Source organism: Pistacia vera, unplaced genomic scaffold (genome assembly GCF_008641045.1).
Source record: "Pistacia vera cultivar Batoury unplaced genomic scaffold, PisVer_v2 Contig107, whole genome shotgun sequence".
Classification (NCBI taxonomy): domain Eukaryota; kingdom Viridiplantae; phylum Streptophyta; class Magnoliopsida; order Sapindales; family Anacardiaceae; genus Pistacia; species Pistacia vera.
In genome coordinates, this window is record NW_022195104.1 from 674,303 (window position 1) to 746,391 (window position 72,089).

General features: G+C 36.9%; 2 protein-coding genes and 1 non-coding gene across 3 annotated transcripts in view; 1 reads left to right on the forward strand and 2 right to left on the reverse strand.

Annotated features, from left to right (window-relative positions):
* The window catches only part of LOC116131231, a 2,404-nt gene extending 830 nt beyond the window's left edge, over nucleotides 1–1,574 (reverse strand). The window contains exons 1-4 of the mRNA XM_031416879.1: nucleotides 1,493–1,574; nucleotides 1,325–1,406; nucleotides 1,083–1,177; nucleotides 1–44 (exon numbers count right to left, since the gene is read on the reverse strand). The exon at nucleotides 1–44 is cut by the window's left edge and continues 72 nt beyond it. Coding sequence (XP_031272739.1) covers nucleotides 1–44; nucleotides 1,083–1,113 — 75 coding nt within the window. The 5' untranslated portion in view covers nucleotides 1,114–1,177; nucleotides 1,325–1,406; nucleotides 1,493–1,574. The remainder of the gene's footprint in view (nucleotides 45–1,082; nucleotides 1,178–1,324; nucleotides 1,407–1,492) is intronic.
* An 18,241-nt stretch (nucleotides 1,575–19,815) lies between these two features.
* Nucleotides 19,816–19,889, reverse strand: TRNAN-GUU. The gene has a single exon. It is a non-coding gene; the product is annotated as a tRNA-Asn (tRNA).
* A 47,186-nt stretch (nucleotides 19,890–67,075) lies between these two features.
* Nucleotides 67,076–67,663, forward strand: LOC116131279 (auxin-responsive protein SAUR64-like). The gene has a single exon (XM_031416941.1). The coding sequence runs from the start codon at nucleotides 67,130–67,132 to the stop codon at nucleotides 67,574–67,576; it is 447 nt and encodes a 148-aa protein (XP_031272801.1). The 5' UTR covers nucleotides 67,076–67,129; the 3' UTR covers nucleotides 67,577–67,663.
* The last annotated feature ends 4,426 nt before the right edge of the window (nucleotides 67,664–72,089 follow it).

The following is a 72,089-nucleotide window of genomic DNA, read 5'->3' on the forward strand; positions in this document are numbered from 1 at the left end:
AACAATCTGTTGAGAATGAGTATTCTGCCTAGTACTTAAAGAGTCTGAAATAAAACAACATGAAGGTTATCACTAACACAGGTCTCACTACAAGAAAATTAAGCACCTCTTCAATCTCATAACTGCTGTTAATGCCATATGGAAAGGCATGGCTCCGGTTATTTGCCACGGCTGCAACATCATAATCTCTAATATCTAAGAAGTCATATACATCATCTCCACTATCTCTAAACCAGTCGTGTTGCTGTATGCCTCCCGTTCAAACAGATAAAATAATACGCATATTGTTATGCAACGGAAACATAAACTCTAACGCTAGCTATTGAATATAATAATAACAAGTAGTAAAGCATAAATAAATAGCCAAAATTAAACGCAAAAATAAAGAATACCAGGAATTAACGAGGTTCGGTATTGAAACCTATGTCCTTGGTGCTGCAAAAGAAAACTCCACTATCTCCAAACAATATTACAAACTTTTGGGCAATACAACAAATATCCAAAACAAATGGGAGATACAACAAAACTTGCAAACTAAAGGGTCCTTAAAGAAAGAACCCTAAACAAAAGAAGTATAATGGAATTACAACTTGGGATGTCTAATAACAATGATTTGGGTCCTTATATGTAGGCCCCAAAAGTTTCCCACTTTTCAATCCTAATCAATGTGGGACAAACTAACCTTTTTTGACCTATTACATATAAGTCTCTAAACCTTTCTCCATTATCATTTCTACCCCATGTGATTTTGCTAAAAGCCATTTTTCAACACATATCAATGCAAGAAATTAAAGAAATTGATTAAATTCCGTATAAATGTTAACATCAATATCAGAACTTAGTATTAGCAGATAACTGAACAAATCCCATTAAGAAATACAAACTTTGCGTATTTTCCGATGGTTGTTTAAATCCAGAGAAGTTATCAAGGCTATCAAGAAGTACTCTCAAAGTAGTATATAATAAATAAAAATTATCCCACAGAAATTTGAAATAACCCAAGCATACAGAATATAATGATATTTCAAGTAGCTATAATTTTTGCACCTTTAAGAACATTGTTTGAAGGAAAGAAAACCTACCTAGAGCCACAGGCTCAGTACTGAAATGCATTTTCTGCAGTGTTTTCTTTGACAGGGCATCAATTTATTTGCTGATTATTCAATTCAATGTTTCCCTGTCACCGAAAACCATGAACTAACAAAAATTCTATGATATATATAGCATTGGAATGAGAGAATTGAATTGAATTATCCTAATTATTTAAATATTTTAATTAATTATATATCATATAAATGACTTTTTCATGAAAAAAAAAAAAAACCATTAACGTATTATATGTGCCGATCAATGTTCTAAGCCCGTTGGGCCATCATGTAGTTGTGCTGGCCCAGCTCACCAGGATTCTGAAATGGCAGGTGATAAACTGAAAATCAGTTAACTTTAACCCAGTAATGGCTAAAACTAAAGAATTAAAAAAAAAAAAAAAAACCTGAATCAGCCGAACAATATAGTTGAATCAGCAACTAATATAGCTTGAATCTGTGCTAGAAATGTATAAGTCACAGCTGAAGACAGAACACACTACAAGAATTCGGTGTTTTGTGCCATCGTTATTGGCAGGAACAAATATGGGTAATGAACTTATTATGCTTCTTTCTATATATCTTTGAGAAAGTTGTGTTAAAAAAGCCTTTTTCCCTCTGTGATTGATGAACTCTCTTATAGACACTTAAAACAATATTCTCTGTTGTGCTATATTATTATTATTATTATTATTATTATTTGTTTAATATAATTATCTTGCTTTTGCTTTTGTGGTCATTTCTTGGCTACTTCCAACTCCTAGTCTAAGTCAAGTCAATATCTTTGTCCTGTTCCAATTTTAAAGTAATGGTATAGGACAATATTTCAGTTCAAACTACTTTTAAGGTCACTTATTAAGAGTGTGAATGGCTCAAAGAATGAGTGATGACCTATTTCTTCATGAAACCAATCTTGACTGACCCATATAGGATGATTTGAGAAGATTCACAAATATTCAGAGAACTTTTGATACAAAGTTGAGATAAAATATTTAGATGGGATGACTGGAATTTCTTATTATCGGAAATTCTCTCTATCATGGGAAATACTGTGATCTTGGAGAACTGTCTCCAGTTATTTTTTATATTTTGAAGAAAAGCTGACATGGTTTGCTTGAATTCCGTAGTTAAAAATTCTGAAACTCAAATTTGGTCAATTAATCATTGAAGGTGAAACTGTTTTTATCCATCTTTTAAATTTATTTAAGGCTTTTGTTGTCTTGTTTAAGAGTACTCCAAGTAACAAGTGCTGAGACAATTGTGAGAGTTTATTGTCGGCTGAGATTGAAAGTTGTACTACTTGGCTGTTTAAAAGGTGGAATGTGTTGCTTCTTGCTTGGAATTCTTGGTTTGGTTAGCTTCCGCACACCAAATGTTCAATAAATTTGCCACACTTTATTTTACAACTCTTTGTTATGATTTTTCATAATATTGTGTAAATATTTTGTAATCAGGTAAATATTATATAATCTTTTAATTATGTTAGATATATGATCTTAGAATATTATAAAGATTATGTAATCTCCTAATTATGTCAGACAAAATATTATGTAATCCGCAATTGACATAATTAGGAGATTTAGGAGATCGTATACTCGCTATATAAAGGGTGTAACTCCTTAGTGAAAAATCAATGAATTGAAAACATACAATTCTTCAATTTTCCACATAGTATCAGAGCCAGGTTTTGATCTCTAAAAAAAAAAAAAAAAAAAAAAAAAAAAATTCTCATTGTAGAGCAGCCGTCAGAAAAATCACCGACGAGTAATCATCCCTTCATCATCAATCCAAGAAGGAGAAAATGACTGCAATCAATCCAACCCAACAACCAAACCTCCAACTTGGTCACTAGAAAAACACCACCACCTTACCACATCAGTTCCCTCTAAAACCAAACAAAAAACTTCTTCCATTGCATGCCAAATACATCACTGCCATTTCCATCTCAATACCACCACGTTATCCCAATCTGAAATCAACTCCAACTAACTATCCAAGCCATCCAACCAATTCACCATATCAGATTACCAAATCCAACAACTCAATCACCAACTTCGGCTGCTGCCAACAACGAAAATACCCAGTAAAATCCAAAGCTCCAAACCCAGTCAGCACCACACTGACGACGAAAAATCAATCGGCTACCACCATCTTTGCCTATTGCCGATGACTTTGATCTGCCACTAAACTGCTACTGCTGTGATTGATCTGCCACTGAAGACTCTGATCTGCTGCTGATTTGCTGCTGTCGGCGTCTCCTTCTTTGCATCAGAAACTGATTTAGTCCAGAGGAAAGATTTTTGCTAGTTGATCTGCTCCTATTGCCGTCTACTGCCCATCTGCTATTGTTGTCCGCCGTCGATCTGCTGCCACCGAAACTAATGCCGTCGATTTGACGGCTGCTGCTGAGAGGAACCACCATTTTTTTTTTACCTTGAGTTTGTTTTTTAGAACTCTCTCTTTCCTTTCATGTTTTTTAAAGAAAAATCAAAGTAAAAAAAAAAAAAAATCAAAGTAAAAAGAAAAAAAAAGTCAAATAGTAGAAAAAAAATAGTTCAAGGTCAAGGTCAACAAAGTCCAAAAAAAAAACAGGGGAGGATGTGTGGAGAAATTCTACGATACCCGGTTCCAACNGTTGTATGGGCAGTAGATATTTTGACATGGGGGTAGGACCATCTTTTTAGGATTGTTTGCATATATCTGTTAGATGGTGTACATGGGGTGGACATTTTTTTGTTAGTTATGCACATATAGATAGCTAGTGATGAAAATGTGGGTGCATGCTTTTTTTGTTTTTTGTTATGCACACGTGATAGTGCATTTTGGATTTTTATTGCTCATCATGAATAAAAATCCATGTATGGACTATATATATATATATGAAAATATGATATTTGATGTTAGTGATCAGATTTTTATATTGTATCAATTATTTTGTTGATGTTCAATGTATAAACTAGGCCAATACGAAATGCTTTTGCCACTAATTATTTTCTCAAAAAAAAAAAAAAAAACAACAAGGGGAGGCTGTGTGGAGAAATTCTATGAAACCCGGTTCCAAATTTGGAAGCAAGTTACTCAGAGGCGACTAAACTCAGCATGCTTAATTACGAGAAAATGAAAAGTTCTACTGATGTTGTTGTGGAAAAGAAAGCAGATTTCCAATAATCTTCATCATTTGTAGCTACTGCTGGAAATGATGGTAAGTCTTCAAATATGTGTACATTTGTTTCTAATAGTACATGGATAATTGATTTTGGTGCTACCGATCATATGACATTTGATTCTAGGCATGTTTGTAACCTTAAGTCACCTTCACAAAACTTTGTTTTTACTGCCAATGGTGAATCTAACTGGATCATTGGGGAAGGTTCGTTAACCCTAAAAAACTCTTTACACTAAGAGTCTGTCTTAGTTGTCCCATCCCTAAATTATAACTTGTTGTCAGTCTCCAAAATAACCAAAAGCTTATCTTGCGTGGTGATTTTTTGGGCTGAATTTTGTGAGTTTAAGAGCATTCAAACAAAACCGATGATTTGTTGTGGTATTAGACGGGGGCAATTGTATTACTTGGATTTAGAGTCACAAAGTTCTGCTGTGTTACAACAGACTTTGACTGTAGATTACTCTAAAAGGGATAAACAAAAATCTGACATTTGGTTATGGCATCGGCATCTCAGACATGCTTCGTTCGGCTATCTGAAGAAACTTTTTCCCAGTTTGTTTTAAAAAAAATGATATCAGTAACTTCCACTGTGATGTTTGTGAACTATCAAAAAGCCATCGAGTCCCATTTCCAAAAACAATCAACAAAAGTCCAAGTCCTTTTATGCTTACACGTTCAAATGTCTGGGGGCCATCACAAGTTACTACTTTAGGTGGATCCCGTTGGTTTATTACTTTTATTGATGACTGTACGAAAATGACTTGGGTATGTCTAATGAAATCTAAAGGGGAGATTAATTTACTCTTTTAGAGATTTCACAAAATGGCTCGTACGCAGTATAATGCATAGGTTCAGGTCCTTTGAAGTGACAATGGAGGAGATTATCAAAGTTCAGATCTTCAACAGTACTTGGCAGAACATGGTATCATTCATCAGACTACTTATACCAATACACCCCAACAAAATGGTGTTGTTCAGCGAAAAAATCGGCACTTATTGGAGGTCGTTCATGCCTCATTAATAGAGACTCATATGTCGTTATCCTTTTGGGGAGAAGCACTGACTTCTGCAGCCTACCTAATCAATCAGGTACCCTCTAGTTCTCTTCGGTTTGAAACACCTTTTCAGGCTCTTAGTAAAGCAGTGAATGCTCTGATGGTCCCGAACTTACCGTCTCATGTTTTTTGGCTATATCGCATTTGTTCACCTCCATAAACATCAACGCAACAAGTTTTCCCCTCGTGCATTGAAATGTGTTTTCATTGGGTATGATGTTCATCAAAAGGGGTATCGATGTTATCATCCTGCAACTCAACAAACGTTTGTAACGATGGATGTTGTTTTCCATGAAGAGTTGATGTATTTTCCTTCTAAGTTTGAACTTCAGGGGGGTATTGTCCAGAAGAAATTCAGACTCTTGACTATGTTGTTCAAGATGATGTTCAAGATGTGGGAGACCATGAGTCACAAACTAGACCTATTGTTCGACAAGAAGATGAAGTGGATGATGGTAATGTGGAGGTGGTATCAAACCCATCCGTAGAAGCTTCTCAGTTCGAGTCTCTTATTCCTGGTATGTCACAACCATCATTTGTTGAGAATGTTCCTGATTAAGAGTCTGAACCAAATGGTAAGCAATTACCACCATATAGTACTAGAGGGATTCCCAAACCAACATATGAACCAGAGCTATCTAGTAAAGTCAAATACCCCATGAGTCATTATGTGTCTAACCATCGTCTGTCAGAATCGAATATGTCATTTGTGAATCAATTATCTACTGTATCAATTCCTAACAGTGTGCAGAAAGCCTTATCTGATCCAAAATGGAAAGTTGCTATGAATGAGGAAATGAAATCATTACAGAAGAATGAGACTTGGGAACTTATTGATCGTCCACCCGGAAAAAAGACTATTAGATGTCGATGGGTTTACACTGTGAAGTATAAAGCTGATGGTACAATTGAGAGATTCAAAGCAAGACTAGTAACAAAAGGGTACACCCAAACCCATGGGATCGACTATACAGAGACATTTGCACTCGTAGCTAAAATCAACAAGGTACGTGTCTTATTATCTTTAGCTGCAAACCTGGATTGGCCATTACAACAGTTTGATGTGAAGAATGCTTTCCTACATGGAGAATTGTTTGAAGAAATCTATATGGATCCTCCACCAGGGTGTATTTTACCAGTGAAACATAGCCAAAAGGTATGTAAGTTAAAGAAGTCACAGTATGGGTTAAAACAATCTCCGAGAGCATGGTTTGGGAGGTTTACCAAAGCTATGAAGTTTTTTGGCTACCATCAGAGCAATTCAGATCACACACTATTCCTTAAAAAACAGCAAGGAAAGATCACTGCACTTATTGTATATGCGGATGATATGGTGGTTATAGGAAATGATCCAGAAGAAAGGAAGGCATTGGAAAAGTACTTATCAGAAGAATTCGAGATGAAGGACCTAGGTTCTTTGAAATATTTTCTCGGAATTGAAGTGTCTCGATCTAACAGAGGTATCTTTCTATTACAAAGAAAGTATGCCTTGGATGTGCTACAGGAAATTGGTATGTCAGCATGTCAAGCAGCTGATACACCAATCGAAGAAGGCTTGAAATTAGGAGTCGAGACTCATCAAGTACCAGTTGACAAAGGGAGATACCAGAGACTTGTGGGAAGATTGATGTATTTGTCTCACACTAGGCCATATCTTGCTTATGCATTGGGTATAGCCAGTCAGTTCATGCATAATCCTGGAGAGCAACATATGAACACAATTATACGTATCCTGAGATATTTAAAACATGCTCCTGGAAAGGGAATCTTATTTTCTAAAAATAAGGACTACCAAAATGTGTGTGCATATACTGATGCTGATTGGGCTGGAGCAGTGGATGACAAACAATCTACTTCTGGTTATTTCACTTTTGTAGGAGGTAATCTAGTCACGTGGAGAAGCAAGAAACAGAATGTAGTGGCACGCTCAAGCGCTGAAGCAGAATTTAGGGGAATGGCACTTGGGATTTGTGAAGCTTTGTGACTAATATTTCTACTACAAGATTTGGGTTATCAACCTAATCAATCAATCCAGTTAATCTAGTTATATTGTGACAATAAAGCAGCATGTGACATTGCTCACAATCCAGTTCAACATGATCGTACGAAGCACGTTAAAGTAGATAGATTTTTCATCAAAGAAAAACTGGATGAAAAGATTATTGAACTACCCAAGATTTGATTAGAGGATCAATTGGTTGACATTCTTACCAAGCTATCTCCAAACGTATTTTCTCACAAGTGTTAGACAAGTTGAACATGTGTGACATCTACGCACCAACGTGAGGGGGAATGTTAAGATTTTTCATTATCATAACATTGTGTAAATATTTTATAATCACGTAAATATTATGTAATCTTTTAATTATGTCAGGTATACGATTTTAAAATATTCTAACGATTATGTGATCTCCTAATTATGTCAAACAAAATATTATATAACCCACAATTGACATAATTAAGAGATTTAAGAGATCTTATACTTTCTATATAAATGGTGTAACCCCTTAGTGATAAATCCTATATAAAAGTTTTAACTCCTTAATGATAAATCAATGAATTGAAAATATACAATTCTACAATTTTCCACGCTTACGGCTCATGATATTTTTTGTTACATAGTTCTGAATTATCATTGAACCATTCCATTTAACCATCTAATTTAACTTTTTATGCTATCAGTTTATATTTTTTTTTATGAATATAGTATTTCACATTACACACCAAGCAGAAATATACACATTAGATAATAAAGCAATACATAACCTAGGATCATATGAGCTAACAAAAATCCTGAACTAACAAATAACTTGGATCTTGAAATTTCTATTTTCTTAACGCGGTTTTTGCCAAACTGAGGAGGATTCCCCAATCCTTCTTGGTGGTAACACAAACCGGGCTGAACCATCTGGATTCTGAATGAGCCGACCGCGTTCAGCTTGTGTATTCTCCGGAGGATTCTCCTCGTCGGACTTTCCATTCCTCTGGAAATTGGACCTCACTCCATTTTATGATTCTGGGAACATCAGCACTTGCCTTTTGATGTTGTTTGAAATGAGGTTTTGTCAAAGCAGCTGGATTTTTTGGCAGCAGTGTTGAAAGGGTCTATCAGGCATTTGAAATAAACTCTGTATATCAACACAACTGGGAAAGAAGTTTCATTCATTTCTAAATTCTGAAGCCTATGTTTAGTGCCAGACAATTCCAAACATTGGATCTTGAAGAAAGAACATGATGTTGGAAACAGTTGAAATAAAGGACCATCATCCAGGCTTGACTGAAGAACTCTAATAAAGATTGATTGAAATCAAGCAATCTCTTGTCTCTCAGGCAAAGCATATCGAAGTGTTGAATCCTTCGCGCGTAAGGGGTTTGACACCAACCTGGACTAATCCTACATGCACGTATTTATATTCTTCTGTATCTTTTATAGCTTGCTGATCAAAAAACTGATGGATTCAAGCTTGTATTCAATGAAATGATGCGCTCAGTAGTCTGATGGAGTAATTTTTCTTGAACTCAAACATTCCCTTTTGATAAACCTTTTTCTTGGAAACTTTTGGAAGTTTCCATTTCTGCAAATCGTTTTGATGATTAGTATCCGAGCTTAATTAGGCAGCACTGATCCAACTGAAGTTGAAGAATCCATCCTGAAGACTATTGTGAATTCTTAATGATAATTTAATAAAGCAAACCATTATTATTAAACATTGAAGATGATAACAAAGTCTGAGTGAACTTACAAGATAACACTAACTTGAGATGATCGTGATGAAAATTGTCTTCAGAGTTGATTCAGAAAGATCTCAAGAGAAAATGCAGAAGCTCTATGAGGAATATTTTCTGAGGGGAACTGTCTCTTAGAACTGCTTCATATCTTCATAGGATTTGCTTATAAAGGCACTGGAGATAAATCTTATTGGATTTGTGTTGTGATGTTGATTGCTTGACTTGAGTTAACTTCTTAAGAAGGGCTTCTGGGCGTGTTTTTTTTTTTTTTTTTTTAATTTTTTTTTCTTAACTTCTTGGAGAAGGCTTTTCAACTGTTAAGTATTTTGTTTTATTACTGAGGTGGCTATGAGTTGGCTTTTGGGACTGTTCCATGATGAATCATTCCTTTGTCGGTGCCTAGTGTCAGAGTATTAATTTGCATTTTCATCTCATCTGCTCTCAATTCAGAGAAAATTTCCGTATCTAGCACTTCGTTATAATTTGATACTGAGGGAGCTCTTATGAGATTTTCTTGAATGCCTTTTTTTTCAACTACAAATTTTGAAACCAATGGCCTAGTACCAAAATTTAGAAGTCCTCATCAGGTGAAACTCAAATCAACCATAATCTGAAAGATTTGCCCAAAGCAGTATCAAAATTTTTGGAAAGTTTAATCTCAAGATTATTGGTCTTGGTCAAAATTTATTCTCATAATAGTATTTTACCATAGCACTCTGGTTTCTGCTTGTAAGGTATTTTTTATGGTAAATTTTCCTCTGAGAAGTTATACTGCAGTGAAAATATTTATTTTGTCTTTTTTAGTGCAAAAAAGATCTTTTTTTTGCAGATGAAGCTGTTATGAAATTAACGGGGATTTATACTCCCAATTTGTATCAAGAGTATGGGATCTTTCTCTGATTCAACTCTTTTAGAGGCTACAACCTGTCTAAAGAGCTTTGGATTCTTAGTTTAGTTTAAGTTTTTTTCTGGATTAAATGGAGTTTTAACGTGATGATCAGAACTAAAAGTCTGAAATTCTAAGCTAATTTCTTCTTGGTTGAGGAGTTTTCTGAGAATCTCACGTAATGCTGGTGAGCCTTCCCCTGTTACTTGTTTGTCCTAGGGTTTTGCTTTAGCCCCGGAGAACTGACTTGATCTTGATTGATTTTTCCTGGAAAAGCTGATACATCTGCAAGAATTTTCTACTTTACTGAATCAAAAATTCTGTTAACTAATGGCTCAAAGTGGTTTTTTTACAGCATATTTCTGCATGGTTATGAACGTTCCTTGATTCCTCTAGTCCCGGTAGGTTCTTTTATAAGTATAATTTGTACACAATCCAAACCACATACCAAGCAAAATCAAAAACATAACAGTATTCACTGAGCTAGAGATAGAATGAGAAACTTGCTCTATAACACTAATACATTCTTCATTAATTGATGACAAATCCTGTAAAGACTCCCTTATTTTCTTGATGAATGAACCGAATGCGGTCTACTCCATCAGACACTGTATGGTTTGGGACGATTGACGTTCTTGTTGCTCTGAGATTCTCATCCTGGAGCTTCCATTCTTCAGGAAATTGATTTCACTCCACTGATGACTCTAGAATGTCAATACTTGGCCTTTTGATGTGTTGTGGAAAAAAAGAGTTTATCTCTGGAACTAGATTTTCTGGCAGCTGTGTTGAATGGATCTATAGGCATTTGTAATGAACTCTATACTCTCAACACAACAGGGAAACAAGTCTCTGGTTTCCAATTCTGAAGCTTAATATTTAGTGTAAGAACATGCAATATTCGGATCCTGAAGAAAAACCATAATGTTGGAAAACAATTAAATAAACAGGACCATCAACAAGGCTTGATGAAGAACACTTATAATGAATTATTGAAATCAAGCAGCCTCTTGTCTCTAAGGCAAAGCAAATTGATGTGTTGACTCCTTCATGTGTGAGCGGTCTGACACCGACCTGGTCTATCCTATAGCAAATACTTGTATTCTCTGTGTGTCTCTTACAGCTTGCTGATCAAACAATTTGATGCATTCAAGCTTGTTACTCAATGGAACTTTTCGCTCGGTTGTTTCGATAGAACAATCTTTTCTGAAATTGAAAATGCTTGTTCATAGACTGCCTTTTTTGAAAATTTGGAACTTTCCATTTCTTCAAATGGTTTTCTATGTTTGAGTTTTCCATGTTATGTTGCGTCACTATTTACACTGTTTTATTATTATCTTGAGGTTGATTTAGACAGTGATCTATCAATGAATCATCTGAAATCATAATAAAATCAACTTAAAAATTTAGGCCAAACACCAAAATACCTCTCTCAGGTTACCTCTGCAACTTACTGCGAGTTTGGTCATCTCACTCCGCAAAATTGAGTTCAAAATAGTATATATTACAAAATATTATATATTAATAGATGATATTAACAGAAAATAATGTAAAATAAAGCCTATAGGTGACTACAGGTTTGATTTGAGGCGATAGGGGAGATTTAAGCAAGTAGTCTTAGATTCAGGATTAATGCAGAAAAGATAGAAGGGAATTTGCATAAGTTTGATTTGGAAATTCTTAACTAGGGGAACTTTATGCTTAATTACTGCTCTTATCGTTTTTAAAAAGACTCTATAGCAGCTGAGAGATTCATAATCCTTTGTGATTCTGATCCTTGTATGACTTTTTGAATAGTTCCTTTTGTTTTCATGATTGTCCTACTCTGCTTTAGCGTTTTGTTTTATTAGTGAGCTGGATTCCATTAGAGTCATCTTCAACAGTGAGAAAAGTTTTTGCTATTATTTCTCTGTATCACTATCAACATTGTCCTGGTCATGGTCATGGTCAACTTTGTCTTTGATTTATTCTAATTAATTGAAACAAGAACTTCAATAGGAATTTCTTAACTCGCCCTTAAAACCGGCTTATAAAGGAAGGAAGGATGTCCAAATCTTATAAAACCAATTATCAAGCTAGCTAGACTCGATTGACTTGATCATGACCCCGGAGGGGGTTTTGAGGCTTGATCATATAACAGTCATTCTGTGAAAATTTTTTAGATTTTTTTTCCTTCAGCCAAGTCAGTATTTTTCTTTTCATGAGTAATTAGGAGAGGTAGAACTAGTTATATGTTATAGGGTATGAGAATTTAAACGCATCTTAATGGGGTGATTGTCGATATCATGCACAGTAAATTTGTAGCTTTGCCAAATGTAAGATGAATCAATACATAATATGAGCAGCAAAAATATTTGCTCAATGCAGAAAGTCTTGAGTGCACTTACTGAATTGATGAGATAAAGGAAATTTTGATACAATAGTATACTTTTAAACTTTTTGATACTTGTTTGAAGACAGAAAATTTTGCTGAAGTTTTGAGTGGAATTCCCTACCAGGGGAATAGTCACTTTAATTGATTGCTTTTGCTTTTGTTTTGGAGGACTGTCAGGACTCAATCTTCATTGATCAATTCCAAAACAGTTTTCATGAAATTTGATAGAAAACACTAGAGCTCTGAGCATCTCCACGATCATCTTGATTTTTTTTTTCTTTTATTGAGTAAACAATTTTGTTAACACTTGCCAAAGCCTCTAAGATTGCATCACGATCTATTTCTTCGTGGAAATTGAATTTGGACTCTCCCATCTGGATGCTGGACGATTCGAGGAGATTCTTGTTCTTGTTCTTGTTCTCATGGAGGAATCTCATCAGGCAGTTTCCATTGCTCAGGAAATTGGATTTCACTCCATTTGCCATTTGGTACTCTCGGAAGAGACAACATCTGGCCTTTTAAGGCTTGTTTGGAATAAAAGGGTTCTATCTCTTGTGCTTGTTTTTTTGGCACCACTGTTAAAAGGGTCTATCATACATTTGTAATGAAAGTCTCTCTCATTTCTAAATTCTGAAACTTAATGTTAAGTGTCAAAACATCCTTAATATTTCTGCCCAGAAAAGAAATCATAAAATTCGGAAAATAATTAAATAAACCGGACCATCAACCAGACTTGATTGAAGAACACTTAATAAAGAATCATTGAAATCAAGCACTCTTTTATCTCTCAAGCAAGTTTAAGTGAACTTACAAGGAAACTTATGCAATTAGTCTTGGATCAGGATTAAAACAGAAAGATTTCCTTGGGAATTTTCTCTTGAAACTGCTATTATTTTTTCCTATGAAAATTTTATAGGAATGAGAAGAGAATCTTTTGACTGTTTACCGTTTGATTGTGATATTTATATGATTTCATTTGCAAAGCTATTGCTTAATCATTGTCCTTGGCTACTCCAGAGTTCAGTGTTTGTTTTGTTGCTCAGATAGCAAATGGGATATGCTTTTGAGGAGTGTTTTGGACCATTCTTGGTTGAGATGGATTCGATTAGAGTCATTTCATTACTTTTGAGCTCTTGGGAAGAAATTTTTTTGATAAAATGGATGCACATATGTCCGACCAATTAGAACATGAGTGCATACCACATGTCCTAATGGACACACCTCGTTGGGCAGATGCATAAACATATGTATTCAATATGAGTTTCTTCATTGTGTTAGGCTCTGAAGTGAATCTTTTTTTTACTGTTAGGCTTGTGATTTCTTTTGCAAGGCCGTTCGCTTTCACTTGCTCAATGATTGTACTCAGCTTCAGAAGTTGCTCAGATTTCACATGGGTTTGCTTGTTTCTGTTTCTACTTCATCATCATTTGAAACCAATAACTCTGTTAAAAACTCCTCTACCCTTTTTCTATAATAATTAATCTGATTTTAAGTTTGTACACACCTCGACTAATCTATAAGTGACAAGTATAGAATTCCATCGTCATGATCACCTATTTAAATCTTGGAAGTAGGGAAATTCAAATTTTAGACCGTGCATTTTAATCACACTTTTCAATACTCGTCTTACTACTTAAGTTATCGAAGGGTGGTCTTTGAAATAAAAGTTCTAAAAACCAATGGTTTAATTAGTGGACTGATTATGATCACATAAGTTAAGGGTTTAAAAAAGAGTAAACCACTTTTTCCCACCGAAATAATTGCGTAATGACACTTTTCACCCAAAACATTTTATAATACAATTTTACTACCCACAACAAATTTCTGTTAGTAAATTTCATTGTGAAGAGGGATAAAATGGTAAAAATTCCGTTAAAAGGATGGGCAAAATGATCAATTAATATTTTGTAAAAAAAATAATCAAAAATTTTAAATTCAACTGTGGGTAATTGTAGGGCTGAATGGTTGTCACGTGTTTTTTTTTTCATCCTTCTTCTCTCATTCTCTTCTGTTTCTTTCCCTTTTTTTTCCCTTTCATCTTTCTTCTTTCTTTAGTTAATGTATTATTTCTCAAATCCAAAACGGCCAGTCCTCCCTCACTTCTCCTCTCTTCTGTTACATAAACATATGCCTCCCACTACCTCCCCTCTGTTGCTCCACCCACCTCCAACTCGCTCCACTTCCCCACCACCTTCCCTCCCCGCATCTCCCGCATAGCAGCACCAACCCACCCACTTCACTTCTCACTGTCACACCACACTACACCCCTCACTTGCTCTTCAAAACACACCCACACACCGTCCACCCCTGCTTGCCAATTACCACCTGCAGGGCCGTGATTATTATTCTGTATTTTCGGGTGATTGTTGTTCTGTATTTTCGGATTTTCTTGCTGTGGCTTGTTTTTTGATGTTGATGGAGTAGTCTAGAGTTTGTATTGAAGTTTGGGTGGTGTTTGATTGTTTATTTGGAGTGTTCTTGTGTTTATTCTAGTCGGATTAACCCTATCAGTCACTGCCGTTCACTCCCCGACCCATCTAACTTTCCCCTGCTGATTTGGTCGGATGGTGAGAAAATTGAAGACTTTTTAGAAGGAAATTTTGATGAGAATTGTTTTTAGGGAGGCTTTCTTTGGTGAAAAAAAAAATGTTACTCGAAATGTTATTTTAGAGTAAGTACACTGAGAAGAAAATGAGAAGAACTGATATAAGAAAAAGAGAAGAAAATGTAAATGAAAGGGAGAAGAAAGAGAAGTGGAGAAGAGATGGAAAGAAAAAAAAACCTAATAAAAAAAAACAATTAGGTTTTTTTTTTTTTAATAAAAGAAGAGAAGAATAAATATTTATTCTTAATTTATATTATATGAGGGTATATTAGTAATTTAAATTTGAAGCGTAGGTATATTAGTAATTGAAAATGACATAAAAATAATTTAAGTCAAATGATAAAGGGTATTTTTGTCAACAATAATAAATATCACTATAGTTAACTTAAATTATTAATGTTAGGATAGTAAAATTATATTTTGAAACGTTTTGAGTGAGTAAGTGTCATTACACCTTATTTGGGTGGGAAAAAGTCATTTACTCTTAAAAAAAAGACTTAATTATTAAATCATGTGAATCATACCTAAATAAACAAATCTGAAATTCACAATTAAGAAAATTTATAATTAAGAAGTTGTACATGAACTATGCTAAAGCATGTCAAAAAGCTCAATTCAAAGATCATCCATATGAAATATGAGGTGGAGAAAACCTTGATATGATACCACAGCATATTATTTCAAGCATTTCATCCTTGGACCTTGACAAGATCATTCGACGTCTCGAACCTTAACAGGATCATAATCATTCAATTATTTGAGACATTTGATTATTTCCAACATTATATCCTCGGCCCTATTTAGTGGGGATATGATTCTTCTCTCTTACTCAACACTGTTCTTTTTAATAAATAGTTAAATACACGTACACTCAGATTTTAAGGGGTGCGTTTGGTTTATTGTTTTTATCCATATTCCCAATCTTATTCTTCAAATGTTGTTTGGCACGTTATTTCTAAAATATTAGTCTATTTTTTGATTTTTTTAGACCCCATAAGTTTATTAATTTCATTAAATACCCCACAGAAAAAAAGTTTAAAAACTAACAAAAAACCCCCACCCACCAATACTTGCCAGATTCCGGCAACCACCGCCGGTGGTAGCCAGAATCTGTTACAATAGTCACACGACCACCAGAAATGGCCGGTAATAGCCAAATCTGGTCGTTAATGACGGCCAAATCTTGGCCATCGTTGACAGACAACGACAACCGTATGATGGCCTTTTCCGGTCGTCGAAGGCGACATCCGGCCTTAGATCTGACCTTTTCCGGCTAGATCCGTGGCGGATATGGCCGGAAAAGGCCATATCGATTGAATACCCCCCCAAATCCTACAAGTATATGTGGTTATCCAATTTTCTGGCCAGATTCCGATGGTAGTGACCGAAATTTGGCACTGTAGGTGGTAGGGGTGTTTTTGTCATTTTATAATATTTTAATATATTCGGGTGTTTATTAAATTAGCAAACCTTGGGGGCTTTTTTATAAATTTTATCTCATAATACTCCACTATCCAACTATCCAATACTATTCTTAAAATTTTATCTAAAATAATAAATCAAACGTACCCAATAATATTTCTTTGTCCTTATTGCAAAGATTTTCAATATAACTTGGACGAACATGAAGAAAAATCCTTATCAGACCCCACTTAATGCTTTGCCACGTAGCTTGGCTTCCATTGCTTTGCCAAATTCCAAGAAAAAGCTAGCCATTAGATTATCAAACCAATCCTGACCGTCCAAACTCCTCCGTTTCACACGCAACCATCCATGCCCTCCAGCCTATTTAAAGGACTGCCTCGTTTCTAAGTATTCGTAAATCATAAGCACAGAGAAGAAATATGGGAAGATTGAGCTGGAGAAAGTTTTTGGAGATGGGAGAGATGGAAACAAAAAGTTTCTCAAAATAATAATAAAAAAATTGTTTCCGACTCCTCCCATTCCAATGATTTCCCTCGGTTCCTTCCTCTTATTTTTACTCTAAATATGCAATTACTTGAGAATTTTCCTATTTTTGTATTATGAGAGTTGATGAATATGTAAAAGTAAGAGGGAAAGGGAGAGATAGTTGCAGGGAATTTATAGTACGGAAGTCATTGGCAGGATCCGTTCTTTTCCTGCAAAAGAAAAATTTTCTTTCTCAAGATCCCCCGTGCCAATAATTTCCAGCTGTTCATCCCCTTCCCTGCCTTTTCCTCAGTGTGCCTCTTAAGGTTAAGTTATGGTAAGCACCTTGATCTTCTTTTAATCTTGATTATTAATGTGTTTAAAAGTATAAATTTATTTTTAAATTTTGAGTAGAAATTTTAACAGTCAAAATTTTACAGCCCCAGCTCAGTTCCTCAGGTTTTTGGACCAGAAGAATCCTTGGCCAGGGTGGTTTTACCAAGTCCTGTTTCGATACTCTATATTTTATGTAAAAACTGAAACCGAGTATCGGGAGGAGGATTAGGTAACTTTTCTTTAAATTTTGATAATTTGATTATCATATAAAAATTTGTGGATTTTCGTATTCTTAATATCTCACCTTTTTTCATGCTAAGAGAACTTTCTTTTAGTCAATTAATTGTTTTTTTTTTTTTTTAATTTTTGTTTTTTATAACAAGGAGTTTCTTTTTTCATACTTTACTGACGTGCAGGTTAAGAGAAAAGGGAGAAAAAAATGTAAAGAAGAGAAATATTCTAATTATTTTTCAAATTTTAATGGTGATAATTGTTTTTTTGAGGTGGGCAAAAAGCTTGGGACCGGCTCGAGTCTTGGGGATGGGTGACTGGGCTGAGGCCGGTCCCTGCTCCAAGGCTCGAGCCCGGTTAATTAGAAGACCCCTAACAAATAACCAAAACCCCCATGACAAATAATTAAAACTAGGGGTGAAAAAAACTGGTTAATTGAATCGGTTTATCTTATATTTGAATCGAACCGGACTCTGGTTCAGGTGAAAAATCGAACCGAAATTGGATCGGTTTTTCACTTAAATCGGTTTGTAATCGAACCGAAAATTTGGTTCGATTAACCAGTTTTAAAGCGGTTTTTTAAAATGGCTTGGACCAATTGACCCAATTCAATAAATCCTTCCCCTTTGGCCCAATTTACTATCTTAGAATGTCATTCACCCACTCAAGACGGTCTATTGATCGAACCAATAAAAGAGAGATCATAGTTTCTTGGATTTTTTGTATTGGAGGTTGAGTGGCAGGTTAAGATGATGAAATCGTGGTTGGTGGTGCTTGTACAGGTGGCTTATGGTTTTGATGATGATGTTTTATGTGGAGTATGGAACTGAGAGGAAAAAGATAAGGGAAGTGGATGCATTTGAATTGCAATCTGTATTTGCAAAGAGAGAAAGAGAGAGAGAGAGGAATTTAATAGAAGAGAAAGATGAAAAATTGAGAGAGAGAGAGAGAGAGAGAGGTATTTAATAAAAGAGAAGGATGAAGAAATCGAGAAAGAGAGAGAGAGGCATTTAATAAAAGAAAAAGGTGGAGAAATCGAAAAAGAGAAAGGTGTTTAATTAAAGAAAAAATATATTTTTTTAAAAAAAAACCTGTTTAGCAGTTTCGATTAACCGGTTTTTAGAAAAAAAAACCAAAACCGAACCAAATATTTGGTTTACCCATTATTTTGAAAGGAAACCGAATTGAATCCTCAAAAAAACCTAATTTTTTATTCGGTTTTTATCCGATTTTTTGGTTCGGTTCGATTCGGTTTTTGATTTTTTTTTCCACTCTTATTTAAAAACCCTTATAATATGCAAAATACATAATAAATTTAGGAGTTAAAATATACAGGATCCGTCCTCACATTGGTACTGTATAGGCCCATGCTTGGGATCGATCTACACTCTCACAAAAGTGATGGGTCCAGGACCGGTCTTAGCCAATTTGGCCCAATCCTTCAAGGATCAGTCCCAAATTGAGATCAGTCTTTAAGAGTCTGAGCTTGGGATTGCAATGAGCCCAACTTTGCCCACCTCTTTTGTCCAGGCCCAATTGTGGTCGAACACCTCCAGTTATATATATATATATATATATATTATTATATAATAAGAGTTTAAGAAGAGAAACCCTAGCCACTCTACCCATAGTTCACGCCACCTTCACCCTAAATGCTCTCAAATTTCTTCACTCAAATTTCAAGGAAATTCATAGGATTTTAGTTCAATTTTGATAGATTTTCAATTCTAAGCATCCAAAGGTAAGATTCTTGCACCAAGATGTGAGATTAAATTTTAAAGTTTTGAATTCTTATGGTTTTATATGCTTAGGGTTTAAGAGGAAAGGGAATTCTACCAAAGACAGATTATAGTGTTGGAGTTGCTCAAATTCAAGGTAAGTAAATCCAACTTTAGCTTTGATTGGATGAATACTTGTGTAGAGAAATTCTTATATGTTGTATATGTGTTTGGATGATGAGAATTATGGATTGAAAATTGAGGTTGTTTGATATGTGAATTTCATGGCCATGAGAAGTAATTTATTATATGTGATGAGAAGTAATTTATTAGTATGTGATGAGAAGTGACTTATTAGTATGTGATGAGAATTAATTTATTAGTATGTGATGAGAATTGATNATTCTTGATTATTTCTACCATCTTGGTGATGCAGTTGGCTGGAAAGAAGTCCCCTTCAGTCATCCTTCTCCTCCCAAAATGTCCCTTCCATCGCACCACAGTTTGTTGCGTTCCTCCCTCCCACATGTCGTGCTGCCTACCACCCCCTTCTCCCTTCATCCCTTAAGAGATGCTAGCTCCTTTTGCAATGCAAAAAAGTTTGAATCAACTCCCTTGCTACGTTCCTCCTTCCGACCAGTGGTGCTGCCTACCACCCCCTCCAACCTTCATCCCTTAAGAGATGCTCATTTTGCAATGCAAAAATCGTCGAATCAACTCCCGCTTGTGCAAAAGAATTAATATGCTAGAAGGAGGGCTTGAATCTCCGACCTTGTGGTTAACAGCCACACGCTCTAACCAACTGAGTTATTCCAGCTTTCGCTCTTTTTTTATAATTTTATAGATATTAATAACATATTAAATCATGAGTCACAGGCAGGGTTGGGATACCGTTCCCTGTCCTCAATCTCAACTCCCACTCTCATCCCTAGCCCATCCCCAAGCTTGGCCCATGGGGATGGAGCCACTCCAGTCCCCGTCCCACCCCGTCTGGGGTTTTTGCAGGGAAATTCCCCTGCGGGGATTTATCCTCGAACGAGGAATTATCTTAGCACGGATTTTTGCCCCATAGGGATCAATAATGATCCTAAAATTGCCAATATAATTGAATGGAATTTATTTTTTTTGTAATTTTGTTTCCTAATTAGTTTTTTTTTTTTTTTTTGCTATAATTAGCATTTTACCCACTATAAATAAAGCTTATTTTTATATGCAGATTTTTCTATGAATTGAATATTGTTAAGAAGTATGTGTTTGGAAAGTTTTAAGTTCATAGTCACTATTATGTCAAAGTATGCTGGGTTAATCTGCAAGTTTTAGAAGTTAGATAGCTTTAGTTACAAATAAGTAAAATGTAATACACTGTTGTTTTGTATAGTGTAACAAACTATAAATGCTTCGATTTTCTGTTAAAGATTCAGTTAAAAAAAATCAAAGTATTCGTCTTCTCCAGTTCTCTATTTTTTTTCTTGAATCTTCTCGACTCTTCCTCTAAACTCTGAAAATCTTCATTGTATCAGAGCCCTAGACAAGCTTCTATGGTTAATATCAGCTTTGAATCTTCCAATTTGGACTCACAAATCACAATCAACAGATATGGATACTGTTAACACTAATTTTACTACCTCAAACATTACACCCTCGTTACCAATGATTTTAGTGAAATTGTTGGAGAAAAATTACACGTTTTAGTGTTCGCAGATCCTACTAGCTCTGGTCTCCCATGGAATTGATGGTTTCGTTACCAGAGAAGGAACTTGTCCTCCTCCATTTGTGTTTGATAAAGCCGATGAGCCTGGACAAACTATCAAGAGGTCAAACCCTAACTACTTCTCTTGGAAAAAAATCAATCAATTTTTGGTGAGTTGGTTGTATTCTACTCTTTCGGAATCAATGTTCCATCATGTAGCAAAATGTAACACTGGTTATGAGATTTGGAACACCTTAGAGCTCCATTTTCAATCTGTTTCTAGAGCTAAGACTCTGCATCTTAGAAATTTGTTGCAAACCACTAAGAAAGAAGCTTGTAGTGTTAGTGAATATGTGTTGAAAATGAAGGAGTTGGGAGATGAACTAATAACTAGCGGAGTGAATATAACTGATGAGGAGTTGTTACTCTATATATTGGATGGCTTAGTGCCGGAATATGATGAAGTAGTGGCCAATTTAACCTCCAATAGTAGTCAAACGACACTTTAAGAGGCTTAGTTTTTATTACATAAACATGAAATTAGGCTTGAAAGGCAATGCAGTGTGTTTTCTAATTTCCATGAAGCTCTTATGGTGTCAAAACAACAAAGTCAAACTGATTCCTCTTTTGGTCCTCATCATGTCAATTCTACCTTTATTCCAAATTCTCAACCTCAACCATTTTCCTCGCAATTCAGCCCTAATACTTGTCAGTTTAATGGAAATAATATGCATCAAGGCTTTACTAAATCAGATTTTGGTCTTCCACATCAACAACTACTCCCTCAGTTTCCATCCATTGGTGAAGGTTTTAATCTCTTTAATCAGTACCAGGTTTACAACTCATAATTAGTTCACAGTAAGGGATGAGGAAGGGGTTATTTTAGACCCAAATTGATCTGTCAAGTCTGTGGTAAAGGTGGTCATTCTAACTTGCAATGTTACCACAAATTTGATCACACTTATCAAAGTTTTGGAGTTGTTGGAGTTGGTTCACCTGGCTATAATGTTGAATCTGGTCCTCAAGGATCTTCTCACTTTAATGACTCACAAGGTCCACTCAATTTACTCAATCTAATAATCTAGCACAAGCACTTATGGCAACAAAAACCATGGCATATCAGTTTTACAACAAGTCAGCCTCTACCTCTCACAATAATTCTAGACTTTTTGGAAATTATTAGCAGTATAATAGTTACCCTCAACAGAATATGACCTCTCAAATGTTTTCACACAAAGTTGGATACTCAAGTGTCATCGTTTTACCTGAAGGATATCACTCTTATCATTCCTTTGCACATACTTCTCACAATATACCAGTTGCCACCCCTCATACAGTTAGGGATTAGACTTGACATGTTGACTCTGGAGCAACTAACCACATGACAGTAGACATGAGTAACTTGGTTATCAAGGACAATTATCAAGGTGGTTCCACAGTCCAAGTGGGAAATGGACAAACAATTCTAGTCTCCCAAACAGGTGTGTCTTTTCTCAACTCACAAAATTCTCCTAGAATTTTGCATCTCAAGAATTGTTATGTGTACCACATATAGCTAAAAATTTATTAAGTATATCACAAATAACTAAAGACAATGGAGTTATTGTTGAGTTTCACTATGACCATTGTCTTGTAAAGGATAAGTGCACTCAACAGTCATTGCTGCAAGACTTATTGAAAGATGGTCTATATTAGTTGAAAGGTTCCTCCTCATCCGTGGCTTTTTCTCTTAGAGGTGCTTTTGGTTCTAAAGCTTTCTGTCATGTTGCTGTTGTCACCAATACAAGTACTAGTGCTAGTAGTAGTAATTAGAAGATATGTCATGTTCCTGATGTTTCTAGTATCACATCCACTACTAATAGTTCTAATAAAGAGAGTGTATCTTCTATAAACAAGTCTGATGTATTATTGACAAAACTGTGGCATGCTCAGTCTCATGGATGTTATGAATAAAATTCATGTACATGGCTACTTTGATAATAAAATGTACGTGAGGCATGTCAATTTGGCAAAATGTCACATGTTTCTTTTCCCATGTCTACATCCAAATCCACAAAACCTCTTGAGTTGATGTATTCAGACTTATGGGGACCTACTCAAATTTTGCTCTTTCGAAGGGTTTAAATACTATATATTGTTTGTGGATGACTATAGTAGATACATGTGGACATATCCATTAAAGCTTAAGTCTAAGGCATTCAAAGTTTTTACACATTTTTATAAGTTTGTTGAGAATCAGCTGGATGCTAAACTTAAGACTTTGCAGACTAACTTGGGAGGTGAATTTAGGTCATTTACTGAATATCTAAAAGTGCATGGTATTGGTTTTAGACAGCCATGTCCTTACCTACACCAATAGAATGGGAGAGTTGAAAGGCGGCATAGAACAATCACATAATTTGGCTTGACACTTCTTGCACATACTGGTATGCCCTTGTGCTTCTAGTGGTAGGCCTTCTATACAACCATGTATGTTGTTAACAAACTCCTTCATCTATTCTCTAAGATATTTCTCCCTATCAATGATTGTTTCAGCAAGAACCAATGTATGATGAGTTAAAGGCATTTGGCTACTCATGTTACCCTTACATCAGACCATACCAGAAGCAAAAATTCTCCTATCATACTGAAAAGTGTGTTTTTATAGGCTATAGCCTTGCACATAAAGGGTATAAGTGCCTTTCCTCCACAGGTAAGATTTACATAGTAAAACAAGAAAAGTTAATTAAGACTTCTTCTCCATTCAAGCTTGGTTTCAAATGTTTTCTCTTAAAGGATGAAAGCATAGAAGGTCTCAACTCTCAAACTAGTACATATAGTTTTTTGTCCTCATGGAATCTTGGTCATTACTTGAACAAAAGCAATGTTTCCTCTGCTACTATGACAGACTCGTATGAAGCTACTGATGCAATTCAAACATATCATTTTTTAGTTCTACAGCAGATGTTCATGGCAATTCTTCACCGCCTCTAAGCTCACTAGATACACTACTTCTTGGTTAGTATCCCTGACCATTTTCTTCATGTTTGAAAGAGAAGACTAAGTCGGAGGGGAAAGATAAATGGTTGCTAAAAGTGGTTATGATAAAGAGGAATCCACCTTTTTTAAAGTAGGTGCTCTAGAGCCAATCAATTAATGTAGAATTGATTCTTTGTAATAATGTTCATTGATCAGTAAAAGACATCTTATTCTATATCACATAAATCATTAATGTATGTATTGATATATGTCCTTAGAATGGTAGAACGGTGACAAGGGTATCAAGTGTTTCAAATTTTGATAGTGAGAACCCTATGAGCACATATGGTGGCCATTCTAGAAACGTTCGTAACCCCAGTATTATTCTAAAGTAAGGGCACAGATAATACGGTAAGGCTATCATAGTGGTTAACGGCCCTGTCGAAAGTCAGTAACTAATCTCACTTGTCAAGATTGTTTGGTGGCAACCTGGTGCAACACATGGGTGCTTACTGTGGGCAAGTTCACTGGACTGACCCACTAGAGGATTCCATATGAATGGTAAGCCTAGTGTCTATGGAACAAATCCTCTAACGAATGGTGGTGCATGTGATCCTTAGACTTGAGATCACTGGAGCGCCTTGTGTACCGATTGGTGCAATTTGACACTAGCCTAACCCAGTTCTCTTCAGAGCTATCAATACGATAGTGATTGGCTACATCAAGGAGTGTATCAAGACTATGGTGGATCGATAGAGGATTCATCACTCCCGGGTACGGGGGAAGTTATTTCACAGCGCAATTCAGTAAATGGCAATGATTCTAAAATTGTGGCTACAGTGGGTTGAGTTGTTGTTCTATCCAGTTTATAATTCCAGTCATTGGATTAGTAACTGAATACATACATATCGACAGTAACTGAGGTTGACACTATTTCTATGCCTCGGTCTCGTTGAGATAACGGATGATGAAATGATTGAATTGTACGGTAACCATATCGTTGACAGGTAGCTGCTTCGCTGAATCTGAATCTATTGGGTGGCCATGATGCCTTGCTAGGGGCCAATCTTGGTCTGTGTGTAGTGAGACGATTAATTGGTGTTAATCGCGATACTACACACTATCGGTATGATAAGGAGCCTACCGGTCACACACATAGAAGATAATTTAATAGCCAGTTTATAAGAAGGGCGTTTTCGTCTTTTTAGGCGAAAGGGTATTTTGATAATTTCACAATGTAATTAAATTTGCTTAGGTCGTAGCCTTTATTTAATTTGTTGATAAAATTAAATAAGTGAAATTATATTTAAATATGTGTTAGCATATATTTAAATGAATTATTGTTATTGTCAAATGTTAATATATATATTAATTTAATTTAATTGATATAATAATAATAATAATTAAAATATCTAAATGGGGCTGTTTGGACATAGGGGTTGTTTCGGATGGTACCCAAGCCCATTCTATGATGGAATAAGGCATAGTGTGCACTATATAAGTGCAATACTTTGTGAAATTATTTAATTAATTTTATTTCATTCAAAAGAAAAACCTCCAGCCACCTTTTCTCTCCCACGCCAGGTTTCCTTTTTGCTTGAAACAAAATTTACTTGATTTGTTCTCGATTCTTAAGGCTAAAGAAGATCTAGCAAATCTCTCTTTAGTTCCTTGGGGTTATCTTCGTGTGGACTACATTGGTTCGATCCTACTCTTGGGTCGGTAGCGAAATTTGTTTAGAGACAAGTTGTAGGAGCCTCCAAACATGCGTATGATTCTTTAACTCTAGACTGAATTTTCTACAGATTCTAATTTATTATATAAACTGTAAATTTGTGCCTTGATCTTGGTTCTAAGGAACGATCCATGTTGTAAATAATTTTTGTTTTTCGCTGCCATGACTTGATCGTTTCCTAACAACCTCTTCGTCAGGAGGGCCACCAGTGAACATTTCCAGAAATAATCCATTGGAACCTTCTTCCACTCAGCCTTCTTCTTTAGGCATTCATCTTGAAGTTGTTCTGTAATATCTCAGTAGGCAAGTATTCACTAAGTATCTTATAGAGAGAATCTAGAGAATTGCTAGCTTAAAAAAGGGTGTTCATCTAAAATTTTTATCCTTAATCCAGTTATAACATACTATTACACAATGACTATTTCTCACATATATAAATCCACATTAATTCCTTCACTGAGACAGTGTGTGCAATCCTCTTGCTGGCTTGACGTCTCCCCGACCACTACAATCTAATACCTACAAAATAAAGAAAGCAACGGGGTGAGTTATAAATACTCAATAAGTAAACCAAATCTAACTATGCTCTTACTCTGCTATCCCTGTTGTCGTTGTACTGCTTCTAAATTTATGCTTGCTTTCTCTCTTTATTCTTAGGCGTACTACTTAGTAGTCTTCTATTTTTCTCAAATCTTTCTAAATCCTTCTAGTGCTGTGCTATTCTTTATCATTTTATTTCTCTTCTCTACTAGTTTATAACTTTTTGTTTCTTTCTCTACTCAACAAATCGCTAAGTTTCCTTGCAATTTGTTATGTTTCTAATTTCTGTTCTTTTCTTATATATCTCTAATTTCTTTTCTATTCTCGTAGGCTTCTATTTTCTTTTTCTCTCTATTCCCATAGGTTTCTATTTTCTTTTCTTCTCTATTCTCATGGGCTTCTATTTTCTTTTCTTCTCTATTCTTATGGGTTTCTATTTTCTTTTCTTCTCTATTCTCATGGGTTTCTATTTTATTTTCTTCTTTATTCTCACAGGTTTCTATTTTTTTCATGGCTATTCTCATGGGCTTCTATTTTCTTTTCTTCTCTATTCTCATGGGCTTCTATTTTCTTTTTTTGGCTAGTCAGACATACAATAATAAAATAAACTCTTTAATCTATTTATAAGATGCATAAGATGCAATGCGCATAAAATGTCTAATGCATATGCAAATGATCATGTTTGTATTCTTTTTGAAAATTCTTTTCTAATTCTTAATGAAATTCTTCTCCTTTCTTTTTGAAATTCTTTTTGTTTTCTACTTCTTATTCTATTTTTCTTTCTTTTTGAAACTCCTTCTGTGTTTTGTTCTGGTTTGCCGATCGGACTAGGCTGATGCATGGATTTGGAACCCTGGCTGTGTAAGCATATTCTAAAATTCTTTATGGGTACAATCTTCATCCACATGCACTTCTAGCAGACTGTACAATTTTGTTTTCTATTCTGAGGCCGCTTACTGATAGTGGCATGCATGTGGGAAACTTTTGCATCTCTGTTGCCACTAGCTAATGTAGCGAATGCTCACAGGTTCCCTATCACAATAGTCCTTTGAAAACATGCTTTGTAAATCTGCAAAATAACTAGTTAGACATTTTCCAATAATTTTAAAATTTCTGAAATATATGCTATGCTATGCAATGCATTTATATGCATGATCCCAAAATACGTGTTTGACTCTGGCATGTATTCTATTAATTCTAAGGCTTTTATTTCTATACTTTTCTGGAAAGCCCAAAGTTCTATTCTAATAACACACTTAACTTAAACATTTTCTATTTTATTCTTCATTTCTGAATTCTATGCATCGTGTGTACGTACGCGATTCTATAATTTCTACATAATTATGTAATTTTTCAATTCTATCATGCTATGTAAAATGTACACGTACACAATTATATTATCTCTCACAAATTCTACTCTCTAATATTTTCTAATGTAACAAAAATGCCTTGTACAACTTTCTAAATACAAATCTTAATGGCATAAATTTTTATTCTCTTAACGTGACCATCAACATTGTTATACATGCCCTTCTTTCTTCTTTTCTTTTGGCTACATTTTATACATTAATCTATATTGCCATATTAATCATTGTAAATTCAATATAACATATGGCACAACATATATACTTTGGCTAAATTCTAGTTTCTTTCTAACATTCTTAACTAAACTTTTAGCCAATATAACATATTCTCAAGATCTTCTAGCACAATTCTATAGCTTGTAATATATAATAAGGCATGAAAACTATACTCATACCAATCCAATCGATTTCTAAAATGGTCATGTATCTAATACATAAACTAAACTTCTATTTCTTTGATATTTATACTTGGGAAAGCTTTTCTATTTTTTATACAATAAAATCACTTATTAAATATTGTTTATAACTAATCTCAAAACAAGAAACAACAATATACTCATTTGGCCAAGCCATTCTTTGAATGATCTTTCTAATTTCAAGCATACAAGCTTGACAATTTATTGTGGCATATTGTAATATTATAATATAATCACCCATGTTTTACTATCATCAATACTACACTATTGCAACAATTTAATATGCAACTCTTGCCATCACTTTTGTAAAATCATAAGTTTCAAAACTCACAATTCAATGACTAAATACAATATGTCATTCAAACTAATTATAAAAGTTCAAGCAACTTGAACCATGCACTAAAGGCCATTCATTTCATTAAACTAACATGACCAAGTGATATTCTAAATTTTGGCATAACAAAATGGACTCTTGAATACTAAAACTTACACTTGGTTAAGCCTAACATAATCTTTCAACTCCAATTCTTTCCTTTCTCAAACAATTTCTTCAATAAGATTTAACAAACTCATGCATGCATTTCTCTTTGAATTTTCATCAAACAATTCACATGCACATGCAAATACTTGGTTGGCCACACTTCCACATCTCTCCAAATCCACCAAAATTGGAGCAAAAACTCCCCCAACTTAACTTCAAATCTGGCCGGATTCAACACTTCCAAATTCCAATATCAACTCATCAAAATTTCATCCAAAGTTCAACCAAAACATCACATCTACATAACTACTCATCTTGGCTGAACTTCTGCACATTATTCTCCATCAAACAAGCATCTAAACAGCCAATACTTCTTATCATACATCATACACAAACACAAACACTCAAGAATCAACTTATTACACATATACTACTCAAATTAAAGCTTAGATTGGGTGACTTACCTTTTTCTTGCAAGAATCTTTCTCTTTGCTTCCTTTGCTCACTTTCTCCATTGATTCATGCTAAAACACATAAATTCATGAGAACTCATACTTATAAAACACAAATCACAAACTTTTGCTAAAATTCTTACCTTAATTAGAAAGCCACAAAATGAACATATATTCACTTAGGCATGAATTCTCATGTAATTCTCTTGGAAGACTTTGAAGAAATGAAGGATAAATGGGGGAAGAAGGTGGCATGTTGAAGGGATGAGAATGGCTAGGGTTTTGTCAGTTGAAGCCTTATAACTAATAATATATAAATTCATGAGAACTCATAAAACACAAATCACAAACTTTTGCTAAAATTCTTACCTTAATTAGAAAGCCACAAAATGAACATCTATTCACTTAGGCATGAATTCTCATGTAATGCTCTTGGAAGACTTTGAAGAAATAGAGGATAAATGGGGGAAGAAGGTGGCATGCTGAAGGGATGAGAATGGCTAGGGTTTTGTCAGTTGAATATATATATTCCCATTTTACCCTTGTACTTTTATAATAATTCCAATTATGTCATACGTGCATTTACTGATATACCCTCACTTTCAATGGATTTAAAACATGTTCTTAGTCATTTTCACTCCTCACTTTTTCATCTAGTTGTGAGTGAAAAGACCATTTTACCCCTATTCTTTAATTTCTTTCTATTACTTTACAAACACGTATTTATATCGGCATCACACCACGTGTATTTTCTATAATCTTTCTACCACTCTATTATTATTGCTAGCACACTTAATACATTATATTTATCATACTCGCTTTTCACTTGAACATGTGATTCTGTGTGAAATGACCATTTTGCCCTTATTGAAACTTTTATGGAATTCCTCTATAAAACTAGTTAAATATATTCACTCTGACTATAACATAATCCCTACCATATTTCTGAATTTGGGTATTACATGTTCTGCCCATTTTAAAGGAATCATAGTGCACAAATACGCAACCAATGCTTACTAGATCAAAAAACTCAGGCCTTTTAAGCTTGCTAACTCACAACCTCAGGACTCTTCTAGATGCGCATATCTTTCTACCCTTTCCATTATAGTTGAACCAAAGATTGTCTCAGAAGCTCTTCTGATTCAAGAAGGGAAGGCAATAATGAATGATGAATTCTCAACACTTATGAGAAACAAAACTTGGGAATTAATTTCTTTCTCTTCTGATATGCATGTTGTAGGATGCAAGTGGGTCTTTAAAACCAAGCTAAAGTCTGATGGCACCCTTCAAAAATACAAGGCAAGACTAGTGGCTAAGGGCTTCTAACAAACTCCGGGACTGGATTATTTTGAACATTTTCTCTGGTAATTAAACCTGCCACTATAAGGATCATATTCTCACTTGTTGTTTATAAAAGTTGGGATATACAACAAATCGACATTAATAATGCATTTTTGAATAGAGATCTCACAAAGGCTACGTTCATGTTTCAACCTGAAGGTTTTACTGATCATCAACAACCTAAACATGTTTGTAAACTCAACAAGGCCTTATATGGCTTAAAACGAGTACCAAGAGCCTGGTTTGACAAGTTAAAGGCAGCTCTCACTGATTGGGATTTTCTTGGTTCAATTTTTGACATGAGCCTATTATTCTTTAAAAAAGGGTCTCACATAGTGTGTCCACTAGTGTATGTGGATGACATTCTCATTACTAGGAATGATCCTGCATTGATTAATCAAATTGTTATAGATGTGAATAACAATTTTGCTTTGAAAACTCTAGGGTCTGTAAACTACTTTCTCGTCCTTGAAGTACAAAGAGATGAATCATGTTTGTTGCTTTCTCAATCAAAATATGCTATTGATCTACTGAACAAAGCTAGAATGGTAGAATGTAAGCCCTACAATACGCCTATGGCCACTGGTGCAAAACTGATAAAAGAAGACAGTGAAGTTTTTGATCAACCTTCTCTTTATCAAAGTCTTGTGAGAGGTCTCCAGTACTTGACTTTGTCTAGACCTGATTTGTCCTTTGCAGTGAACATATTGAGTCAATTTCTATAGTCCCCTACTACAAATCACTGGACTGCTTGCAAGCGAGTACTTCAGTATATCAAAGGAACTATACAACATGGTTTACTCTTCCAAAAACATCAAAACTTTGCTCTGGAAGGCTATGATGATGTTGACTGGACAAGTGATGTTGGTGATATGCGATCTACAACAGGATATAGCATATTCCTTGGTGGCAACTTAGTGAAATGGGTGTTTAGAACACAAAAAGTGGTGTCTCTTTCTTCAATTGAGGCTGAGTATCAGGCTCTTAGTCAAGTAGCCACTGAACTTGTTTGGATCCAAAACTATTCCAAGAACTTGGCATACAAATCAAGAGTATTCCAATTTTGTGGTGTGACAATATGAGTACAGCAGCACTATCTTCCAACCCTGTTTTTCCCGCTAGGACCAAACATATTGAGATTGATGTCCATTATGTGAGGGAACTGGTCTTTGACAAGAAGCTTGCTATTCAGTATGTTTCCTCCGAATTTCAAATTGCAGATTCATTAACAAAGTCACTTCTTGCTCACAAGTTCCATGGTCTTAAAGAAAAGTTAACTGTTATGCCTTCTCTACCAACGTTAGCTTCTACAACTATAGACCAATTATCACTTACAATAGATCAACTTTGTGCAGATGAAGATAATATTCAACAGTGAATATCTTCTGGTAAAGACTAATCAGTCTTACGCAATATGAAGTTAATACGTTGCAGACAACTGTGTTTAGAGAGGAAGATAGTGTAGCTTACGAGGAAATGTTAAGAAAGAAGAATGGTAAAGAATAATAGGAGTGTTCTGTTTACTGGGAAATGTTAAGAAGTATGTGTTTGGAAAGTTTTAAGTTCATAGTCACTATTATGTCAAAGTATGTTGGTTTAATCTACAAGTTTTAGAAGTTAGATAGCTTTAGTTACAAATAAGTAAAATGTAATACACTGTCGTTTTGTACAGTGCAACGAACTATAAATGCTTCTGTTTTCTATTAAAGATTCTGTTAATAAAAATCAAAGTATTTGTCTTCTCCAGTTCTCTGTTTTTTTTTTTCTTGTTTTGTTGAATCTTCTTGATTCTTCCTCTAAACTTTGAAAATCTTCATTAATCAAATATTTTGGTGTAACATCCTAACTCTTTTGGCATATTTTACCAAATTGCTTTACTATAAATCAATTGTATGCAAGCTTAGGCATTATTAATTAATTTCATAGAATTAATATAATTATATTCAATCTTAACATAATTTACTAGGTAAATTGATTAATTATTCAATCGTATGGAGGCTTAGGCTTAGTCAACCATATTAATTAATTAATTTTTCATAAAATTAATATAGCTATATTCAATCTTAGCATAATTTACTAGGTAAATTGATTAATTATTCAATTGTATGGAGGGTTAGGCTTAGTTAGCTCCCTTAACTAATTAATTTTTCATAAAATTAATATAACTATGTTCAATCTTAACATAATTTACTACGTAAATTGATTAATTATTCAATTGTATGCAAGCTTAGGCTTAGTTAGCCTTGTTAATTAATTAATTTTTCATAGAATTAATATAACTATATTCAATCTTAACTAGTAAATTGCTTAATTAATTCATAAAGCAGTATCTCCACTATAGCTAATAAAATTAGTCCATCCATTTGTGAAAGGGACAAATCCCATCATCCCAATTCCCAACATTGATTAAGTTTAACATCATAATTAATTGATCAATCAATTAATTAAAAGGATAAGTGAGTTTGTGTAATTTGTAATTTGTTAATGTTAAGCAATTGTGTAAATTATATATTGGTTTTGTAATAATCTAATCTAATTTATTTTTGGGGCATGTATTGTTATTTTGTGAAATTCACAAAATAATAATACATTTATTTAGTTATTACACTCCATCATTTAAATTATTATTTTTTTTATAAATTTAATACAAATATTATAAAAGTAAATATCATAAATTTAGATACATTATTTAAAACCATGATTCTTAAATCATGAGACCCTAACTTTATGTACAATCTCGTAAAGGAAAAAAAAACATAAAATTCTTAATAGAAGAACAATATGCGGGGTAGGGTGGGGTTGTATGGGGTGGGTCTCCACGGGGCAGGATTGATGGGGTGGGCCAGGGATTGCACAATCTCCTCCCCCATCCTGTCACCAGGGTCAAGGAATTTTTACTGGACCATCCCCAACCCCATCCTCGACTTTTTCGGGGATTCCCCGCCCCATTCGAGGCTGGTCGGGGGAAATGCCCATCCCTAGTCATAGCTTGGTGAATTTTGATGACCAGAAATTTATTTTGATGAATTATACTTCTTTATGAAAGACAATATCAACTTACTCATACGAGATGAAAAATCTTAATATTAATTTCTCGAAATATATGAATGCTTATAATAATTTTTTTAAAAATCACAGAAATAATGCCCATAAGCCTTTTCTCTTTCTCTCTTTTTTGTTTAGTTCTTTTTTTGCCCTTTTCTAGGGTCATGACTCACAGCTACTCTAGCAAATAAAGAGAGTGTATATTTTCACTATAGAACCTATGATTGGTTCTTTTATGAAATGAAAATTATACCCTTTTACTATGATATGCCAACATTGATAGGGACATTCATTCTAAGACAAGAATAAAGGTAATTTAAGTACAATCAACTTAATTGCATTATGGCATTGACGTTGATCAAGAACGTAATATTTTTCATCCTTCAAAGTCTAATATCTTGCAATGGTACACCAACTACACATGATACGATTCCATCAATAATATCACTATGGTAATTTGCAATACATACATGATTTATATTCCCATAACTTATGTGTACCACAAAATCAGCTAGCATATTATTCTTGATACAAATTTAGAATGTTTCACATTATCAATTTGATTTGATTTATTTAATCTCGGTGATAAATTCTCTTATTTACTTTTTTTTTCCCATAATAATAAAATCATTGATCTAAATTAAAGTCGTTAATAAGAGTAATGAAACACAAAGACTTGTGTGGTAAATCAGGAAAGGATGATGAAAGGAAAACAAAATAGGGCAGAAAACAGAGAGTATCGAAAAGGAAGAAGATAATGTGTTTATTGTATTAATGCATAACAGCAGAGCAGTGATTACAACTTTTATATTAGGCTGCAGTATTAACTGATTTAACAGTAATTAGTTGTACAAGAAACGGCAGCGTATTATTCAATTACTTTATATCATATTTTGACTTTTATAGTTAGCATGCTCCCTCAAACGTGACTGCATAAAACTTCAATAGCTTTTCTTCCATACTTCAACAACTTTTCTTCCATCCTTCTTGTACTTCAATATGCTCCCTTAAACAAGACATCATTAAAAACTTCATCATTACTTTACTGATATGTGATTACTGATTAGTACTCAAAATGCTTGTTGCAAGTGCAATTAATCAGAATCAAAGCAGAACTTGAGTTGCCTTTGAATCTTCAAATTAGAGTGTTGACATTCTTGAATGTTAATGTTGACATTTTAAATGTTTACTACTCTAGAGTGTTTGTTGCTACTGAAATAGTTGGAGCAATTGGAGCTAAACAATCAGAATTAGAACAACAAGTTGTGGACTGCAAATAGCAATCTTCTTAGCTGCAGCCTTCACCAAGTATAGTGACATTTAACTTTGCCCTTAGATCATTGAATTGACCATCTGATAAAGCCTCTGTCAGAACATCAGCTATTTGTAACTTAGAAGGAACATATTGAATGGCCACCTTTTTGGCTAAAAACTGCTCCCTAACGTAATGAACATCAATTTCAATGTGTTTGGTCCTGGCATGAAACACAAGATTAGATGCAAAAGCTCCAACACTAACATTATCGCACCAAATGTTGGACTAGTGTGAAAAACCAAGCCTAATTCAGTAAACAAACTCTCCAACCAAGCTGCCTCTATTGCTGTATGAACTAGGGCTCTATATTTAGCTTCAGTGGAGGAAAGAGCAGCTACTTTCTATTTTCTAGAACTCCATTGAATCAAATTCGGTCCTAGATAAACACAATAACCACTGGTTGATCTTCGATCTTCAAGATTTCCACCCCAATCAGCATCAACATAACATTTTATATGTAATGCCTTTGCTAGTTTGAAAAATAAGCCATAGTGGATAGTACCTTTAATATACCGTAGCACCCTTTTGCAAGCTTTCTAGTAGAGTTTAGTGGGGGCTTGTAAAAATTGACTCAGTTTGTTCTCGATGAAACTTAGACCAGGTCTTGTAAGGGTCAACTATTGTAGTGCACCAATCGTACTCCTGTATAAACTAGGATTCTGAAATGGTTCACTATCAGTTGAACTCAATTTTATCCCAACATTCATGGGAGTTGAGCAAGCATGTGCTTTCATCATCTTGGTTTTAATAAGAAGATCAGAAGCATATTTGGACTGCTTTAGATAAATACCAACAAATGTCCTAGTTGCTTCCAAATCGAGAAAGTATTTGAGTGACCCAAGGGTCTTTAAAGCAAAGTCATTGTTGAGATCTTTCATCAACTTAGTGATAAATGTTGCATCTGAACCAGTGATTAGTATGTCATCAACATTCACAAGTACATAGGTAGAACATGAAGCTTGCTGAAGAGTGAAAAGACTTGAGTTTGAAACAAAGTTTTGGAAACCTTTTTGTTGAAGAGCAGTTTTCAACTTTTCAGACCATGACGTGGGAGCCTGCTTAAGAACATATAAGGCCTTATTTAACTTACAAACAACCTTTGGAAAGGACTGATCTTCAAAACCTGGAGGCTACTGCATAAAGACATTTTCTGTTAGTACCCCATTTAGAAATGCATTATTGACATCAATCTATTGAATATCCCAGCCATTTGTAATTGCAATGGTTAGAATAATTCGTATAGTTGACGATTTGATCACTGGACTAAAGGTCTCAAAGTAATCAAGGCCAGGGGTTTGTTGAAAACCCTAGGCAACCAATCTAGCTTTGTACTTCTGAAGAGAACCATCAACATTGAATTTAGTTCGAAATACCCATTTATTTCTAACAACATTCATATCTGGAGATGAGGGTACAAGAGTCCAAGTATTGTTATGAGTAAGAGCATCAAACTTGTTTTGCATAGTAGCCTTCTAATTGCGACTACTAAATGCATCAAAAATTGAATTGGGTTCTGGTTTAAGAGCTTTAGACCTATCAACTAATTAAGCAAGATGAATATCATCTTGATTATGAGTTGCCAACTATAATCGACTGCTAAGTGCATTAGAAACTGAATTGAATTCTGGTTTAGGAGCTTCAAACCCATCAACTAAGTAAGCATATGAATATCATCTTGATTATGAGTTGCCAACTATAACCGAGCAGCTAATTTAGCTCTTGTAACCATGGGATGCATGTTTTTAGGTGTTGGAGGGGCATGAGAAACAACAGAAGATGCATAGGATTTGTCAAGAGTTGAATTATCCAAAATGACACCTATACTGACTAGGAACGGATCATGTGAACTGTTGTGGTTCAAAACACCTGCTATATAAGGGAACTGAGAAGCAATAAGATCAACAATAAGCTAACCGGGTGATCGAGATAAGGTTTCAGTGTTTATAGGTTGAGTTGGACATGGTGAGATGGATAAGTGGTTAGGTGAAAAAGATGTGTGTTTATTGTCAGTATTTGGAGTGGTAATGGGAGAAGGGATACTGGTTTGATTATTTGAGGACTGAATATGGGATTTGTTACAAGGAGAGGTAGCTGTTGTGTTAGGAAATTAGGAAGATATGAGATCAACTATAAGTTGACAAGGTTGAAAAGGTGAAGCTATAGTGTTTGTTGTAGTGTTTGTGTTAGTGGTATAGGGAGGTATTTGTTGAAGGGTATCAGTGGATACCGTATTGTTAAGAGAAGAATTCTTACCATTTGTTGCATGATCTGAGCAACACTTGTCCATGGAGCAAGGTACCATAGGTGAAGTTGTGCCAGCTAATGGTTGAAGATAATTGGAAGTGACCACATGAGGAAAGAATGAAACTAACGTGGTGGTTTGAGTGTCTAGAGTGGAGGACTAAGTTTGAGATGAAGAGCTTGGAGTAGTGAGGGCAAAGGGAAACTCAAACTCGTTAAATCGAACATTAGGAGTAATGACAATTTGTCCATCAGGTTTTAAATACTTATATCCTTTGTGGATTAGGCTGTAGCCTACAACAGTACACTTGACCGTATGGAAATCAAACTTGTGCTTGTTAAAGCTCTTAAGGTAAGGAAAACAAGAACAACCAAAAACTCTTAAGCTATCATAAATAGGAACTTTATGAAATAATGCTTGATAGGGTGAAATATTGTGAGGTGTGGCAGTAGGCATTTGTTTATGAGGTAAACAACTGTCTCAAAAGCAAGCCACAAAAATGTCAAGGGCATAGATGCATGAGCAAGGAGTGTAAGACCTGACTCTACAATATATCTATGCTTTCTTTCACTCCTACTATTTTGTTGATGAATATATGCACATGAATATCTAACTTGAATACCTTGTTAAGTCAAGTATGGAAGAAGAGCCTTATATTCACCTCTTTGGTCAGATTGTAAGCTCTTAATTTTACAATCAAATTGTCTTTCAGCAAGATGATAAAATTTGACCTTACTTTAGCTTTGGTTTTGAGAGGGAATAGCCATGTAAATCTACTGTAGTCATCTATGAACTAAATATAGTATCTAAAACCTTCAACTGAAGTGCAAGGGGCTGGACCCCAAACATCACTATGTATTAATTCTAAAGGGGCAGTGGCATGAGACTGTGAAATGGGAAAACTGTTTTTGTGCAATTTGCCTAATTGGCAAGCATCATAAAAGGTAAGGTTAGAACTGGATGAGGTGTTTAATTTAGAGGGAAATTTGATATGTAAGTCTGATAAAATTTGTTGATGGATTTTTGAGTTTGGATGTCCTAACTGTTTGTGCCATAACACATAATAAAAGTGATGGGTGTTGGCAATTAAATAAGACATATCATTTGTATGTGAATGAGCAAATGTAGTAAAAGTAGTCTCGTTCATAGAAGCATTAACCTTAAACAGGATGAAATAATATTATCAAAAGCATGTGAACAATCAGGTGCAGGAGATGCAGTAGTATTATTAAAAATCGTAAAGCTATCATCCTTAGTTTTATTATCAATAGAAGAGATACATTGAGAACCATTGGTGACACAAGACTCACTCGATACAGTTTTATAACAGCTTTCATTATTCAACACAATAGATGAAACATCAGATAGAACTTTAAGGCAATTATTTGACTCGAAAGAACTAATTGTCTTATTATAGCACATGGACTAATTCCGAGAATTAGAGTAAACTAGTTTGATGTTGTTAACAGAGTTAACATAGGCTAGTTAAGAAGAAATTTGATTTTTGGTCACAAAAGGGCTGGAGGAGGTCTGAATGGGGAGGAAATTCAACTGATACAAGCCACCTTTAAGGTCCCCTTGTAGCAACATTGCTCCTATGGACTTGTCCTTTACAATACAACAATTAGCATCAAATTCGACTATCACATTGTTATCTTTGGTAAACTTGGAAATGCTTAACAAGTTTTTTTGTGATTTGAGGAACCCAAAGAATGTTTTTAAGATGCAAGCATTTAGAATACATGTTACTAGGAATAAAGGTATGAGTTGTATGAGAAATGTTGAGATACTCACCACTCCCAACCTGAAGTTGATCACCTCCATTGTAGTTCTTACTGATATGCAGGTGGTTCAAATCTGCAGTGACATGATTAGTGGCCCCAGAGTCCATATACCACACTGGATCAGTTGGGGTTAGTGATGTTACAAGAGTGAACTGATGATTCTATTGTGTGGGGAGTGTTGCTATTGTATTATTATGATGTATAGATGGTATGCCAACAGGATGTGAGTAAGTTATAGATCTAACAGATGCAATAGATGCAAAATGAGCTTGACTTGAACCAGTAGGCTGTTTGCCATGAACTCCAAATATAGTAGTGTTGACAGCACCAAGAGAAAGATGAACACTAGTTTGAGCCCCATATTGTGTATTGTGTGTTTGCTGAGCACCAATTGATTGATTGTAAACAACACCAGCACCATTGAAATGAGCAGGACCATTTCCATTAAAAGGGGTAGAACCATTATAGGACATTTGAACTCCGCCAGCACCATTGAAGTGAGCAGAACTAGTATAAGAAAATTGAGCTCCCCCATTACTATTGAAAGGAACAGAACCATTATAAGAGTGTCCACTTGGTAAATGAGAGTGAAGTCTTCATAGTAAGATGGTACATTACCAAAAGAAGGTTGTATTGCTCCAATATAAGCAGAATTATTCTTGTGATAACACTCTCATGCTGAGTGTCCTCCCTTATTGCTCAATTGACAAATCAACTTTCCTCTTCTAGTGTTCCTACCTCTTCCTCAGCCATAGGACATTCCAAATACAGGAGGTCTGTTGTGATGGACAGGTTGGCTATATGTTTGACCCAGGTATGATAGGAGGTTGAGGATTATGCGGGTTACCTAAGGATATCAAAGAGGGTACAGTATTGTAAGAAGAACCAAAGGTTTTGTCAGACTGCTATTGAGTCACTGATTCAGCTTGGAGAGGCATATTTGTGCTGTTATTTGAGTTATCAATAGAAGCTATATTGGCAGAACAATTATAAAGATTAACCAAGTTGAATTTTTCAATACGAATCTCATACTTTTGAAGCAAAAACTGTGCTTCTTGCAGTGTAACAGAGTCAAATTTTGACTCAATTTTGGAGGTTAAGTGCACTACAATAGGATCAAACTCTGATCAAAGACCATCAATTACATACTGTAGTAAGTCCTCATCAACTATAACGAGTCCACTTGCGGACAAGCTTTCAGTAATCTCTCGCATTTTCTTAACATAGTCACATATACTTAGATTGCTTTTTTGTGTTGTTTGAAGCAAATTCTTAAGGTGCAAAGCTCTTGCTTTGGAGTTAGTGATGAATTCATTTTCTAGAGCTAACCAAATTTCAGTAGAATTTCTGCATTTTGATACATTGCCAAACATGTTTTCTAAAATTGATGCCAAAAGCCAACTAACCAAGAATTTGTCGGCTCTCTTCCACATTATATAGGCAGGATTTAATTTCTCATCAATGGAAACATTACTGGCTTTAACGGTATTGCCTATTTGACCTAAGTCATGTTCAATTGGTGAATAAAAAAATAACAGAGGAGAAGGGCAAGAAATTCTACCGAGAAGATGGTCTTCAAGCTTGTGTGAGCCAACGATAGATAGGACTTGGGAACTCCAAAAACGATAGTCGTTCTGCGTAAGCTTTGGGTTGATTACCTGCAAGCTTAGTGCTGGAACTGATGTAGTTTGATTAGACGTCTGCTTTAACATCTCGTTAGAGTTGTTGAGTGAATTAGAGGTGTTTTCCATTGACGCAAGTCAGTGGCTCTGATACCATGAAAGGAAAACAAAATAGGGCATAAAATAGAGAGTATCGAAAAGGAAGAAGAGAATGTGTTTACTGTATTAATGCATAATAGCAGAGTAGTGATTACAGCTTTTATAATAGGCTGTAGTATTAACTGATTTAACAGTAATTAGTTGTACAAGAAATGGCAACGTATTAGTCAATTACTTTATATCAGATTTTGACTTTTATAGTCAACAGATGATTCTCAATTTGGTTAGGAGATATCACGTGATAAGGACTCCCCAAATCAAGGGGTGAAGATCAAGTTAGTTTCTTGTTTTATTGATTTTGTATTTATTTCCAATTTAAACTTGTAATGGGTACAACATATAAACTCAAACCCTAGTTTGTTTAGGGGACATGACACAAGAATTGTTACACCTCACACACACACACACACACACATATTCATTTGCGTAGAGACTAAGAAAAGAGACAACTTGAAGGATTCCTTGAAATAACTCTCTGTAANCAAAACAAGCCTAAATTCTCATCTCTACATCTTCTAAATTCACTTCTTCAAAATCCAAAATCTATAATCATGATCAACTCAAAGAGGCTCACTGAATTCACTAGAAAGTCGCACAAAATGGCTACAATAAAGCACCCCAGGATCCTGTTTCCAGGATCCGATGTAGACCATATCTCATTTATTGCTAATAAAGGCCATTTTGTTGTGTACACCACTGATGGAATGCAGTTTATAATTCCCTTGGAATATTTTAGCACAAGTGTCTTCAGAGAGCTCTTAAGAATATCTGAAGAGGAGTTTGGGAAGGTTTTTAGCTAAAGAATTCTAAGGAAAACTGCAGTAAAATTAACTCACAGCAACATAATTCGTGAATGGTCTGAATTCATTAAGCAGCAAGGCAAAAATATACATGGTTTTCAATACTATTGCACCTACTCTGCAGCAGGTTTTACAATAAAAAATTATCAGCCATATTTGCTAACAACTACAAACACATCACATTACATAAACACCTAATCAACAATAGATTTACAACTGAATTTACCTAAGGTGTACATTATATTAATTAAAGAAATTCAATTCCATTGTGTTACAGTAGAACCAAAACAGCAACAGAACTTCAAATTTTGCTGCCAAAGTATGCAACTTCAGATTCCAAAAATGTGACCACCTTCATGAGTTTCTAGCATAATATCATCTTGATCAGCACCCTTCCTGGATATTTATGCTGGAAACTCCAAGTTTGAGTCTGAATTCTTCAAACTTGGACTTATTCAATCCCTTGGTCATAATATAAGCAACTTGTTACTCTCCCAAGCAATGAACCAAACTAATTTCTCTGTTTTGCTCAGCCTCTATCACAACATGGTATTTAATCTTGATGTGTTTAGTTCGACCATGGAGAATAGGATTCTTAGCTATTGCAATAGCTGACATGTTATCACAATAGATGGTAGTAGGCTCACCTTGGTTCAGCCTCAAGTCCCCCAAAATCTTCCTCAACCAAATTGCCTGGTTTGTAGTAGTAGCGGTAGAAATGTATTCTGATTGGGCTACTGTCTCTTGTTTTTTGGAAAGCCAATTGAAGGCACCATCATTGACAAAGAAAACATACCTAGAAGTGTTTCTCATGTGATCAACTGAGCCTGCCCAATCACTGTCTGAATAGCCAACTAAACTAAATTTTTCAACCCTTTTGAACTAGATTCCCAACTCAGTAGTGCCCTTAATGTATAGTAGCATTCTTTTTGCAGCCTTGTAATGTACCTTACTTGGCTTGCTCATAAATCTGGATAGGAGGCTAGTGGTGCATATCAGATTAGGCCTGGTTGCTGTCAAGTACAACAAATAACCTATCAAGCTTCTATAGACACATTCATCGACCTTCTTGGCACCATCTTCCTTGCTCAGCCTTTGGCTAGGAATCAGAGGAATATCAACTGATTTACAATTGTTCATATTGAACTTCATTAGCACTTCATTAGCATACTTCTTTTGACACACAAATATACCACTTAAGCCTTGGTATATTTCCATGACAAGAAAGTAGCTCATTTCACCCAAATCAATCATATCAAATTCCATCTCCATTGCCCTTTTAAATTCTCCCAACTGATTAAGATTGCTTCCAATGACCAAGAGGTCATAACATAAAGGGAAACTGTTATCACTTCACCATTTTGTTCCCTTACATAAAGGGTGTGCTTATTTGGGCTTCTAACATATCCTAGCTTATACAAATGGTCACTGATTCTGCTGTACAAGGCTTTAGGGGCTTGTTTGGGGCCATACAAGGCCTTCTTTAGTAGATAAACCTTCTCCTCCTTTCCCTTAACTTCTTACCCCTCCGGTTGCTCAATGTAGATTTCCTCATCAAGCCATCCATTTAGAAATGCAGACTTCACATCAAGTTGGAAGATTTTCCACTTGTATTGAGCTGCCACTACAAGGAGAAGCCGAATGGTGTCATGTCTTGCCACAGGTGCAAAGGTTTCTGAAAATCAACCCCAGATTGCTGTGCAAAGCCTTTAACAACAAGCCTAGCTTTGAGTTTGTTCACTGATCCATCAGAATTCAACTTCCTTTTGAATATCCATTTGACTTGTATTACTCTCCTATTAAGTGGCCTATCAAACAGCTCCTAAGTCTGATTTTTCTCAATCATACTGATCTCCTTCTGCATTGTAGCCTTCTAGGCCTTAGATTTTGCAGCTTCAGCATAACTTGTAGGATCTAATTCAGCCACATTACACCTTTCATATATGTCATGCAGAGAACTGGTACCCTAGACTGGTATTTCATCCACTTTTTCTGGATTGAATTCTGTATTCTAGTTCTCTAGATCTTTGTCATGTTGGATGCTTGTCCTTCTTTCAACTTGCTTTCTTTCCCAATTCCATGTAGCTCCTTCATCTACTTTGATATCCCTACTAATCACAATTCTTTTGGTGCTTGGATTGTAAATTCTGTAGGCCTTAGACTGGCTGCTATACCCAATCATAATGCCCACTTCAGCTTTCTCATCCAATTTGCTCATTTTGTTTGCTGGAACAAGGATGTAGCACACACTTCCAAATACCTTCAAATGATCCATTGTTGGCTTAACACCATACCGGGCTTCAAAAGGAGTCTTGTTGTCTAAAGCCTTGGTTGGTAATCGATTAAGAAGATAGATCCCAGTGTTGACTACTTCTGCCTAGAAAATTTTTGCCAGATTTTTCTCAATCATCATGCATCTTGCCATCTCTATCACTGTCCTATTCTTCCTCTCACTCACTCCATTTTGTTGTGGAGTGTATGGACTACTGAACTGATGCCATATTCTGACCCCTTTGCATGATTCTTCAAACTAATCGGAAGTATACTCTCCACCATTATCACTTTTCAACGATTTGAGTGTCAGACCTGTTTTGTTTTGAACCAACAACTTGAACCTCTTGAACACAACAGCTACCTCACTCTTTTGGTTCAAGAAATGCAGCCATGTCATCCTGGAAAAGTCATCTATGAAAATGATGAAGTATCTACTTCCACTTAGAGAAGTTTGCTGCATTGGACCACACACATAGTGTGTACAAGCTGGAGCCTTTCATTTGCTCTCCAAGCTTTATTTACAAGGAATGGGGGCTTGCTGAGCTTACCAATTTGACAGGTTTTGCACAATCCTTCACCTTGGTCAATTTCGGGTAAGTTATGGACAAGGTTTTTGTGTTTGAGTTCCTTGAGGGCATGATAATGGAAATGTCCAAATCTCCTATGCCACAACTCTGAATCATCTATCCTAGCTAAGTGGTTTTGAAAGACAACTTTTCCCCATTCTATAGAGAAGCTTTTTCCCTGCATCCTAGCCTTTATCAATTCAATCCCATCACCCTCTAAGATAACACAAGTAAAGTCCTTTAAATGCGGAGAACAATTTTTCTCTAGCATTTTTCCTACACTAAGTAGGCTTAAACTAATTTTAGGCACAAACAAAACATCTGCTATATGTTTAATACCTGTCTTGGTTTGGACAGCTATGTCACCTTTGCCTTTCACCTCCAGCATCTCACCATTTCCCACCTTCACTTTGGATTGATAGCCCTGATCCAAGTTCACAAAATTGCTGGCATTTGGCGTTGTATGGTTGGTGTAGCCACTATCAATCAACCACACATCAGGGCTACTTGCAACCATGCATTCCAAGACCACAAACAGCTACTCAGAACTCTCTTGTGTTTGCTGGGAATTCTCCACTGCTTGAGTTTGTTGATCTTGTTGGTTCCTCTTGTTCTTGCATACTCTTTCAATGTGCCCAAATTGTTTACAAGACCTGCATTGTATGCCAGGCCTGAACCAACATCTGTTTTCAGAGTGGTTCTTTTTCTTGCAATGAAGACAAGGAGAGAAAATTCTTGTACCTGCATTCTTTCCTCCTTGGTTGTTAACTTTCCCTTTTTCGTTCTTCTCTCCAACATACCTCCTACTTTCAACTTGAAATCGCTTCCTTTTTTGGCTTGCAAACATAGCTCCCTCACTTAAATATTCCTGCCTTAGCAGCCTCCTTTGCTGTTGTACTTGAAGGGAATGCACAAATTCGGCTAGGCTGATCTAGGACAAGTCTTTGGAGTCTTCAAGTGAGGAGATTTTTGCTTCAAATCTCTCGGGTAGGCTAACCAAAACCTTCTCCATAATCCTCTGATCAGTCAACTCTTCACCAAGCAGCTTAATCTTGTTCACCACATTCATTAATCTATCCACATACTCTTTGACATTTTTAGTTTCTTGCATTTTGAGCATTTCAAACTCTCTTATCAAGATTAAGACCTGCATGTTTCTGGTTTGACTACTTCCCCCAAACTCCTAAAAAAGCTTGGGCTCCTCATTCAGCTAATCCCAAGCTTCTTTAGGAGTATCACATGCCATTATCCTAGAGAAAACCTGGTCAGTTATTGTTGAATGGATGTAAGAGAGTGCTCTTAGAGCCTTTGCTACCTCTTCTTCATGAATCCTTATCTGATTTAGTGTTAGGTTTGCTCCAAGCTAAGGGATTTGTCTCTCTTCCTCCACATATTGCCATAAGGAATGGCCTTTCAAGTAAGCCTTCATTTTGATAGCCTAAACATGGTACTGCTCACCATTGAAGATAGGTGGAGAAAGAGGTGTTGGACTTGTTGCCATGAAGAAGATCTTTAAGGAGTTGCATTGAGTTATGTTTTGGTCTTGAGGCTCATGGTGGCTCTGATACCAAATGAAGGTTTTTAGCTAGAGAATTCTAAGGAAAACTACAGTAAAGTTAACTCACAACAACATAATTCGTTAATGGTTTGAATTCATTAAGCAGCAAGGCAAAAATATACATGGTTTTCAATACTGTTGCACCTACTCTGTAGTAAGTTTTACAATAAAAAATCATCAGCCATACTTTGCTAACAACTACAAACACATCACATTACATAAACACCTAATCAATAACAGATTTATAGCTGAATTTACCTAAGGTGTACATTATATTAATTAAAGAAATTCAGTTCCATTGTGTTATAGCAGAACAAAAACAACAACAGAACTTCAAATTTTGCCGCCAAAGTATGCAGCTCTAGATTCCAAAAATGTAACCACCTTCATGAGTTTCCAGCATAATATCATCTTGATCAATAGTTTGGACTTCCAACTGATGGACCTATCACATTGCCTTGTGAAAGTGCCTTCCTGGAGTATGTCATGTCATTGCTCAAAAGATGCATTCCTAAGGATCTTGAGAAAGCTCTGCTTACTCAACTGGAAACATATTATGACTCAACGTCAACTTCATTTGCTCTAGGACAAAGCCATCAACAAACACTTATTTGTAGCTGCTGAAGAGATAATGGTACATTAGCTTATAGATTTGATGTACAATACTTTATCCAATTTTGTGAATATCAAATGGAAACTTCTTCCATCATTTTTGTGGTCAACTGAATGCCTGAATTTTGCTTTTCAATGTGCTCAGAGACAAATTTCATGTAACCTAATATTTATCTAGAAAAGAATTATCTTTAACTAAAATGTGTCTAAGCATATACACATATTTAACATTGAGAAAGGATGAAAATTTGTTAGCATTTTGTTATGCCTGAAAAAGTAGGGCTAATGCGGAGTCTTGTCAGCATGGGGTGGTCAGAACTTGGGAAGGTTCTGTGACCGTTCAGACACGGCCACGTCGCATAATGACACAAGTGGCATTCTACCAGTGTAATGGGTGAGTGCCAAGTTAGCGGATGGTTGGAAATTGTCCACGTGTCTAATCCCTACGAGAGTCGAGGAAATTACTCGGGCAGATAAGCAATAGGATGCAGAGAAGGATTTGCACGGTACCTACCCACTTGCAGATTTAGTAATCATTACCTTGGTTTGTCCCACTATAAATACAAGCCTCCCCTCTCATTTGCGGGATTAGCTAATTTCACTCTAGAATAGCTTACTCTCTCTCTCTCTCTCTCTCTTTCTCTCTTTCTCTCTTGTATTCCTTAAACTGTAATTCAGCTTGCTGAATGCAACCTGACCTTACTTTCATTAATATAATATCAGTGGATGTAGGATTTGCTTTTGAGCATCCGAACCACTTTAAACATTGCCTTTCACTCTTTATCTAACTAAATATTCTCGTATTGCGTGTGACTTTTAAGTCTGCTTAGCATTTCTCACGTGCAAATAGTTAGTGTCAAAATCAAGCATCAACAGTTTGGCACTAAAAGGAGGGCTTGATTTAGTACCTGCTTTTTATCAAAAAAATCTCTGACTAATCGGTCCCACCACAGCAAATGCCTCGTAGTTTCGAATCTGAGCGAACCAACTATGGCAATGAAGAGATCCCCTAGCTACAGGAGGACACTTCTCCCGAAGTTCCTCCAGTCTAGCAGAATATCATGAGGGATATCCCTTCAAGCTCGCGGCTTGATCTAGCCATCATGAGTTACTTGGAGAGGTTCAATAATACTCTCCAAACGGTCAGCCAAAGGCTAGACCGATTGGATCGGGTCGTGCCACCCGAATCCAATGAGGTGGTGCCATCACCAAAGACGCCTGCGGGTCATGTGAAAATTTAGAAGAGTGCAAAAACCCATGCCGTGTGTACTGCAGTGCGTTAGAGAAATAGAAAGCAAGTGACGGCCAGTAGACCCAAAGGCTCCGAGGAACTAACGAACACCGATTACACCTAGGGTAAAATACTCGTGGCATTGTGACTCAGTGACATGTTGCGGCATGAGCCGTCCCGCGCACTCACATGGGCACTCCCACAAAAGTGCAAGGTGGGGAGATTCCCATTATCGCCAAAGTGACGACTTTGATCGTCATTGTGCAGGGGATTCCCATCATCCGCGGGTTGGTTCGTACCACCGTAGAGGTCAGGAAGATTCCTCGAACCACTCAATGCCATCACACGGCTCTAGCTAGCGTGTGTCGAGATTGGCCGGAGCTCCCAACTGAGGTGAGGAGGAGTACGATTTGTAGTCTCTCCTCAACCGCAACCATGAGGATCGAACCCACATTGCGGAAAGTGGTCCCCAGATAGCTCCACTGCCTCAGATTGAGGAGCTACAATGAGCTCTGAATCAGCTTAAGGCTCAACAAAATGAGCAAGGGCAGGTCGCAGAGCTGTCTCCCTTTTCTCCGATAGTATTAGCTACCCCTCTCTTGTCAAGATTCAAAATACCTAACATGCGAGCATTCGATGGGAATTCCTATCTGCAAGATCATTTCTATGAGTTCAACAACCATATGGAACTCTACCAAGTCTCTGACTTGGCAAAATGCCGTTGCTTGGTAGTAACCCTTACCGCCCATGCCAAGCAATGGTTTAGGTTGCTCCTAATAGGATCAGTCAGCTCGTGGCCTCAAATGAGCTCGACATTCCTAAGGCACTTCCAAGTGAACAGAAAGTTCTCAATGTCGCTGAGCTACCTGAGCAACATATGACAAGAGAGGGATGAATCCCTCTAATTTTATATAGATAGGTTCCACAAGGAGCTCCAGAAAGTGGCTCACACTCTCTAAGAGTCCGTTTGGACTCTCATTATCACAGGAGTTCACCTACAAACAGACTTGTGGAAGGAGCTACAATCTGAGGATGATGTTTTCCTCACTCGCTTCTATAACCTTACTGAAAAGTACCTCTAGATTGAAAACTCCATGGCTGCGCTCAACCGCCATGACCTCGGTCCTTTGGGCAGTGCTCCCAATCGGGGGGAGGGGGGGGGGGGGGGGGAGAACAAGAGGGTTGATTGCAGATGGGCTAATGACAATCAGCAAAAAGGAAAGAAGCAGTGGTACTAGCCCAAGAAATCCTATGCCCCAGTTCCTTATCAAGATAGCGACAAAAGTCAATACACTCCTCTGAATGCCTCAATATCGACTATTCTGGATAAATCAGAGGAGGCCAGTTTGCTTGGAGAGCCCAAGCCCATGAAGAATCCCACGTCGGCCAGAAATAGTAAAAAGCACTACCATTATCATTAGGATAATGGGCACCACACTGATGAGTGTGGGGCCCTCAAGCAAGCAATTGAGGACTTCATTAAGCAGGGGCAATATAAAAAGTATGTCGATGACTCTGCTCCCGTTCGGGAGAAAAATCAAGAGGAACCAAGAAAGAAGTGTCGTGGTCGCAAAGGTCTTTATTGAGTAGGGATCATCTTTGGAGGGTCGCACCTCACACAGAACCCTCCAGGTGCTCAAGAAAGGTATGCTTGTGCAGCCCATCATGACCCTATAAGTGTGATGAGCATGATGCTGCGACCCGCCAAGGTTCACAAGGAGGAGGAAATCACCTTCTTTAAGAAAGACGCGGTGCAATTGCATCATCCCTACGATGACGCGCTCGTCATTGCGCTTAAAATAGGTCAGTGCGAGGTCCACATAATGCTAGTGGAAAATGGAAGCACCGTGAACATCTTGTTCCAGCGAGTCTTTGAGAAGATGAAACTGGACGAGGCAGATCTGAACCTTCCTATATCCCTTTGTATGGTTTCACTAGGGATCATTTGATTCCCAAAGGGACGATCTTGCTTCAGGTCACGTTAGGAGAGACCAATGATATGACCAAAATGACTGAGTTCTTAGTAGTTGACTATCTATCCGCTTTCAATGGCATCTTAGGATGACCTCTACTATGAAGCTTCAAAGCAGTCACTTCAATCTATCATCTGATGATGAAGTTCCCCACCCTGACAGGGATAGGGGAAGTAAGTGGATCTTAACACACATGTCGTGATTGCTATGTAAGGGCAGTATAGATGGCGTGCAGGGAAAGAGGAACTCCAATCGGCATCCCTGAATAGGCAATGGTGATCGGTAGGATCGAGTCACAGCCTAGCCCAATTGAGGATAACATGGATTCTTGCATCCAGGAATACCTTTACAGTGGGCTAGTCGAGGACCTACCTGAGGTATCGGTCTATCAAAGCGAGCCGAGCCAAGCCGAGTGTTAAGAATTAGAAGTAATCTTAACCCTCAGCTCGCCAATGAACTGCTAGCTTCCTCAAGGAAAATACCAATGTATTTGCATGGACTCATATTGACATGGTCGGGATTAGCCCGAATATTATATGCCATGCCCTGAATATTGATGGTGAGGTTAGGTCGGTCCGCCAGAAGAGAAGAGTAATGGATCCCAAGCAATATGCTACCTTGAAAGTTGAGGTAGATGATCTCCTCTTAAACGGATCCATCCGAAAGGCACTCTACCTAAGTTGGGTTACCAACCTAGTCTTGGTAAAGAAGTCTAACAGAAAATGGAGGACCTACATTGACTTCGCCGACCTCAACAAAGCCTGTCCGAAGGACAACTTTCCCTTGCCAAGAATTGACTAGCTCATTGATGCCACCTCCGGGTACGAGCTGCTGAGTTTTATGGACACCTACTCGGGATATAATTAGATTCTGATGTACATGTCGGACGAAGAGCATGCCTCCTTTGTTATAGATCGGGGGTTGTATTGCTATAAGGTTATGCCCTTCGGACTAAAGAACGTTGGGGCGACTTATCAACGACTGGTGAACTAAATGTTTTCCAAGCAGATCAAAAAATCAATGGAAGTCTATATTGATGACATGCTGGTCAAATCACATGTTGCTTCAGATCACATAACACATCTCGCCGAGATGTTTGGTATACTTCGGAGGTACAGAATGAAGCTCAATCCTCTCAAATGTTTGTTTGGTGTATCCTCGGAAAAATTCCTAGGGCATATGGTTAACTAGAGGGGAATAGAAATCAACCTCGAAAAGGTCTAAGCTCTCCTTGATATGAGAAGCTCGACCAATCGAAAACAGGTTCAGAGTCTCAATGGTCGAATAGCGGCTCTCAATCGCTTCATATCAAAGGTAACATATCGTTGCTTACCATTTTTTTAATATACTTAAGGCCAACAAGAAGTTCGAATGGACTCCCGAATGCGAACAGGCTTTCTAGAGCTTTAAAGAGTACCTCGAAAAGCCACCTCTTCTGTCCAAGGCTCTCCCTCAAGAAATTCTTCTTCTGTATTTGTCTATCTCTCAGCATATGGTCAATGCAGCTCTAATTCGGGAAAAAGACAGGGTCCAATGGCCGGTATATTATACAAGCAGATGTTTGCTGGATGCCAAAATGCGGTATCCAAAAATGGAGCGATTAGCTTATGCCCTGCTGATCTCTTCCAGGAAGTTGCAAATTTATTTCCACGCCCACACAATCCATGTATTGACCAACTATTTGCTCAAGTAAGTCCTGCAGAAACCAGAGGCTTCAGGTAAGTTGCTCAAGTGGGCAATGGAACTAAGTTAGTTTGATCTGCAGTATATATTGAAAGCAACCATTAAAGGGCAAGTTGTTGCCAATTTCATTTCGGAGTTCTCACACTAATTGGTTAAAAAATCTGAGCAACAGGCTAGCAAATTCACCTAGGAAACCATTCAGAATCTATCGACCTGGAGCCCCTATGTCGATGGATCCTCAAACAGGAAAAGGGCCGGGGTGGGCCTTCTCCTCCTTAGTCCCAAAAGGACTTGCATCCACGGTATTCTTTGATTTGGGTTCAAAGCAACCAATAACAAAGCCGAGTACGAAACATTGCTCGCTGGTTTACGGTTGGCCAAAGAAATAGGGTTGACCGCGATCAGTATTCACAGCGACTCCATGCTGGTTGTTAACCAAATCTTGAGGGAATATTAGGCCAAGGAAGAAAACATGGTCAGTTATCTGAAGAAAGCTAAGGTTGCGCTCGAGCCATTCAAGCACTTCATGATCATGCAGATTCCTAGAGACAGTAATTCTGTCGTAGATACCTTGGCAAAAATAGCTTCGTCGCTGGACTAAGATGAACCAGAGAGTATTCCTATTCGGTTCATAGAGATCCCTAGCATCAGCTTCCCCGAACAGGCCTTGAATGTGACAAAATTAGTGTCCTGGATGACCCCAATTATTCAATATCTCCGAGATGGGACCTTGCCCAATGACAAGATCAAGGCAAGAACCATGCGGACTAGAGCTGCTTTTTACATACTTATAGGAGATCAATTATACAAGTGAGGGTTTAGCAGCTCTTTCTTTCAATGTGTAACTGATGAGGAAGCAGACTATATCATGAGGGAGATACATGAAGGGATTTGTGGCAACCACACCATCGCGCGATCCCTCGCTAACAAAGTTGTTCGTCAAGGATACTAGCGGCCCTTACTCCAAGAGGATACCTTCAACTTGTAAAAAAGTGTGACAAATGCCAGCGGTTCGCAAACATACTGTGAGCTCTTTCCTACCAGTTGATAACCATGACCAGCCCCTGGCCATTCTCCATATGGGAAATTGATCTTATTGGACCCATGCCAACTGGAAAGGGAGGGGTCAAGTATGCGATGGTCGCGGTGGATTACTTCACCAAGTGGGCCAAGGCCAAACTCTTAGCCGCGATCACTACCAAAAAGCTCAAGGACTTCATCTTCAAAAACATAGTGTACCACTACGGAATTCCTCATACCCTTATCTCTGATAATGGGAAGTAGTTCGATAACGAGAAATTCAAGCAGTTTTGCGATGAGCTGGGGATCCATAAAAAAGTTTGCCTCAGTTGCAAGACCACAAGCAAATGGTCAGGTTAAACCTGTCAATAAAACCATCAAACATACTTTGAAAGCTAAGCTTGGTGCTGCCAAGGGTAATTAGGTCGATGACCTCCCAGAAGTCCTATGGGCACACAACACAACTCCAAGAACTTCTACTTCAGAAACACCTTTCTCACTAGCATATGGCTGCGTGGCAATGATCCTAGTGGAAGTAAGGACTGGTTCACTTTGGAGAGACCTGTTCAATGAAACAGACAATGAAGCGCTTATGCGTGCAAGTATGGATTTAGTTGAAGAACATCGCGGCAAGGCTCAACTAAGGGTAACAGCCTACCAGCAGTGCACAAAAAGATTCTTCGACTCTAAAGTCAGGAGAAGAGACTTCCAGGTTAGTGACCTGTTTTAAAAGAAGTCCTCCTAGGTACAAGAGAACCAAGTGCGGGGTATTGGGGCCAAATTGGGAAGGCTTATACCGCGTCGCTAAAGTGATAAGACCTAAGACTTATCACGTTAAAAGGCTCAACGGTTCCAAAGTACTACGAGCTTGGAACATCTTTGCCCCTATTATCAGTAATTCTGAACTCGTTTTCTAATTTTCTTGTAAAGATTTACTCTTTTCAGCTCTGTAAATTAGATAATTCTTATGTAATATTGTTTCTCGCATGTGTGCCTTTCTGTTTACATATGTAATATTTGTACAAGTACTATCACAAATAGTTAGAAAACGACCTTATGTCCACATGTGTAATGTTTGTAAGGCACAAAAAATTATAAGTACTCACGAATGATTGAAGAAATAGTCTCTTTATTTATTATAGTTAAAAACAGATACAGATGTATGAGCATAGGTACGGTTGCAGAAAAGAAAAGCAGAAACAATCACTGGCCTATGTTCCTAGGCCTTGAAGGAGCGACCTTGGTATCCCCAAGTTGGTCACCAACCACCTGGTTAGTTACTGGTTCCTCCAGAACATACTCCTTTGGATGCTCGTCTTTCGGATAAGGCCCTTGACCTTCCTCCTCGTTGTCGGCATATGCCATGGAAGCGAGGATCCTCTGGTAGTCATCCGGGAGATAGGTGAGGTCCATGTTCAGATTCTTTGGTCGCAGGGCATAAATGGACTAGATCAACCAGTCAGCAGCTCTCCTCTCAATTTCCAGCTCTTGTTGCTTCATCTCTTCGGTCAACGAAGCAACACGCCCCTAGGATAATTCCAGTTCTGCCTCAAGTGCCCATCTCTACTTCTCGATTGTCTCCCATAATCTTGACCTGTCTTCTTCTGCTCGCAAGGCCTGCTCGGCGTTCGCTCGTAGCTTCAGCTCTTTCTCGCCAGCCTCCTTGGTGAGCCTGACCACTGTCCTTCGGAGCTCTTTGATCTCCTCTCCTCTTTTCTCCAGCTAGGCCTTCTGGAAGTCCATCGTACAGAGCATAGCATTCCTCTCTAATGAGTACTAGTTCACCTGAATAATGGATAGGTTCAATTTCGTCTGCGCAGCCTCTAAGTCTCGTTTCAACTGTAAGTTCTCTTCTTTTAGCTCGATGAGCCCCTCAGCAGCTCCCAGTTGAGTCTTCTGCTGGGCCAAGTACATAGCGAGCAGAGACTGCATAGCAAAGGGAACAAGGGGGTAAGTTCCATTTCATAGAAAAAACAAGTATAAGAAAGTCCTCAATGAGGACGAACCCTCTTACCTGGCTTTGCAGCTAAAACACAATAGTCATTAGGTCCATAGGGTTGGAGGCCACGAACTGTTCAAAAGCCTCGGCGAGCTGACACTTTAGGAGGGTGAACATCACCGACTACAAGTGCTCCGGGAATTGCCCCTCGGAGTCCAACACAAGTGTGCCAGCTCCCGCAACAGGTGGCGTCTCGCCAACCGTCTCTTTTCCCGCTCTCTTTTCAGGAGCCGTGGTCTCCCCTTGCCCTCTGCATGAACCCTCAGGGGCAAGTGTAATGCTGGTTATGTGCCTGGGCTGCCCTCCTGAGCAAAAGGCTTAGTAAGACTGCGACCTCCCAGGCTAAATGCCCAAGCCCTCTGGCTCGGACTTTGATTCCTCAACTTGCAACTGCTTCTATGTCTTGGATTTCTAGGCCATAATCTTCTGCTTAGGACGAGTAGCTGTAGGCGAAGGAGCGTTCGCTGGCTATTTGACCGGAGTTGGTGCTCCCGCCAACGTTCCTCCGATAGAGGTGCCGTTGGGGCTCACCACAGTTGGTCTTGTGGCACTGACCTGAGGAAAGGTGAATCCCCTGGCTCTCAACAACTTGGGCACTTTGGGTGGGATGATCACTGCATGTGAATATCGTTAGCAAAACAATTCGCTGCATGCAAAAAATAAGATTGGCTAAGGCTACAGACACTTACTCGGCAAGGATTCCAAGGTTGCTTCGAAATTAAAAAAAACCCATACTTCCCCAAGTTAGAGGTAGTCAGGAGCAGTTTTACATCGCGACTCTGATCAACTAGAAGACCAAAAGCTGTTATTCTGTTAAAGTCAGTGAGAGCCGTCAACCTGGTTGTCTTGTTTACTGCGAAGAAATGAAAGAGTTCGTTAGCAAAGATTTAAAGAAAAGAAAAATTCACCAAGCAAAAGAAGGGAAGACCTACTCGGCTCCCTAAATTGGCAAATGCCATCGTAATTAAAAAAAGAAAAACTTCGTCTCATATGCCTCGACATTACTAGGGTAATTGAATATGCCTCCCTCAATCGTAGATCGCTTCGAGAGGTAATAAAAGTCCTTGTCCTTGCTCTTTTTCAGATAATATGAGCAAGCGAGCTCTAGCACAGTCAACTCACCGAGACGATTCTCACTACACGTGATATACATAACCATGACTATCATATACGTGTTGGGCGTCAGTTGTAAAGTTGCGACCCCAAAGTGATCGAGGATCGACCTTATAAAGGGATGGAAGGGAATCAGTTCTCCATATTTGAAGATATTCTCGGAGATCGCAACCATTTCCTCTAGCGGATTCCGAGCTGTATGCGTCCTGTATTGGTAGACGTCTACGCTAAGTGCGTATTGGTCAACTGCTTTTTGTATTTCCTCTCCTGTGGCCACTGACATAATTTCTTGCAAGGGACCTGCTAGGGCATCCTACACTGGTGAGCTTGTCCCCTTGTCTATCTTGGTCGCTGAAGGGTCCATCTCTTCTACGGTCCAAAAAAGAGCGACATGTAGGGATTACTCAGTCTTCCTGCAAAGTTTCATACGATGACGTGGAAGAACAGAAAAACACAATGTGTCTTCCTTAAACCCTAGAAAAAAACCTAAGAAACCTTGGGGACCACCTCCAAAGATTCATGAAAAAAGCTTATTCTTCGTTCGACCGCCTATAAACACCTATTGTTATCGCATGGTTATCTACAAACAGAAAAAGGAAAGTAATGGAAGGATCTTCCTTACCTCTTGGGTGTGGGGATTGACACCAACTCGAAGGATGGATAATCTGGTCTCGCGAAAGCTTCTTGCTTTTTCTAAAAGAATGAGTGTGGTGACATTGTTTAAGGCAAGCCTGGGATTTTATAGTGGAAAAAGTGGCGATTGGCCTTCCTGAGGCCAAGCGACATGTGGGCGGAAATCATCTCTCGCTGTTGATCGCGACCACGTGTCGTCAATCAGTGAGAAGGAGTAATCGCCCCACTTTGAGAAATTTAATCGTTGCTTCACTCCATTGAAATAATTGAGCGACGGTTCGTTTCCATCCTCCATATTTAATGCACTCTCATTCACATTTATTGCCTTGATAAAGAATGTCATTTTAGCATGGCTTACATTTAATGTGCGTGGATGACACTTATTGCGCACAGGACACGTTTGTCAGAATAAGGGGTACTTCATTAATGGATTAGCTGCGAAGCGCAACGAATAACATCTGAAGAGGTCGTTGGAAAAGAACACTCTTTGTCGCATGTCAGTTGCAGAGCGATGTGATTGCTTGCCTTCGGCAGAAATATGCTAAGTATAACCAGGTCACGAACCTCGGTTAAGATAAGAGGCACATCGATACGACACTGAATATGGTCTAATCCAAGTCGCCGACCTTGTGGAAGGAGACCATATTAGTTTGCTCTTACGAAAATATGTTACGACCTCCTTGTAGCCAGGTCAGATCGACCAGGTGTCATTCGGGACATATCAGATCAAGACATAATTGTGAAGTTCTCAAGGTTCGATTCTCAAACCTTAAAAACTAGGGGACTTCTATTATGCCTGAAAAAGTAGGGCTGACGTGGAGTCTTGTCAGCATTGGGTGGTTAGAACTTGGGAAGGTTCTACGATCGTTTAGACGCGGCCACGTTGCATAATGACGCAAGTGGCATGCCCCTGTTAGACCATCTCCAACCCATTGCACCAATTTGGTGCAAAATTGCACCAAATTGGTGCAAAATTTGGTGCAAAATACTATTCCATCTCCAACCCACAACACCAAATATTGCACCAAAAAGAATATTCCCTATAATATTCCCTAGAATATTCTTTTTTTTCTTTTATTGTAATAATCAACAATTAATCTATTTCACTTATTATTTTTGTATATATTAATTAAATATTGGGAATGATATTTTTATTAAATAATAATTATTTTGAAAATTATACTAATTTAATAGAATTAAGTATTTATTTAATCAAATAAACATTACATTTAATATAGAAAAACATTACATCTAATATAAACATTACATTTTATTTTGAGTTATTGTAGTTTAATATTTGCATTGAATAAAGTTCTATTTTTAATTTTTCATCATTTTTTAAATTATATCATTATTATAAATTTATTATTATAAATAATAATCAAATTAAATTAAATACAAATACTCAAATTTGGTGTNGAAGACAACGTAATGTAGTGCATATATTATTAGGAAGCTGCAGCAAAAATATCTATAGACATTCTTATGTTGAATTTACAGCTCCAAACAAATATGCTTCTGTCATTTAATACTTGACAAAACTTAATGTGTATTCCAGGAGCCGTTTTGGGGTTAAATCTTGGAGGCTTGGAAATTTACGTAACCGTATTTCTTGTTCCTTGTTTGTTTCTTTCTGTTGATCCGTATTATATTCTGTACTTGGTGAATTACTTGGATGGTGAAAACCAGACAAAACTACTTTTTGTTTTCGGTCCAAGAGAAGATAATGGGGTTGAAGGGATTTCTTGTAAAAAGCTACAACAAATGAAGTGCCTTTAGGCCTTAATGTTATATAAAAGAACCCACCACCATTTGTGAGTCACTTAGCTGAAAAAAACAGCCTCCAATTTTACATTTTCGTCATGGTCAGTTCCAAGAAACAGTTCAAGATGCCCAGGAAATGGCAAAATTTTGCTGCAATCAAAAGGAAGATAATTTCGCTATCAGAAAATGAAGGCAGTGATAGTAATAGCACACCTTTGCTTGCCCACAAGGGTCACTTCTTTGTCTACAGTACTGATCATAAACGCTTCTTGATTCCATTGGCTAATCTTCAAAAGAAGATTTTAGAGAATTATTGAGATTGTCTGCAGAGCAGTTTGGATTGCGAATTGATGGACCTATTACTTTGCCTTATGATGCATTTTTTGTGGCTTACATTGTCATGTTAGTTGAACAAGGTGCAGCCAAACATGTAGAAAAAGCTTTGCTCATGTCAATTGCTACGAGTTGCTGAACATCGCTGTCTCTTTTCCAGGAAAAGCAAACAGACCAATAAGTAATTGTTTGCAGTTGTTGAACAAATTAAATTTCTTTTTGAATAATTAAATATTTCATTGAATAAACCAGACTTTTTTTGTGAATTACCAGAGAGAGGTTTCTTTTATTCCATGATTAGCTACACTTTTGAAGTTTGTAAAATGTAAATCATGGCATCTACATGCTGTTTTGAAATGACATAAATAAGTCCACAAGCTGAGTCCACTGGCTGGACCTATTGGCAAAAACTTGCTGGTTGGTAGATTAACACAATAGGAAGCATTGAATTTCTGTTTGTTAGTGTTTATGTGCTGGAGATAACCAAGAAAAGAATGAGAGCATAATCCGATTGAAGAAAAGTGCCTGTATTTTCTTAAGTTAAAAATGAGTTTACACTTCAACTAATAAAGCAAATTTTACACTATTACACCAAACATGCAGACATATAAAAAGCTTGATTTAATCTGAAGCTACTGACTTAATACCAACTAGCCAACAACTATGTAACACATCCCACATAATCTGGGATACATATCAAGCAATTACAAAATGAGTAAAACTTTGCAGTATTACAAATGGACCCCTGGCAGATTGCCTTTCAGTTTTACCGCCAAAAACATGTTTGAACATCAGTTGCAACTGCTGCTTTCCAGCCAAGTATCAACCTTCAACCTCCTCCTTGATGGTTGGCTAGAAACACCAAGTCTGAATCTGAATTCTTCAAACTTGGCTTTGGAGACAGCCTTGGTCATGATGTCAGCCACTTGATGTTCACTCTTGCAATGCATTAGATTTACTTCACCATTTTGCTCAGCTTCTCTCACCATGGACCTTAATCTTTATGTTTTTTTTGTTCGTCCATGCTGCACAGATTCTTGGCCATAGCTACTGCAGATTGGTTGTCACACATGATAAGCAGCCTTGTTCTGTTTCAGCTTCAAGTCATCAGAATTTTCCTTAACCAAATAGCTTGATTCACAACTGCAGCAGCTGATATGTACTCTGCTTCAGCTGTGGATTGAGCCACATTTTCCTGTTTCCTAAGCCAGCAAATAGCTCCATGATTTAGGAAGAATGCAAAACCTGAGGTGCTCCTCATATCATCTGTGTTGAACCAGCCCAATCACTGTCCGAATAGCCAATCAAACCAAAGTCCTCTATCTCTTGAACCAACTCCATAGTCAGTGCTTCCTCTGACATACCTCAGCACCTTTTTTGCTGTTTTGAAGTGAGTTTCAGTTGGATTACTCATGAATCGACAACAGACTAGTTGCATACATTAAATCTGGTCTAGTTGCTGTCAATATAGCAAACACCCTATTAACTCCTATACAGACCTTCATCAACTTTCCACCATCTTCATCTCTTGACAGCTTCAAATTTGGAACTAATGGCTGATTTACTGGTTTACATTTTTCCATGCGAATTTCTTTAGCACTTCACTTGCATATCTTCTTTGATTCACAAAGATCCCATCCACATGTTGATCAATCTCCATTCCAAGAAATAAGACATCCACCCAAATCGTCATTTCAAACTCACTTTGCATGGATTTCTTGAATTCATCCACTTGAGTTTGATTGCTTCCAATAACTAGTGGATCATCTACATATACAAATAATCATCAAGTTATCTTCAGCTTCTCTAATGTAAAGGGTGTATATTTGGACTCCTAACAAAATCCAGATTCACAGTAGTCATTAATCCTGCTGTACCGGCCCTTGGAGCCTGTTTAGGCCATACAAGGCCTTCCTCACATATACACCTTTCCCTCTTGTCCTTGGATCACAATCCTTCAGGTTGTTCGATTGTTATCCCTCATTCAACCAGCCATTCAAAGGCAGATTTTACATCCAATTGGTGAACTTTCCAGGAGAATTGGGCAGCCACTGCAAGCAGCAGCCTAATAGTGTCATGCCGTGCCAAGGAGCAAATGTCTCCAGGAAATCCACTCCATATTGCTGAGCAAATCCCTTAACCACAAGTCTGGCCTTATGCTTCAGAACTGACCCATCTGGATTCACGCTTTTTTTCTGAAAGTCCACTTCACTTGGATACTTTTCTGTTTTCTGGTCATCCACCAGCTTCCAGGTTTGCTTTTTTTCAATCATGGCTAACTCCTCCTTCATGGCACTCCTCCAGGATTCTGATTGTGCGCCTCTAAGTAACTTGAAGGTTTCCATTTGACTAGGTTGCACTTGTCATACACATCAGCAAGTGTTCTAGTTCCCCTGACGCCACTTCTTCTTCGGATTCCTCCCCTGAGTCTCTTCAATTTGTTCAGTTGAACCTCACTCAGTTGAGGTTGAGCATCTACATCAGCTCTACCCTTTTCCCAGTTCCAGACTCCTCTTTCATCAACCTTAACATCCCTGGACACTACAACTTTTCTGGAGTCAGGAATGTAAAGTCTATAGCCTTGGATTGGCTGCTATAGCCATAAAAATTCCTGTCACAGCCTTATCCTCCACTTATCCTCTTAGCAGGTGGCACTAGGACATAGCAAAGACTTCCAAAATCTTCAGTTCATCCACTGTTGGTTTGGTTCCAGTCCAGGCTTCAAAAGGTGTTTGGTTTTTTAAGGCTTTGGTGGGAATCCTATTGAGTAGGTAGACACTTGTGTTTGCTGCTTCTGCCCAAAATGGTTTGGGAAGATTTTTCTCAGCCATTAACACCTCGCATTTCCATGATTGTCCTGTTTTTCCTTTCACAACTCAATTCTGTTGTGGAGTGTATGGGCTGCTGTATCTCGCTTATTCCAGCTTCAGTGTAGATTTTTTTAAACTCTTGAGAGGGTGTATCAGTGCCATTATCACTTCTCAAGGTTTTGATTGATTTTTCAGTCAAATTCTCTACTTCAGTTTGAACTTCCTGAATGTTCAGCCACCTCACTTTTCTGTTTTAGGAAGTAAATCCACCCCATCCTAGACCAACATCTATGAACAACTACAAAGTATTTGCTCCCATTAAGTGAAAGGTTTGCATAGGCCCACATACATCCGAGTGAACAAGCTGAAGTTTTTCAGAGCTCTCCAAGCTTGGTTCACTGGGAATGGTTTCCTACTCATTTTGCCTAGTTGACACACTTTGCACACACCCCTTGGTGCTCACAATAGGCGATTCTGGACTAAGTTTTTTGTCTGCATTTCAGTCAAGTTCTCTATAGTGTACATGGCCTATCTTTTGTGCCACATTTCGTTTTCATCCTCTCTAACATTACATGCTGTGTTTGAAGCAACTTTCCACATTATTGGGAAGCTTTTTCCTACCATTTTCACTCTCAAATCTCATTACCGTCACTGTCTTGATAATGCAGGATTGGTTTTTAAAATGCAGTGCATAGTTCCTTTCCAGCATTTGTCCCACACTTAAAAGACTTTGACTTATATTGGGTGCATAAGTACATTTGAGATTAGTTTTGTACCTTTTGGAGTTTGGATTGCTACTCTCCTTTGCCTCTTGCTTCCACACATTCTCCATTCCCACTTTAATCCTTGACCGATGAGAGTGATCCATGTTTAACAAAGTAGCTCAAATCATTTGTCTGTGATTTTTGCACCCACTGTCAATCAGCCATGTATCATCACAGGTTTGGTCCAGGTTGGATGAGGCCACAAACATCTACTCTGTCTCCTACACAGGCTGTGTTCATCAGCTGTTTGAGCTTGCTGTTGGGGCTGCTCTCCCTTGTTTCTGCATACTTTTTCAATATGCCCAAACTGTTTGCAAGCCCTACACTGTATTCCAGTCTGAACCAGCTTTTATACTTTGCAGTCCCTTCCTTTTGCAATGAGAACAAGCTGGATATTTTGCATCCCACTAGCTTTGTTTCCATTGGTTGTTGGACCTTTCTTTTCCTCTCTTTTCTCCAGCTTGCTTTCTGTAATTTCCTTGCACAGATTTGCCCTTGTAATTTGCCAGCATTGCTCCTTCATTTGCATCTTCAAGCCTTAGGAGCCTTCTTTGCTCTTGTCCTGTAGAGCATGGACCAGCTCAGTCATTGTGATCTGAGTTAGGTCCTTTGAGTCCTCCAAGGATGAGATCTTAGCTTCAAACCTTTCGGTAGGCTCACCATCACCTTCTCCCCAATCTTGCTGTCTGGCATCTGCACTCCAAGTAATCGATTTTTGTGACAATGTTCATTAACCTATCAACATATTCTTTCACCTTCTCAGCCTCTTGCATCCTTAAAGTTTCGAACTCCCTTCTCAATTCAAAACTTGCATGTTCCTTGTAGTGTCACTTCCCATGAACTCTTCTCTCAACTTGTCCCATGATTCCTTAGTAGTTTCGCATGCCATAATCCTTGTAAAAACAAGGTCTGTGACGGCTGAGTGGATGTTGTGACAGGGCTCTTGGAGCTCTTGATGCTTCCTCTTCATGCATTCGGATTTGATTGAGGGTAGGATTTGGTCCCAACTGAGGGGTTGTCTCCTTCCTCTACATACTGCCAGAGTCCTGGCTCCTCAGTAAGCCTTCATTTAAACTGACCAAATATGGTATGTTCACCGTTGAACACAGGTAGAAGAGAAGCTGTTGGGGATCATTTGATCAAGAAAACACGGTCTGGTGCAAGCAGTTTTCCGGTGGGCTGGATGAGTTGTTTGGGAAATGTTTAGTTTTTGGTAATCAACCCCCCTGATACCATGTATGTGTTTATGTGCTGAGATAACCAAGAAAAGAATGAGAGCATAATCCGATTGAAGAAAGTGCCTGTATTTTCTTAAGTTAAAATGAGTTTACACTTCAACTATAACTAATAAGCAAATTTTACACATTACACCAAACATGCAGACATATAAAACTTGTTTAATCTGAAGCTACTGACTTAATACCAACTAGCCAACAACTATGTACACATCCCACATAATCTGGGATACTATCAAGCAATTACAAAATGAGTAAAACTTTGCAGTATTACAAATGGACCCCTGCAGATTGCCTTTCAGTTTACCCGCCAAAAACATGTTTAACACAGTTTGAACTGCTGCATTTCAGCCAGTATCAACCTTCAACACTGTTACTATTAATTTGAATATCTACTGAGATGTCAGAATCTCATTTAAGTAGGTTTCTGTTAGCAGTCACTGCTTTAGGGTTGGATTAACATGCCTGGTTCGTTTGTTTCATATTAATACTAATTCCAAAATCACAATTCAATGAAATTCTTGCGGTTGAGACTGGTTCATGAAATTTTGAGCCATCACTAGGTTTAGACCCACTTGATTGCTGATCTTTAGATTTACCAAACAAGCCACCACCTAAATAGCAGATTCAGTGTGCTATCCATGGCTGTGCTTCGCAGAAGTCCCTACACAGGGGAAGCAACATTAAAGGGATTGTCTGTAACCTGAGACTATATACCAATCCATTTCCATAGCCTTCCACCAAGAAACCACACCATTTCAGTGTTCTGAGATCCAACACATTTCTCTTCCATAACTTAAGATCTTTTTTCTCTAGTTAACAAGAAACATGATTAGCCAAAGAAGCTTATCAAATTGGCAAAGAAGTGGCAGAACCGGGCTGCAAGCAAGCGAAAAAGAATCTCATTGCCAACAGCATCTGGGGTTGCCAAACCAGAGGTTTCACCCATCTTCAATGGCTGAGAAGTCATTTTGTTATATACACTGCAGACCAGAACGCTTTGTTATTCCCTTAAAATATCTTAAAAACAACATCATTCGAGAACTCTTTAAAATAGCAGAAGATGAGTTTGGACTTCCTGGTGCGGGCCTATCACTTGCCTTGTGATGCGTTTTCATGGACTATGCAATCTCATTGATCCATAGGCGGATGTCAAAATATGTAGTAAGGCATTGCTTACGTCCTTAAGTACCGGTCGCTGTTATGGTCTTCATACCACAATCAGGGCAAAGTACCCAACATTCACTAGTTTGCGCTTCTACAATCTTAGTTTATTATTGTCTTTGTATACAATTTACAATACTGTAAAAAATACTTTATGTTATTATAATCCCTAAAGTTCCTCCATAATTAGTTACTCTTGAGGCAAACCAAGGTTATCTTTAGAGAACTATATATCTTGTTAGTTTAACTGTCACAATGAGAATTTTATTATTGGACCAAACCTTGACATAAGAAATTAAAATCATCATAGTCAATATCAATGTCTTTGTTAATCTTAATTAGTTTTTAATCCTTCATTGAATATAGATCCTCTTCTCGATATTTGAGTTTGGGGCCTGCTTTGTCCTTAACCACAAGACAAAACTGTGCTCCTATAGACATGTAAAATTCCAAGCACATGCAATTATGGACACAAACAAACATCAATTCCTATACACCACAATGCAAACCAAAGATTCGTTTGAAATTATAACTGATAGTATATTTCATTTCTGTGTTTAACCAAATGGGGTTTTTGTTTCTTTCTAAGATATTATGCGTAGTTATATCTCATTTTCACATAGTTTTAAGTTCTAAACTGTTTAAGTACAGCCCTGCCGGCATAAGAAGACAAATGCATACCTAACAAGTGACTATGGCCTACCCACAGATTTGATCTTATCAAACACCAAACAAGATCACAAGTCCTACCATCTTTTGGCTTCAATGATCTCATGGTGGTACATCCATCAAACCAACACAAAGAAACAATATTGTTATGGTGTTGTCTTTCCTCATCTATATATAAGAGCAAATTGCTATTGCCTTCTGCATGCACAGCCTACCAAGAAATATCTCTTCTTAACCTTCTAAACCTAGTTGTTAATATACCATCATAATAATGATTAACTCAAAAGGCTCATCGAATTAGCCAGAAAGAGGCAAAAATGGCTGCAATGAAGCGGGAGAAAACCAACTTCCAAAAAGTGATGCTGCCAGTCCTTATCAATTCAATAAAGGCCATTTTGTTGTGTATACAACTGATGATATACGGTTCTCAATTCCCTGGAATTTCTCAGAAAAGTGTCTTTAGTGAGCTCTTAAGAATGTCCGGGGAGAATTTGGACTTCCTACCAATGGACCTCACATTGACTTGTGATAGTACCTTGTTGGAGTATGTCATGTCATTGCTCAGAGGAACATACCAGAGAGTCTAGAGAAGCTCTGCTAACTTCCCTGGCGACATATAATTGCTCAGCGTTGGCTTCTCTTGCTCTAGGACACAACCATCAACAAGCACTTATTTTAAGCTATTGAAGAAACAGTGATAACATGACCCTTTAGACTTGTATACATTTATGTAATTATTTTTTTTTTGTAAATATTAAATGAAAACTTTGGTTCTATGGTTTCTAAAGTTTCCTGATGTGTAATACTAATACTATGACCATTTTTTTGTTGGTATCGGAGAGTATCTGATAATAGTTAAAAAAAAAAAAAAGAGAAAAAAGCAAATTGGACTTGAAGATGATCTTACTGAAGCTGCCTAGCAGCAAAATCCTACATATGTTGGTATCTTGTACTTGTTATAAGATTCCACATGAGTTTGAAGCAATTATCATTGGTAGGTATGGACCATACCTACCAATACACTGAAAAGAGTGCACAAAACTTCAAAGAATGGCACTGCAATTATGTGTTAATAGCTTGGAAACTGCATGGGAACTAAAAAGATTCCTTATGTTAACTTAGCGATGTTTGGTTTATGGATTAGAAATTGATGGAATGAAAGTATCAAATGAAAATAATAAAATTGAAAGTATTATAATGAATAGAATGAGATTACTTTGTTTGCTTGTAATCGATATTGATGGAATGGAAACAATTTGTTGCTTTTGGACTAAATTCCCTTAATTTATTTTATTAATAATATAATTTTTTATTTCTTTAATTAAAATTAAGAATATTTTAAAAAGCCATCGATCTACCGATTTGGGCAAATTTTGGTTGTCAAAAATTGGTGATATGACATCACGCATGATGGCCTTTCATCACGATGCTAGATTCTGGCGGTTGAAATATGCCTAGATAGGCAAATTGCTGGTTGGTGATTGCTCACGCGTTTGCAATGAATGCTAGCAATGTGACATAAATTCACCGTCTGACAAATTTGATCAATGTTGACCGGTTTAAAAATTTTACAAATTTAGAATTCTTTTTGGAAATATTTAATCATTAATATCGTAATAAAATAATTATTGAATTTTATAAAATAATTTAAATTTAAATAAATTGATTTATTGTAAAATGGAAAATCACAATTTAAAGATCCGGGTAAATTAGACATTTTGGCCATCCATTACTAGTAATGGATGGCATTCCTCCTATACACTCCACCCTTTCTTAAGGAATAGGATTCTTATTTCTAATGCAACTCCTATGAACCAAACAAGGGATTAAAATTAAGATTCATATCCGTCGTTCATTCAATCCTAAGTAAGCATAACCTTAATCCCCAATAAATATGCTTCAGTTATTTAGTCACTTGTCTAAAAGTTAATTAAAGTATCTCTGGAGACTGACCTTTCAGTTAGTTACCGGCAAGGGAGAAAAATATCATAAACCTTACTCTTAGGTTCAATGCTCTAAATTGTAGTATACTTGTCCTCGTAGTTATATTGGAGGTGTTTTGTCTTTTTAAAGGACAAACATGGGTACTTTGATTTATGTTGTAACTTAGTGGTTCTGTTACTGACTTTCTTTGTTCCTTTGTGTTCAGTACATTTGCGCCTGGGGGATTGCTAAGCTGCCAAGTCTTTGAAAATGTTAATTAGATTCTTGGAGGCTTGCCTTTCTGTTTGTTTGCAAGCAAAACACAGGAATAATACACGGGACCGTACAATGCTCTAATTTGTAATATTTTAGTCCCAAGGTAGTTATATTTGAGGGGTTTTGTCTTTTTAAAGGAAATGGGTACTTTGTTTATAGAGTGACTTAGTGATTCTGTTATTGACTTGCTTTGTTTCTTTCTGTTCATTGTTCAGTACAATCTTGCACTTGGTGAATTGCTAAGATGCCTATTCTTTGGAAATGGCAATAGGCCAAACTGGTGAGGAAAAATTTCTATGGGCTGCCATTCAACTTTGTACAAGATTTCCAAGGCGATAACAGGACAAAATTACAGTTGTTTTCAAGACAACATACAGTTGAAGTTTTTTCTTGTAAAAAGCTACAACAAGTGGAAGCGTCTTCAGGCCACTCTGTTATATAACTAACTAATGCCTCAACCGTTTTCACTCCACCTCGCGAAAAAATCCTGTTTCCATTGGCTCCCTCTGAATTATGTCTAGCATGATTTGTTCCAAGAAGCTCTCCAAGATGGAAAGGAAGTGGCAAAATTTTGCTGCCATCAAAAGGAAGCGAATTTCTCTGCCTAGAATTGAAGTCTGTGATGGTTGTACGGCATCTTCGCCTACTCATAAGGGCCATTTTGTTGTCTACACTTCTGATCAGAAACGCTTTGTGATTCCCTTGGAATATCTTAATAACAAGATTTTCAGAGAACTATTAAAACTTTCTCAAGAGGAGTTTGGATTGCAGATTGATGGGCCTATCATAGTGCCATGTGATGCCTCCTTTATGGAGTACATAGTTATGTTAATTGAACGTGGTGCAGAGAAAGATCTAGAAATCACTTTGCTGATGTCTTTTGTTACTGCTTGCTGCATATCACCATCTCTTTTCTACCAGGAGCATACAAACCAGCAAGCACTTGTTTGGGGTTACTGAGTAAAATCAGACATCTTTGTAAAACTTTATACAAATTGTATGTATAAAATGTCTCGTGTAGACAGCGGTTTTTGTACTCCATGATCGGCGACACTTATGAAGTTTGATCCGACTGTAAATTTATAATACATATGATTATTCTTCAACATTATTTCGCTGCCTCTAGATAAAAACATGCATAAGTCTACAATGGCAGGTCCAAAAATTTCACTCGATGGGGACAAAAAAAAATAAAATAAAATAATAAAACCAATCATATTCATACTTTTTTTTTTTTTTTTAACGTTGAGTTTCAATAAAAAGTAACAAAATATAAATAAATATCTTCAAAAAACACAATTTTTGTAAAAATAAAACAATTTTTCTACAATTTTTCTACAATTGTCCTCGACCAGTTTTCATACTCTTAAAACATTGGATAATCATCTCATCGTAAATTGTATCAAATACATCTTTCTCAATGTACGTCACCAATCAATCATTCATCCATTGATCTCCTATTCGATTGCGTAACCGACTTTTCATAAAATTCATTGCAGAAAAAGCTCTTTCAATAGTTGCAGTTGCAACTGGTAAAACCAATGCAAGTTTTACAAGTTTATACACCAACGAATAAAAAATGTCTTTTTTAAATCGAACTAAATTCTTAGCCAGATTACCAATTCCTTGTAACTCAGCAAATTCATCACAAGAACACATGTCAATTACATAAGTCTCAGTCTGGTTCTCAAATACCATCAACTCAAGTGCAGAAAAATCAAATGGATAAAATTGGGCAAAACGCATCAACTTATGATTGTCAAAAGCAAAGAATGAAGTACTTAGATCTAAATATGTCATACAAAGAAGCAGCTCAATACTAACCTTAGTAAAACGAGTGTTAAGTTCTTGAAGTTTCATATCTATCACTTTATAAAATAATTCAACTCGATAGTGATGCAAATTTGTTATGTGCTCAACTCTCTGTTGTAGCCGCCTTCGAATTGCAAACATATCATCCATATTCAAAATGACAACATCATACTTTTGGCAAAATGAAGAAACTTCACCCAACAAAAATTCTCATCCTTCATCTCTCAACAATTTGAATCGTCGTTTGGAGACTTTGATTAAGGCCATAGCATTTACAATGTCTTAATCTTTTCTTTATAATGATTGTGAGAAATCATTAGTAATTGCCAATATATTTTTCATCATATGCAAGTTAAATGCAAAATCAAAGGAATAGATTAAATCTAATAGATTTCATGCTTCACCCCTTTGTTCAGGATTTAAACCATCTTCTTCAATAACCTCAAGCACATCACCCACAGAGGAGAACAAAATGATTAAATTGATCAGCTTTCTATTGTAAAAATGCCCAAATTTCTTCCCTCAGTTACGTGTGAACCTATCAACTTTTATTCCTTTTATTTTTACTCTCAATAAAACTTTTAAAAACTAACAGATCCTCTTAGATAAAAATAAAAATCACAAACAATATGTCATAAATATATTAGGATTAAAAACGAGGTTTTACAAAATAAAATCCAAACTTACCGTGGGGGCTAGACTATTTTATTCTTAAAATCTTAGAGTTTTATAGGGATAAAAATTAAATAAATATAAATATAAAATTTGAAATTTGAAATTTTTTAAAAATTGAGTAGGGGTTGTGGTTCCCACTTGTCATTCATTAAATTCGCCACTGTAGTCCACATGCTGTCTGCATTAACTACACCTATCAACAGAAACTTTCTGGTAGAAGATTTAACATAGTAGGAATCAATTAATTTTTGTTGATAGAAATTTGATTCTCCAATGGGAAATCTGAGTCACAGAAAATCTGTTAGGCAGATTACTAGCATCTTGGACCGAACATGTAGGTTTACCTGTCGCGTATGATTGCAGATCAAAAGTGATTACTTCAAGGAAATTTTCATCTTCTTATATCCTGATCAATAATCAATGCTTTTGATGATTTTCAGCTGTCCCAAAGTACAACCCACTTGCAAGAAACCAATATGGTGCCTTGCAATGGACCACCATGTTTTTAAGCATTATCAATTTTGCCGACCACCTAAATATTCGTTCTCCATTGCATCACATGGTTTTTGTTAATATATGAAGCCCACAACGGTGTCGTTTTGAGCTTTAGAACATGCTGTCGTTTTGAGTTATCATCTTTGCAATCTTGGCCCTTGATTTGCTACTAATCCAACTGTTGAAATCACCCCTGACGGTCAATGGTATAAAAGCAGCTGTTTTGCCCAAATTTGCACAGTTAAATCTTTGTATTTTTGTGATTACATTCTCTCTGCTAGGGTTCTTAATTTTTCTAATCTCTTGTGTAAATCTGGTTGTAAATCTAATTGAAAGTTGTGACTCTTTCAAGGGTAGAGAAGTAGGAATAGGTTTCTCTAAAAAGTTGTAGATTTACATTGATAAGGGTAGAAAGATTGAGGTGTTTGAGAGTGAGCGATTGGGTGTGTGTGATTGAGTTTGTACTTTGTGATTCTTTGGTAATAATAGTGCAGCGAGCCTCCATATTCTGGAGCTCAACGTGGACGTAGCTTGTTCAATCTTGAACAAGTGAACTAGGGTAAAAAGATCGTGTGTTGTTATTCTTGCTTTGATTTGTGGTTGTTTGTTAATATTAAGGTTTGATTTGGTAGACTCAATTTACAACAGTGGTATCAAAGATGAGTTTTTTGGGGTTCCTCGAATTTTCTTTTAGGGTTTCTTGATTTGGGAAATTTTCTAGGGTTTGTTAAATTAGGGGGTTTTTTAATTTGATAGTTTCTAGAGTCTTAGGGTTTCTAAATCAACAAGAATTCCAAAAATTCTTGGAAGTCAGAGATCAATTTCAATCTCTAAGGGTCGAGTTCAAAAATTCAATCTTGATTTTTTAGGGTTTGCTATTGAACCCAAATCATGAGTATGACGTGCATGGAAATCTCCTAGTACAATAGGAAGATTTACTACAATACCTGGAAAGAAAAGATGAAGGCTCTTCTATCCCATAATAAGGTGGATATCACTATGGAGAAGGACACCACTAAATGGTCCGAAGAAAAGCTAAAGAAGAAGGCAAAGGTAGAAGAAAAAGCTTATAATTTGATCGTCATGAACTTATCTGACAACGTACTGCGAAAGGTAGATGGTTTGGAATCTCTAATTGCTCTCTGGGGTAAACTCGAATCTTTATATGCTCTTCAGTTAGCTCCTAATTTGGCTTTTTTAAAAGGTGCCTTGTTTTCGTATAAAATGGATTTAGCTAAGTCTTTAGATGTAAACTTAGATGAGTTTCTAAAGATGACCCTAACACTGAAAGGTTCTGACCAGGAACTAGGAGACTCTACTCTTGTAATGATTTTGTTAAATTCTTTGCCTAGGGAGTATTTAGTAGTGAAGAATGTGTTACAGTATAGTGGGACTATCCCCAGTGTGGTCTTGATAGTTTATGGGTTAAAATCTAGGGAACTAGAATTGCAAATTCGGAAAAGGAATGGTAATAACCTGTTTGTAAAACATAGGATAGATTTTGGTTAGTTTGGTAAGGAAGCTGGAAAAAGTTCTCAAAGCAATCTAGGCTCTAAAACCAGAAGAAAGGTAAGGGAAATGGGAGACCTAAGGAAGAAACTAGGAAGTGCTTCTTTTGTAACAAACCAGGACACCTTAAAAGGAATTGTTATGAATGGATTAAAAAGTAGAAACAGGTCAGTACTGAGAGTAACCTAGCATGCACTAACAGTAACATAGAAATTTTTGCAACCCTTACTGTCTCTAATATTGCTTGTGTTAAAGAGTGGGTGTTAGATTCTGGATGTACTTTCCACATGAGTCCAAACAAAAACTGGTTCCAAAGACTTAAAATTGGTGAACAAGAAACAGTGTTCATGGGAAATAACCATTCCTATGAGGTCGAGGGCATAGGTGATATAACTATTAGACTAAATAATGGTAAGATGGTATTGTTAACTACGGTTAGATATATACTTGAACTGAAATGAAACTTGATCTCATTAGGAACATTAGATGAAGCTAGTTGTTGCTATAAAATCTCTAATGGGTGTATAGAAGTGTAAAAATGGTAATATTATACTTAAAGGTGTTAAAAATAATGGCTTGTATATTTTATGTGGTCAATATTACTTTGATGTTTTTAATATTGCACTCCTATTCACTAACATGTCTGTTGTAAAGAAATGACACTTGACCTAGCTGCTAATTGTTTGGATTATTTGTATGCGGACCTTTGGGGTCCTGAGAGGGGTAGGTCACATGGAGGAAATAGTTACTTCCTCTCTACTGTGGATGATTATATTAGGAAGGTATGAGTATACCTTCTTAAGACTAAGGATGAAGCCTTAACCAAGTTTAAAGGCTGGAAAACTTTGGTGGAAAACGAAGTAAATAAAAAGGTTAGGGCTTTTAGGATTGATAATGGATTGGAGTATAACTTTGAGTTTGACACACACTATAGCAATGAAGAGATTTTAAGGCATAGGATAGTTTAGGGAACCCCACAGCA

Bases quoted from the DNA above. Each gene is read 5' to 3' on its own strand.
- LOC116131279 (XM_031416941.1), top strand. From the start codon at position 67,130: ATGTCTAGCATGATTTGTTCCAAGAAGCTCTCCAAGATGGAAAGGAAG.